We start from the raw sequence: 67,443 nt of genomic DNA, 5'->3' as shown, positions 1-67,443 counted from the left end.
CAGTTTGCCCTTTAGAATTAACATCTACCTTATCTCTGTTGTTCTATACTGTGTACTATGCCTATAGTTTTGTACTTATAATATTTTATTTACTAGTAGTTGTTTTTGTATCTCCATAATGCTCACTACAATATTAACTCCTTGAAAGAAGCATTCGCCGAAACCGGTTTGGCTCAGTGGATAGAGCGTCAGCCTGTGGACTGAAGGGTCCCAGGTTCGATTCTGGTCAAGGACATGTACCTGGGCTGCAGGCACATCCCCGGTGGGAGATGTGCAGGAGGCGGCGGATTGATGTTTCTCTCTCATCAATGTTTCTAACTCTATCTCTCTCCTTTCCTCTCTGTAAAAAATCAATAAAATATATTAAAAAAAAAAGAAAAAGAAAGAAGCATTCAAATTTTAGTTTTTTCCTGGCTGGGGGATTCAGTTGGTTGAAGTGTCGTCCTGTACCCAAAAGATTGAGGGTTCAATTCCCAGTGAGGGCACATACCTAGGTTGTGGGTTTGATCACTGGCCGGGCACATACAGGAGGCAACTGATGTTTCTCATCAATGTTTCTCTCTCTAAAATAAAAAAAATATCCTCAGGTGAGGATGAAAAAAATTAATCAACAAACAACAAATGCTGGAGAGGATGTGGAAAAAAGGGAACACTAGTTCACTCCTGGTGGGAATGCAGACTCATGCAGCCACTATGGAAAACAGTCTGGAGTTTCCTCAAAAAATTAAAAATGGAACTTCAGTTTGACCCAGCAATCACACTTCTGGGAATATATCCTAAAAAAACCCAAACACCAGTCAGAAAGAATATATGCACCCCTTTGTTCATAGCAGCATTATTTACAATAGCTAAGATTTAGAAACAGCCCAAGTGCTGTGGTACATTTACACAATGGAATACTATGCAACTGTAAAAAGGGTGGATCTCTTACCCTTGGGACAGCATGGATAGACCTGGCAAGTATTATGCTAAATGAAATAAACCAATCTTTGAAAGACAAATATAACATGAGCTCACTTATTTGTGGAATCTAATACATGGAATGAGTTGACCAACAAAATAAGACCTGAAGCATGGAGGCATGGAACAGACTGACATACCTCAATTTGGGGTTGAGGGGATGAGAAGAGGTAAACCAAGGAACTTATATACTTATAGGCATGGCCCATGGACACGGGCAATAGGGTAGTGAAGACATGGCGGGGGGGGCGGGGGGTAGGAGGTAAAGGGCTGGAAGGAGGTAAAGGGGCCGGAGGGGGGTGAAATGGGAGAGACCTATAATACATCAACAATAAAAAGTATATTTAAAATAATAATAATTTAAAAATTGGTCTTGTTTTTATCCTAGCTCCCTGCAGAATTTGTCCTATGATAGGTACTTAATAAATGTTGGTTGAATGAAAGAATGAACAAGTCCCACCCATGTTTCTGAATCCTCCCCCTCAACCCCTTTTTCTTCCTTCCTTAATTTTAGGCAGACTGTGCAGGGGCTCCTGAGAGGATTTCCTTGTACTGCTGATTCCCCTTATCTGTCACACACTTTGTTCCCTGTCCCTCCTGGCAGCCTGGCCCACCAGCTGACCAATGTCCTGTTCATGGCGCACCACCAGGGGGCAGCGTGTGACCAACCTTATTCTGGTCTGCATTTTCTTCTTCCCAGGGAGCTGTGGACAGGAGTTGGGGCAGGGATATCGATGGCTCACAGACACCCTGTAGTGGATGCTGTGGTGTGCTGCCTAGATCCCCCTTCAGGATCATGGTGCTCATTGTCCCAGCCACTGAGTGTTGGCTCCTGATGGCTCACAGCTGGATGTTTCCCTGAGAACTACCTGTGACTGAAAGAAACTGTCTTGTCAAATGCAGTGCCCCTTTCCTGGGATTACATGTCATCAATGACTGGTGAATGTACGGGTTCAAAGGCCTGGTCCTCTGGCCTCAAATTGAAACAACTCTGAAAGTTCATCCCAGCTCCAGAAATCCCATAGAATCAGCTGACGTCTCTTCTGTTGCAACTGTAATGCATTTCAACTTTTCCCCTGCCCAGTCCTGCTTCTCATTCCCTTTGAAAGTCTTCCCTAATAAGCCACCTGTACACAAGTTTTCATCTCAGAGTTTGTTTTCAGCTTAAGATTTTCCCCAAACTCAACTTGGATACTCCGTTAACTTCCTTATCTGACTCTGATTCCATTTTTGCCCTCCTCCACACTAGATCCAAAGTGATTTTTTAAAATATATTTTATTGATTTTTCAGAGAGAGGAAGGGAGAGGGATAGAGAGTTAGAAACATCGTTGAGAGAGAAACATCCATCAGCTGCCTCCTGCACACCTTCTACTGGGGATGTGCCCACAACGAAGGTACATGCCCTTGGCTGGAATCGAACCCGGGACCCTTCAGTCCACAGGCCAGCGCTCTATCCACTGAGCCAAACTGGTCAGGGCCAAAGTGATCTTTTTAAACAATCTGATTATGTCAGGTCTCCACTGAAAGCCCTTCAAAAGCTTCTCACTGCTCGTATTTATTTATTTATTTGTTTATTTTTAGATAATTTCTATAAGAGTTTATTTGAGCCATACTGATGACATATGCTGGTGAGCAAGATCTCAAATGCGCCCAGCTTCTCACTGCTCTTAGAATAAAGCCCACATTCTAAACTTGGCCTACAACACTCTGCATGATCTGGCACCTGTGGACTTCTCCACCCTCATCTACCACCATCCTTCCTACCTTTCCTTGGTTCTGCTCTCTGGCCCCATTGGTCTTTCTCAGTTTAGTGAACATGTCCACCTCTTTCCTACCCTGCCCTTCTCTTTCATAGCACTCACCTCAGTTACAATGGTTTGTTTTTAGGTAGGCCCATCCCTAACGTGGATTCAAATTTAGATTTTATTTGGAATCCTCAGGATTCCCCAGTAGAATGTGGTGGTGTGAGGAGAGTCAGCTACTGGTCCTCAGGTCCACCTCTTTTCCCACCCCTGGCACCGTCTTGTACTGCCAGGGGCCTCATGTGCATGTATGTGGACCTCTCTGTCTACACATCCTAATTCTGTCCATAGCCTCCTGCAAACAGCCACCCCTTGGCCACTTAGGTCTAGGAATGCGTGAACGGGTAGTTTGGTCTACCCTTGGGTGGGCAACCCAGGGAAGAGGTCCATGTGGGCCCTAGAAGTGGACTTGGGGTCCTTTGGGCAGGGAATTCTAGAGTGTGGTCCAGAAGGGGACTGGGTGTGTGCGCAGAGGAGGCCTGGGCTCCTCACTCCATGGCACATAGCTGGAAGAGCACCAGAGTGGAGCCTTCCAAAGCACAGCGCCCAGGACAGGGGTCACCAATACAATGATGTTTCTGTTTCATCTGTAAGCTCCACAGAGGCAGGGGGCTGGGGTCAGTCTGATTTGCTGAGGTATATCTAGTGTTTAGCACAGTGCCTGGGGTGGAGTAGGTGTTTAACAAATATTTGTCAAGTGAATGTAAGAGGTAGACCAGAAAGAGGTTTAAGAATTTCTATCTATTACTGAAGATCTAGAGACCAAAAATCAGAACTAGGAATGAGAACAAATCTTACAGGGCTCCAAAGAATGGATATAGTGACAGCATCCTGGATTACTGACTCTTGTCTCTTCACCTCTCCTTTCTCTTTGTTTTCTACTCCACTTCTCTAGGCCCTTTGCCTGCTTGGCCCTCTTTCTACATGGTCCAGCATCCCTCAGTCCATATCTTTCTACTTTTTCGTCCTTTGGCAACTACTCTTTCTTTGTGACCTGACCATCTCTCTGTCTGCTTCTCTGTATTTGTTTTAGTTCTTGGTCCTCTATTTTACTTTCCTTTGTTTCTTTCTTCTACCACTTTTGCTCTTCTAGTCCTTTGCTCTTGTCTTTCTTGTTACTCTTACTCCCTTCTTGATCTCCTCCCAGAAGCTTTCCATGGCCCTTTGCCCAACTTTTCCATGTGCCTATGTCCCTCTCCCTGCTTGAGTCTAGATCCCTGGGGAGCCCTTGACTTGTTCTGCCCCCTGTCCCAGGTCTATACCCACTGCCTCCTTAGCTAAGTCTTCCTGCCTCTCTTCCTCTGTTCTGTCATTCCTAGAGTCCACCTGGCTTCATCTTTTTCATACCCATTTTTCCCCCCACAGATGTCCTTGAGCCAGTCAGTGTCAGCATTCATCCCCTCCCCTCCTGACAGAGGACACATTAACTACTTCCTGGGCCACAGCCTCTCCTTTCCATGTCCTTGGCCTTTCCTCTGGCCCAGCCCTCAGTCCTCAGACTCCTTTTCCTGCTCAGTGTCGCCTGGTCTGAGCCCCTAGCAGCTCAACCTGCCTGAGCTTGTTTAGTCTGACTCCTTTAGCCCGTTAGCAGCTTAGCCCTCCCACCTCTCCTTTGAGCCCTCCAGTAAACAAGAGGATCAGTGCAGACCTGACAGCTGCTGAGGGGAGAGGGGCCAAGTGTCTGGCCAGGCCAGACCAGGCATAAAAAAAGGGGGCTGCATTCAACATTTCCATTTCCTTCTTCAACCAGGAACATTCTGGAGTCTCTTTCCCGGCTATCTGCTTTAGAGCCACATACTATGGGCATGTGTGAGGGATTCCCTGTCTCTATGGTCCCCATTCTCATTTTGTGGCTTTGTTTCCAGGACTTGAGCTTTTTGGTTCTTCAACAAAACACCACTAGATTCAGGCAATCACACTGAGAAGCCTTTCTCCTTGAATAACGGTCATGGTCTCTGCTCCACAAAATAGAGGCTAGGTGTGGGAAGAGAGAGATGTCATCTGATCTAGGTGTTCTTATATGTGTGTGGAGAACATGGCAGGAGAGACCACACATAAACACACACAAAGGGAAGCTGAGTTCACTGTAGGCATTCTGTAGACCAGTAGTTCTCAAACTTTAGTGTTCGTCAAAATTGCCCAGAGGGCTTATTAAAACATAGATATTTTTGGCTCCATCCCCAGAGTTTCTGATTCAGTAGATTTGAAGTAAGGTCAGATAATTTGCATTTTAACAAGTTCCCAGGTGATGCTGCTGATCTGGGGACCACACTTTGAGAACCACTGTCTTAAATCATATGAATCTCCCACCTTTTCACCCAACACCTAAGGCTGGGTCTAGATTAATTTTTATAAATTATGGTCATTGGGGCTGATGGACACCCACGTCTCTCCTTGGGTTGGGAAATAGGATCTGTTAACCCCATGGGAGAGTTAGGTGTCCTCAGAAAGAAGGGAATAGCCTTTAACTCATGGAGTCCTGTTCCAGTACAGACCGTATTTAAACAGCTTCAGACAGGTTTAAACATCTTGCCTAATTCCCAGTATCCCTGTTCCAACTTCTACTCGGGGATGATAGCTCTAAGAGGTGTTAGGGGATTAGGCTGAAAATGTAGGTCACCCACCAACCATCTGGGAACCAGGATGAGTGAGAGAGGAAACGAGAGGGACAGAATATACACAGAGAAAAGATGAGGGGAAGCAGAGGGCATATGAGGGCAGTCACAAAAGTCTCAGATGGATTGGTCGTGATTAGATTTCAGTGTCCCACATTGGCCTGGAAGGAAGGAGCAGAATTTCCCATTTTTCCTTCTGTTCCTTCTCTGAAGCTGGACTGCCTGTCCTGGGGCTGGGTCAGCAAGAGTGAGAAAGACTGAGGATTGGATGGTCAAGTCCTGGAGATTCATCATGAAGAAGATGGCTTCTCTTTCTGATTTGATATCTATGAGGGTCATGAGGCTAGATACAGTGGGGATGAGGCAGGGGAAGAAATGTGAGGATTCCTGGAAATAGGAGACACCCAAAAGTCCAGGTGAGAGTGGGTTCCAGAGAGCTTGAACTCCCCCAAAACAATGACAAGGGGCTGCAGAGCCTTAGAGGGTGAGGGCACTGGGAGCCGTCTTTTCTAATCCCATACTTTCAGTCACCAAGGGCTGAGGGTTGTGTTCACATGAGGGTGGTGGTCTGCACCAGGGAGCTGAGCACATGTAAGTCAGACCATCAGTGAGGAGCTTTATTGGGGAAGATGCCCTCTTTCCTTCCTTGAAAACAGGCATACTTGTTCTCTCCTCTTGTTCCCCCCACTCCCAAGGCCAATGAGATAGTCAAATGATCCCCTTACCTCATTGGCTGCAGGCCTAAGGACCACAAATGACCTCAGAGAGCTATCCCTTTAAGAGTGCCCTCTGGGCTCTGTGCCCACAGCCCCTTGTTCTGAGCATAGAGGCACTGGGCCTTGCTCAATGGTGCCTCCAGTCTCTGGGGAAGCTGTGTTTGCCTGGCTCTGACACTGACCACATCACCTCTGCCATCCCTTAAGTGAGTATTCCCTGGGCCTTCCTGGGTGCTGGGCCTCTAACCTAGAGCCTACAGCCCCCTCCTCTGATACCTGCTGTCTGCTCTCTGTTGTCTATTTTCAGGAATCCTCACATTTCTGTCCCCTGCCCCACTCCTACCCTAACTGGCTCTATATCCCTCATTGCTATCACACCAGAAACATAAACAAGTCTTCTCACTTATTCTTTCATCTAATTCTCTCTGGACACTTCTCTCAGTGTCTCACCACCTTCTCCCTGCCAAGAACCAGTTCCTTCAATCTGTGTTTTTATTCCTGTCTTCTCTGTCCTCTCAAGGGTGAGGAGCTCAATAGGGAGGGCAACAGCCCTTCCCTGGAATAGGAAGAGAGACCTTGTCCTTCCTCCCACCTCTTTGGGCAGAGCCTAGGGCAGGGGTGGGCAAACTTTTTGACTCGAGGGCCACAATGGGTTCTTAAACTGGACCGGAGGGCCGGAACAAAAGCATGGATGGAGTGTTTGTGTGAACTAATATAAATTCAAAGTAAACATCATTACATAAAAGGGTACAGTCTTTTTTTTTTTTTAGTTTTATTCATTTCAAACGGGCCAGATCTGGCCCGAGGGCCGTAGTTTGCCCACGGCTGGCCTAGGGTCTGAGATGTGGTTGAGAGATACCTAGGTTTGGGGCATCAAAATTAAGCCAAACTCGAAGCCTTGCGGATGAGCACTCCTTGCTTTACCCCTTCTGGAACTATGGGTGTGGCTACTGAAATTGGGACCTGAGCTAGGGGAAACTGGGGTCAGAATGGGGAAGATGATCTGCTCAAGTTCACACAACATAGGGGGTTCTGAATGGAAGGAGGAAAACCAATCTAGCTTGGTTCCCCTGGGAGAGATTGGCCTTGGGGAAAGATAGTTGCCACTTGGTCCTGATCTTTCTAAAACTCATTCTAGAATCTTTTTTTCCCCCTTGGAAAGTCTCTCACTCCTATAAAAGGGGTGGATTAATTCTTAGAATAGATGTGCAGTAAGGGTCTTCTATATGCAAGGCATTGGCTTGGGTGCTCTGAGAGATAGAGAGGTATAATCATAGCATTATATCCTTATTTCTACATTAAAATTCACAGCATACATGTTTCCCTTTGTCTTAAAATATATACGTACTCTCACAGTTAATTAAGCAAAATTTTTAATTGCTTGGAAATGGAATGGTGCCTCTTGAGATGACAGAGCATCTCAGCATGTTCCAGCAGTAGAGTTGGAGCACTGCCATATTCCTCTTGTTTTCGTAAATCTCAGAGGCACCAGTGGGGCCAGAGACTGTGCTGTCCTCTTCCTCATGTAAGCTGCTTGTCCCCGGTCAGGAACCCCTGCCATCTGAAAAATTGGCCCCCAGCCCGGAGGTGACTATGCAGGGAACAGGGCAGCACCGTCATCCCGGCTTCCCAGAATTGAGGCTCCAGGGTACTTGGGCTTTGGGGGAGCAGGTTTTGGTGAAGGAGACTGGCAGGCAGTCTCCAACTGCTCCAAATGTCTCCTCTGTTTTGCAGGTGTGCCCCCCCCCCCCCCCCCCCCCGCCATCCAGCCCCAGAATGGCACTGCCTCCCAGCCCCCTGGCCATGGAATATGTCAATGACTTCGACTTGATGAAGTTTGAAGTAAAACGGGAACCTTCTGAGGGGCGATCTGGCACCCTCACAGCCTCACTGGGCTCAACACCTTACAGCTCAGTGCCTCCTTCACCCACTTTCAGTGAGCCAGGCATGCTGGGGGCCACTGAGGGCTCCCGGTCAGGCCTGGAAGAGCTGTACTGGCTGGCCACTTTGCAGCAGCAGCAGCAGGGGGCTGGGGAGGTCCTGGGGCTGAGTTCTGAGGAGGCCGTGGAGCTGCTGCAGGGTCAGAACCCAGTCCCCGTTGAGGGGCCCCATGGCTACTACCCAGGGAGCTCAGAGGAAACAGGAGCCCAGCATGCCCAGGTGAGTGATCAGTGAGCTGTTTTGAGGGGAGGCCGGGTAAGAGAAGGAGTTCCTGGACTGGGAAAGAGACAGAGGGCAGAAGAAGGGCCCTTGGAAGAAATCAGATAGAGAAAACAACGTTCTGCCCCCTCCCTTTTTTCCAAATGGAGAGAAATGAATAGGCTAACCCAGGAGGAAAAGGGAGAAGATAAGGTTAGAAGAGGACAGAAAAGGCAGAGTTGAGAATTAAAGGGCATCGAGGAGCAGGCGATTACGGGCAGGTAAAAAGGGGAGGTAAAAACCATGCGTGGAAAACAGGGAATGGTGTGGAGTCAAGACTGTGGGAACGCGAATGAAGTTGGCCTTTTCAAGATTTCGTTCCACCTCAGCCCCCAACCTTCTCAGAAAGGATTGGGACTCATCCTATTAATTATAGACACAGATGGGGGTGTTGAGGGCATTAAGATTTAATCCAAATCCGTTGAGGGTCACAGGGTTGCGGCCTCCAGGAGAGGAGAGCCGGGTGCGTTGGAAAGGTGGGGTCTATCTGGGCATGGGTCCACTGGAGGCACGTGGGCTCAGGTGCAGGATGGGCTCGCTTGACAGTGGGAGGCGGGCAGGGCCAGCAGCGCTGGGCGGTCGAGTCCCTGGGCAAGGACCTATGGGAGCCCGGAAGTGTTGGGACCTGGGGCGGGGTCTGGATTGAGAGATTGAATCAGTGGAAGGGCGAGCATTCAGGTCAAGTGCAGAGCCAGGCGGGGCCAGCCTGGCGTTGGGAACTGAGTGTCCAGGTCGGACCAGGTCTCTACCTACTCCCTCTGCAGCTGGCCGAGCGCTTTTCTGACGCGGCGCTGGTGTCGATGTCTGTGCGGGAGTTAAACCGACAGCTGCGGGGCTGCGGGCGCGATGAGGCGCTGCGGCTGAAGCAGAGACGCCGCACGCTGAAGAACCGAGGGTACGCGCAGGCCTGTCGCTCCAAGAGGCTGCAGCAGCGGCGAGGGCTGGAGGCGGAGCGCGCCCGCCTGGCCGCCCAGCTGGAGGCGCTGCGGACCGAGGTGGCCCGCCTGGCCAGGGAGCGCGACCTCTACAAGGCTCGTTGTGACCGGCTGTCCTCCAGCGGCCCCGGGCCCGGGGACCACTCTCACTTCTTCCTCTGAGCCTCTTGGGGCCACGGAGTGGTGGTGGAATAGGTTGGGGTGGGCTCACCATCCAGAAGGCAGCTGTCCCATTCACTAGGTGGTTATTGAGCGCCTTCTGGTGCCAGGCACTCCTTTGTATGACCACAGCAATATCCCCAATTTTCCTGGACCCTTAAGGCATGTACCGAGGTTAGACGATGGTCATTTTCAAGCGGGCCATGTACAGAAACCCTCTATCTTTTGCCCAAATCCACACGACCAGGATACTGAGATCAGCAGGAACCAGTACCAGGCACTGTGTGTGAGTGTGGGTGGGAGGTGATGTGGGTGGGGGGAGGGCAAGGGCGTGGATGATGGCTGAGTGACAGTGCATGGGAGGTGAGGGAGTGGTGTATATTTTAATTAAAGGTTTTCAACCTATAGTGCATTAGGCAGTAATTAGCAAGAAGGCTGTATTTTCATTCTGGGGCTTGTAACCTCCCCATTTAGGACTATTGCATTTTCAAGATTTTAATTTCCAATAGCAAGACAGACGAGGAATTTTATCCAAGAGGCTTTCCTCCTACCCAAGCCGGTGGCTTCCAGGGCCCAGAGCAGCAAAGGCCTGAGGAGCTCTGGGGGTGGTTAGTGTGGGCTGGGAGAGAACCCTGGGCAGGAGTCTGGAGACCTGGGTGCTCCGGCTCTGCCAAGGATACCACTGTAATCTTGAGCAAATCATTTGTTCCCTGAGTCTTGGTTACCTCATCTAATCCTCATTCAGGTTGGATGACTTCTGTTACCTTTCCAGTTCCGGCACCCTTAGTGTGGGAGTCCAGTGGTCTCCCCAAGACAACCTCACCAAAGGGACTTCCTGTCCTGCTCCAGCTTCCTGGCTGCAGCCTACACACTGGATGAGCCCATGCACGGGTCCTCTGCTGCTCCCTGCAGGCTGCCTTGACCTCCAGACCTACATAAGGTGACCGTGCTACCTCCTGCCTTTCTGAGGGCTGAGGTGAGACTTGCCCCAGCATGACAAGGAGCTGAGAGTGCAGCTTTTGTGAATTAAACTTGAATTCCAGACAGAACTTTATGCTATTGGCTAATGTTCTTGTAATTTAGAAGTGTTCATTTTTTATCCTTGCTTCAGACCTGTGTGTGTGTGTGTGTGTGTGAAAGAGAGAGAGAGAGAGAGAGAGAGAGAGACACTGGGAAGCCCCACCTGGGCTGGAGGCCCAATAAAAATGGGGTGGAGGTGTGGGGACTGGGCCAGATGGAGCCTGCCCCTCCCACCACTACTGCACAGAAGCTCAGGAGCATCAGTGACTATTCTGAGGTCTCACAGTTGCTATGGTAATCCAGCCCTCTGATTCAGCAGCCTATGGTGAGAGTGGGTAGCGGATATGGGCCAGTCAGAGGCATTGAACTGGGAGCAGCAACCTCACCAGCTACTGTCATAGGTCCTCTAAGTGACATAATAAATGGGGAGAAGCAGTCAGGCATGGGGGAAGAAACTGTCATGTCTCTCTACCTTTCTGCTCCCTCTAACCACTGCTTCCCCAGCTGTCTCTTCCCATCCCAGTTCTTGTTACTGCCTCCCCCTCCTCTAGCCCAGCTTGTCCCTCCTCCACTCAGGAGCCTGCCTTGGAGGCCTCTCTTTCATCTCCCCCAGGATTTCTTACTTTTCTCCTCTTCTTTTCCCACTACTGGCTATTGGCTACTGGCAATGGCTGGCTCATGGCACCTTTAGCCTCTCCTCCTTCATCCCCTTCCACGCACATCACTGAAGGGAGAGGCTGGGGCAGGGAGGATCCCTCAGGAGCCCAGCTCTTCTTCCTTCATTCTGGATCTCACACATGTCTTACCTGCTCTCTGAAGCTGCAATCCAGACCTACTACTGTTCTTGCACACTTTACTCGATTGGCTGAGGCACACACATGGACAGAGACGCCCATCCACAAGTGTCTCTGGGTCACAAGATGAGGGTCACTCAGATATATTCCACACAGAAATTGCACACTAGTGATTGATAGTGTGTGCACTTTAGTCAGATGGGCCTGGGCTCCAGTTTCAGGACTCCTGGTTCTTCTTTGGCTAAACAATAATGTGCCCTGCTATTGTGAATGTTATTAAGAGTACACAGCTGGACTACCTGAACCAAGGCCACACTCATAGGAAACCAGGGATGTGGAGTCATGAGCACACACATACATTCGAACAACTAGGAAAACCAGGCAGCACAGACCTTAGATGCCCTTTCTGTATTCTTAGTTCACTAGCAGACCTCCTGCCCTCCTTCATTCCCCACACACCCCTTCTGGGCCTCACCCCACAGCTGTGTGGGGGCTAGAGTTCCACCCCTTGGGCTCAGCTGGGATTCTCTGGAGACAGCTGTAAAAAGGCATTAGCCTGCCCCCTTGACAGCCCCTTATTACCTTCCCCATCTCCAATAATTAACCCCCATGGTGCCTGGGCCCCCTGGGATCGGGAGGTGAAGATAAGGGCTCCTCAGATCTCCTTGGTACATAGTTGGGGTGAGAGTGTAGAGACATGTGACTGCCTGGTGAACTCTGGCCCAGTTTTTGAAAGATGCTGGTTCTTAATTGTATTTGTGGGTGCTACAGACTGCCCAGTGGGCATCTGAGACATGATGGGTAGAGGCTGAGGTGCTAAGACTGGTTCCCTTTATTAACGGCCAGAAAGTCAGGATCACTGAAGAGCGTCAGTGAGGGGCCACAGGACTATGGGGCCTGGAGAGATGGGGCAGGGCTCTCCACTCACTTCCAGGATCCAGGGGGCACAGCTGATCCAAGAGGGAGAGGCACTGGTCACTCGAGTCACAAGGGTCAGGACAGGCACCTGAGAGAGAGTGGGATAGTCATAAGCACCCTTCTCTGTACCATACCTGGCCGTGATGGGCTCCACCAAGCCCCACTTTGCACCCCCTAGTTAGTGACCACGCCTTTGGTCCCCCAGGACTCACTGAGAGGCTGAGGGCGTGTCCATCCGGTGGGAGGCAGTCATGGGCTAGGGCTGGGAGTCGTGGCAGGCGTGCAGGGCCTGGGTGCCCCCGGGCTGATGCCCTGGCTGGCGTAGTACTCCACCACCTGCCGAGGCACCTCAGCCAGGACACACTTAGCCAGCGCAGAAGGTGCGGCCTGCGGGTAGGGGTCATGGCAGTGTTGTTAGGAACCCAAGCATAAGGGGCAGGGGCGGGTATGGGCAGGGCTTCGGAGTGGCCAGCTGGGCTCTAGCATCCTTCTCAGGACATCCACCTGGTGGGAGAACCAGGTCAGATTTGGGTGTGTGAGGCGCTGCGGAGTCCTGCTGGGAGGGAGCATCGGACACTCACATCCTTGAAGTCCCGGAAGGGAACGAACTGGACGATGTCGCGGGCGGCGGGCACCCCTCGAGGGCAGCGCAAGGGACCCTCGTCGCCATCCAGCAGCCGCATATCAGAGAAGTCAGCATTGCCCACGCCCACGATGATGATGGACATGGGCAGGCGGGAAGCGCGCACGATGGCGGTGCGGGTCTCAGCCATGTCGCTTACCACACCGTCTGTGAGCACCAGCAGCACTGAGTACTTCTGCGGTGGAGGGGAGGAAGGTAGCCTCTGTATGCAAGGGTACTGGCACATGCCCCAAGCCCAGTCCCTGCCCCCGCCCCCCCCCCTCGCCAAGAGCACCCGGGCAGAGTCTGGTTGCCTGCTTCCTCTCCTCACCGTGGCTTGGCCGGTGCTCTGCTCCCGCTGGGCTGGCTCAGCCACGCGGTTGATGATGGGGGCCACGTTGGTGGGGCCATAGAGCTGGATCTGGGGCAGGCAACGGCGGTAGGAGGTTATGACCCCCGAGATCTCTGTGGGCAGAGGTGAGGCTTTCAGAGATTAGCGGGGAGCCCTTCCTGATACCCCTTAAAGCAAGGAAGTGTCCTGTCCCTGCCCATCCCCCCAGTTTCTCAGTAAGAAGGAGAGTTGGATGGTCCAGGCACTGGGGCAATTAGGTGGGTAGATGCTGGGCCAGAGTCTGGAAGTCTTACCAAATGGACCCAGGCACTGAATGGATAAAGGGTCAGGGAGCTGGGCCCATGGGAATGCAGTCTGTGCTTTGTCGTGGGGTGTACAGGAGTGTGCAGCAAGCTGTATTGGGGGGCTGTTGGGAGCATCCCCTCTTACCTTCACATTCAGGATTTTCCGGGTCAAAGTTGATAGCAAAGTCATGGGACACCTATGAGAACAGGAATGGGGTCATTCCTTCTTGTCTCACTCTCCCATCAGCTCCTCCCTTCTCTTGGCACCCAGCCTACCTCGAAGTTGGGAGGGATTCGAGCCCCAAAGCCAAATGCTGGGAACCGCTTATCACTGGGGAGAAGAAAAGGCTGTGAGGGCCCACTGGGCAAAGCCTCCCTGACTGTCTCCAGCCCTGCCCGCCACCTCTTTCTACCTGTCATAGTCTTGACAGATGCCTCCCACTGCACGCAGGGCCTGCAAGTAGTGATTGGGCTGGCGAGGGCTGAGGCAGTGTAGGGACTGGCTGCTCCGCGGGTCCCCATTGGAGGCTGTGAAGTCAATGGCCACCTGGTGGAGGTGGGGAAACGGACTTGCTACATCCTTGAGAACTGACAGAGAGGCTAGGCCAGTGCTAGTGTCTGTAGGGAGGACTAAGGTGAATCTGGCTGAGCCCACAGGTAGCATCATCATGGAGCGGGGTGAGGAGTACAAATGACAATGCCAGGCTCATGAGGGGTCTAAGCAGGGCAGAGGGCATTCTGGGTTCTTTCTGTTCACTACAGGCTTAGCCCTTCCCTCTGGTCTGTGGCCCCAACCCCTGGGCATTTACCGTGAAGCTGATCTGGCAGCCGCCCATGATGTAATCCAGAAATGTGTGTACCTTTTCCACCTGGTGGAAGCAGGGGAGATAAGGTGGAGGGATAGTCCTTCGGGGAGGGAGCTAGGTGGGGCTTCTGTGAGGGAAGTGGAGGAACCAGAGCTTTTGAGATTGAAGTTGGGAGTAGTATAGGGCAAGGGTTTTCAGTTCCCAGAGGCAAAGGAAGAGTTGAATGTGAGGTTGCAGTGGGGCTCAGGGCTGGGGCAGGACTGGAAGCTGGCACTGGGATTTACCGTGCACTGGGCCAGAACTACGGTCCCCGAGCTCTTGTAGTTCTTCTTCTTGTCCCGATACTTGGGGTTGATGCAGTCCCACTGCATCTAGACCCCACATTCCCCAAAAGCCCAGGTCACAATTCCATCAGGTGACTCCTTATCCCCCTTCCAGCAAAGCCTCCCAGAGCAGGGCCTCCACGGCTCAGGCCTTAGGGTGATGCTGATGATGCATGGAGGCCTCTTCAGCATCGCCCTCAGAATTTTCCCAGAGGTCTTAGGGGGGATCTTAGGGGAGGGGTCTTTGTGACACCTCTTGTCCAGGATTTGCTGTTCCTTCCTGCATCTCCTGGAAGGTGCTGGTGAACTCTCCAATGAAGTCATGTTTCCCACTTGAGTCATAGTCATACACCAGGAACTGAGAAGGCAGGGGGGTCAGGGTCAGGGATGCTTTGCGGTGGTTCCTGGGGTCAGGGGGAGGGACTCAGGGAGGTAGTGGGTCTAACAGTCTCTAGGTCCAAAAAGACAAACTCAACCTGCCCAGAGAGGCCATTTGCCGAGAACGTCATTCTTTGGCTCAGTCTGGCAGGGACTTTGGCTTCTGATAAAAGGCACACATGTAGGCACACATGTAGGAACACTGAGCTGTGACAAGCTCTTTACCGCACAGTGGGGGAGAGGAAGGGAGCTTGCTACACCCAGGGGGAAGGTCTCAGGCAGAGGCTGGATGCTTCAGTAGCTGCCCTTGCTTGAAGGGGGCTTCACCTTGAGAGGCCGGTGGATGTCACAGCTGCATAGGGAGTGCAGGGACAGGCGGAATGGCTCCCAGGTGGGGTTCAGGTTGTTCTTCACCACCTTGGAGAGGCACCAGAGAGCCGGTCACCTCCTATCTAGGTTTCCCGACTCTGCTCTTCCTCCCTCCTTCCCCATAGCCCCAGGCACCAACCTCGGTCCTCCAGACCAGCTGCTCACTCTGGTCCTCGTTGGTCTTATAGATCTCTATGAAAGGGTCAGATTTGCTGAACAGATCCTGGGGACATAGGGGAACAGGCCCATGAGCCTGGTGAGGTGTGCAGGGGGAGCAGCTAACACAGAGAAGGGAACAGTGCTGGGACTTTGGGATTTGTCTTGACTTGGGGGCCTGGACTCTGGGATTTTAACCTTGTTGTCCAGCTTGTGGGCTCTGAAGGTGAGCTGCACATAGTCGTTGGTGCCAGACACCTCCTCAGCGACAATCTGCAAGGGGAACACAAGTGGCAGGACTCCCCCCGACCCCCCTTCCACAAGGTCCACCCTAGGCCCTTTCCTTTAAGTGGGGGCCAGTCCTGGGCATGATGTCACCATGGCTGTTGGTGCAGGGGCATTGACTGCCCTATGCAAGGGTGAGTATAGGTGACCTTGCCTACCGTGATGGTGGACTTGCCCGCAGTCTTCCCGTTCTTCAGCAGCAATGGCTTAGTGACCTTGGTTTGTGACACAATCTGGAGATGGAGATGGAGGGAGACCCGGCTGTGAGGCCCCACCTGCCTTGGCCAGGGTATAAGGGACAGGGGTAATACGTTGGGCTAGGGTTGGACTGTGACCCCCATTGTTTAGATGAGGAAACTAAGACTCAGAGAAGTTAAGGATCTTGCCCAAGGCTGCACAGCCAGCAAATGGCGGAGATGGAGGTCCAAGCCTGGAATGAACTAGCCCTAGAGCTCATGCTCTCTGTTAATTTGGATTTCAGAGAGGAAGCCGAAGCTGATGGGGTTGGGGTGGGAATGCAGACCTGGCCCAAGGTGCACTCTGTAGAGCCAAGGAAGGTGTCACTGCTGGGGCTGGTGGCTCCGTCCTCGGCATCAAACACATGGAACTGCAGGGGCTGCTTTTCTTCAAAAAAGTACTCAAGGGCCAGCACCCGGGAGAAGACGGGGCTGGAGCAGGAGCGCAGCACCTCTGTGCGCTCCACCTGCGGCAGGAGGGTGAGGGCCCTCTGGGAACCCAGGTACTTTTCCCCTGGACCACCCACCATGCCAGCTTTCCTTGGGCTGGCACACCCCCAGCGACTAGCTCTTCCTTCCCTAGGTTGACCCCCCACACCCCTCCCCCCCCTCCCCTGCCCCAGCTCAGGATGCTGCCAGCTCACTAGACCTTCACCCCTCTGGGGCTCTCATAAGGCCTTTGGGAGCAGTGCCACTGCCCGTGGGGCCATCTCAGGCCCCTCTGTAACTCTGGGCTTTAGAAACTATAAATGATTTGTGTTTGTAACGATGGCACACCCTTCACCAAGGTTACCCACACAGCCTGGAGGAGGCCCCTCAGGGTCTTCGCTTTCCCACCTGAAGCCTTTGTTGCCTCCACCCAGCCTCCCTCCTTCCAGGCCTGAGTTGCTCTCACCTCCACCCACTGCTCATCAGAGTAGAGCTTGAGCAGCACGCAGGGGTGGGGCTTGGTGAGTGTGTCTCGGTCCAAGAGGCCATGGCAGGATACTCGAAGCTCCACCCGCGAGGCCCCCAGTGTCATGGCTGGGGGCTCAGGCACCCATGCCATCTCAGGGTCCGACATGTCACTGTGGGGACAGAGCAGATGGCCTGGATACTGGAAAGGGAACACCTGCCATGGGAGGGGGTCTATCTTCTGGAAGCCTGGGCCCCACCCTCCCTTGCCCTGTTTTTTTCCTGAGGCCCGGGACCCCCTGCACCCCCTGCACCTCCTGGACCTCCTGTTTCCCCTGCCCTCTCTGGGCTTGGCTTCCCTTGGAGCTCTGAGCAGAGGAGGGCCGAGTACCTGAGCCTCCCACACCTGCACAGTCTGTGCTTCTGTCAGCCCTTCTGGCCTAGTAGGTATGGAAGGGGCTGGACAGGGCTAGAGGGTTGGGGTGTTCCTGGCAGTCTTGGCTCCTAGGCCATCGATTGATTCACACTTTTTGCTGCCTCAGCACCTTCTGCTGTTTCCTAACCTATGTTTGAGCCAGCGCAGCACTCAGTCTTGGCCCCAGGGAGATAAACTGGGGCAAGGGGGGTGGGGAAAGGGGTGGATGGGCCCCTGGAAGTCTGAAGAGGACGGGCCTCAGGAATGGAGCTGCAGTGGGCAGGAGGGGGCAGGGTGAAAGGTGCCCTGGGCTGTCCCTTTTTATCTCCCCCCACTCACTTTGTAGTTGGCTGACGGGAAGGGAGGGTGGTGGGCTTGGGGAGCTGGAGGCAGAGCCCTGTGCCTGCTGAGAGCTCCTCCAGGCTCCTGGCAGGGGCTCCCACTATGACAACTCTCGCTTTCCTCCCCACCTCCCCTGTTCTCACACTTCTTGGCAGCGCTGGCAGTGTCTCTAAGCGACGAGATTTTTGGGGAGCTGCGGCCCCCTCCATGCTGCCCGTGGGATGCACGCACGCCACCTTCCCCCAGCAGTGGTACCAAGCCTCGGGCAGCAGCAGGCAGGGGTATGCTGGCCCAAGTTCATGGCCGGTCAGTTCATCTATCTGTATCTGTCCACGTCTCAGGGTGAGGCTGTCTGATCTCATGTTGTGGTTCTGCCAGCGTGTGTGCATTGGTGTGTCTGAATGCTCCCACCTTGTGTGTCTGTCCCCTAGTCCTGTGTCTGTCTCCAGGAGGGTGTGACAGTTCCTGTAGGCACCTCCCTCAGAACGGGGACCCTTCTCTGGCTGGGTACCCCCTCCCCACAGCCTGTGCTTTCTGGATCTGTGAGGGGGGGTCTGGATTGCAGGGGTCTCTGCCTTCTAGCCACCAGTCTCCCGGTTCTTGTAGGTCCCCTGAGAAGGGCAAGGGCATGTGATAGTGAGGGGATCCGGCAGAACCGGAGACTTCTCTGGGGGCTGGGGGAGATGCTATTACAGGGACTGGGTCAGGATGGGCTGGGCAGGGCTGGGCTAGGCTAGGGAGCAAGGGGAGGCTCACCTGGGCTCTAGTTGGGGGGTTCCTCTCTCCGGCTCTGGCCCGAGCCTTGACTCCTTTTCTTCTCCAGCCGCTGGCGCCAGCTCCGGCTCTGGCTCTGCTGCTATTTATGGGGCAGGGATGGGGAGGGGAGGTGGCAGCACCAGCTCCCCCCTCACCCTCCCTCCAGTTGGGAGGGAGAAGAGAGGAGGGGCAGGGACACTGCCTGGGAGGGAGCCACAGATCTCGGGGAGGAGGGTGGGCTGGAGGTGGCTCAGAGGCAGGACCTCCGTGGACACAATGACACACATCTTCTCCTTCACACCACACCCACACCCAGCATCACAGAGATGCACACACATTCACACCGGGAAGCGATGGAGACACGCACCCACAACCCACAGGCTCACACATATCTTGACACGCACAGATGCCAGCACGTAAACTCTCTGTGACACCACGACAGTTATAGCCCTACAGATACACATAGGGAAACACACCCAGTCTCACGACACTCTCCACATCATGCTTGTTAAGGATATTTGCGCATATAAAAGAACGCTGGCTACACTTGTCACTCACACACACTCACTCATGCCAGCTCAAATACAGCAGCATGGAGATCTTCACATGCTCCTTAAAAACCACTCGGAACCTCATAGCTCTGAGAATGAGATTCAGTGTCCCAGCCACCAGTCTCCCTTTAACGAGGAGACACAAGGTCATGGACACAATTGCTTAAGGGCATGCAGTCTCACATTCTGGTCACACAACCAACCCCCAGTGGGATGTGCTGAAGGACTGATTCCAGAGGCATCTTCCCAGTGCCCACAATTCACTGTCCCCCAACCCGAGATTCCTTGTGGGAGGGGCCAAACCATGCACAGATCTTGAAGAAAGATTAGTCATTCCCTAGTGAGACCGGGGGAAGTGAGCAATTGCCTGAGGGCTGCCTGCCCCACGTGAAGATATCTGGGTCCATGTGATGGTGATCTGGGATGAGTAGGCAATAAGGTTCCCCAGAACACCTTCACCTTCAGCTCCTAAGCGGACAGTCACTTACTGACAGCTCCTGGGTACGGGGCACTGTGCCAGAGGCTGGGGCTATACAGGTGATTAGGACACAGCTCCTGGCCCTGGGGGAGTGTGTGTATATAGAACAGACAACCTCACAGACAGAGATGATAAGCCAATACACAAGCGCAATTAAGTGTGTCAGGTGCAAAGGTGTGGATCTGGTCAGGATGCAGTGGGCCGCAAAGAGGGAGGGTTCCCTGGGATAGGTCGGGGGAGGGCATCAGGAAGGGCTTCACAGAGGAAGAGGCTCTTGAGCTGGAGTCTGGAATGCTATGCTAGTATTTGGCAGCACACCAATGGGAAAAATTAATGTAATCATCAATCTTCTCACACCATAGACGCTTCTGTTCACCTTCAGGCCGCTTTACTGCGGAGATTACTGACTATTGATGGTGCCTGTAGGATGGCACACCACCTAATTCCACCATTAGTGAGCCTGCCTATGTGTAAACACACACACGCACACGCACACGCACACGCACGCACAGCACCCTGCTCCCAAGTCTCCTCCTGGTACACTGGGATCTTCCAATCCCACCACACGCCCCAAAGCTGGACACACACTGGTGCTGGTTTCTATCATTTTGGTCTCTTCTCCAGCCAGCTCAGCCCAGATCCTACACATGACACTTACTGGGGTCTTCTCTGACCCGCCCATCACTTCTCTAGTCTCTCCTCTCTGCTCAGAGCCCCAGCCCCAACCCTGTGAGGTATTCCTCCCTCTTCCCCACTGAGAACAAGCACTGAAGGGGAACAGATGGTGGGGTGTGGGGCAGTGAGTGGGGAAGGCAGCAAAGACGCAAGGCAGGCAGTGATTTTTCTTTTTATTCTATACAAGTGGGGAGAGAGCCCCTGGGGGTAGAGGGATAGATCTGCCCTCCAGGGAGGGCGATGCCCCCACCCTGACTCTCTGCTGAGGGAGCAGGCATTCAGAGCCTCCCTCTTTCCAGGTTGCTCCCTCCCTCCCTGTCCCCCTCCTGCCCCCCACACCTCATCTTGCCATCCAGCCCCTGTGGGATGGGCTGGCAGAGGGACCTGGAGGTGCAGGCGGGTAGGGGGTCAGTCCTTGTGAGGCACATGTCGAGAGGAGGGCTGGGGAGGGTGCAGCAGCGGCTGTCAGTCTGTTCCCGGCTCACTGGTTCCTGCTGGGGACAAATCCAGGGGGGCCTGTTTCCTGGGCAGGGAGAGCCAGCCGCCCATGTCGGGTGCGCCATGTTGGACAGGAGGGTGGGAAGGGGAACTGCCCTCTGGCCCACCCACCGGCACCTGTGGAGTCAGGGGGCCGTCTTCTATCAGGCTCCAGCTTGTCACAGGACTGTGCCCGCCGTGTCCTCTTGGGCTTCAGGGGGGCAGTCCGGCGGCCTGGATCTAAGAGCCCTGAAATGATAGCCAAGGCAGGTCCGGCATGGGAGTGGGGCTTACAGCTGGGTGCTTGGGACGGGGATCGGTGTGGGCAGCAGGGTCCCAGAGGCATCCCGAGGCCCCCTCCAGCCAGGCGGCAGACCTTGGACCTCGGACTCCTCTTGGTCCTGCTGTGAGCCCAGCCTCAGTCGGGGTTTGTTCATTCCTGGGGCTGCACCCCCAGCCTCAGCCTCTTCCCTGCCCCCTGGCTCCTGGGGGGGACGGCGGCCCCTGGGCACAGCCACTGGCTTGGGGGGCCGTGGAGCTAACGGAGGGTCCTGCAGCTGACAGAAGAAGGAAGATGCTGGATCATTAGTTAGTCCTTTGCCTTATCAAACTGCCTTCCCCACTCGCCTTGCCAGCCCTCACCTTGGCATTCCTAGCGGGAACGGTCCTCTCCGGGAACAGGGCCCCCTCCCTCTCCTCCTCCCCATCCTGGGAGGAGGGGCTGGGGCTCTGGCAGCTGTGGTTGGGGGCACTCTCCTCAGCTAGGGGATGAGGAGAGAAAAGAAACTGCAGGAACAGGCATTCTTGCATAGCCCTCCATTCCCTGCCCCTATGTTGCCCCGGAGGCCTGGACTTCCCCATTTGCTCCTATGCCTCTGCTAATGTTCCCTTCTGCTCTCACATTTCCTTAGACCTTGGCCCCCAGGATGGTCCTGAGCCCGTCACCTCTGGAGTGGGCTCAGGCTGCCCCTCGTGAAGAGCAGGGCCTAGCTCTTTCCTGCTGGGATAGAGCCAGAGCCTGGGGCCATCTGGCCCACAGGCGGGGCTGCTCAGCCAGGGCTGCAGTGCCCGGGGCCCTGCCAAGGCTGCAGCCTGGCTCTCCCAGGACTTTGTCTCCTGTCTGACTTAGTTGGCGAGAGCTTCAAGGAGGGGCGCCCTGGCACCCCCACCTCCTGCCTCTGTGGCTTTATGCAAATTGAGCCTGAGGGTAACCCACCTGGAAGGTGCTGTCTGTGTGCGTGTCTGTGGGTGTGGGTAAGAGAAGCCTGAGGGTGCTGGGGCGGGCGTGCGCGCAGTGGAGCATCCAACTCCCGTGGTCTAAACGAAGGATGGAGCCCCACTTTGCCTATTTAACCACTTTGGGGGGGATGGGGAACCAGCAAAGATGCCCCCAGTACTGGCTGGGCCTTGGAGGATGGGCAGGAGCACAGGCATTCCCAAGTCAGGGGCCAGCCTGGCTCTGCACGTGCCTGGTGCCCTGGCGTCTGGTGGAGGGGAGGAGGGTGGTGGAGCGTCTATATCTATGGTGAGATGTGTCCCTGTCAGTGCTGTTGAAGGGTCAGATGCCAGGCCTGTGGGAACTTAGGTTGACGCTGAGCTGACGAGCTTTCCTTCAGAGGTTCTGTGGGTGCAAGGTGCTCTGAACCCAGCAGAAGTGAATGTCATAGCATGAACCCTCCTTTTTATTCCTTCAGAGTTTCAAAGCCAGAAGGTCAATAACTTGTATAAGGTTATTGCTGGTGGTGGCTGGGCTGGGCCTAACAACCAGGGTTTCTGACCTCCAGGGCAGGACGGGCTCTGGCCCCTTCCCTGTGGCACCTGGTGCCTGAGCTGAGGGCGGCTTGGCAGCTGTTTTTGGAGGAGACTGGAATGTTTGAGGTGGGCCTGACATGACGAGTACTTGCCCACTCTTCCCAGCTGAGGGTCAGAGAGAGGACTTGTCTGTAGAGGGCGCCACTCTGCTGACAGGGACCACAGGCGGCCCTGCCTAGAGAACTATCTGGAACTTCCCACAGTGTGTGCTCTTGTCTGCCAGTCCTGGCAAAGCCACTTCTGTTCTGTCGGGCCTTTCTTCAGGCTGGGCTGTCTCTTGGCTATCGCTCTGTAAATATCCTTAAACATTTCCCGTGTTGACTCTTCACGGCCCCACCTTGGACTCCCCGGTTCAGGGCCGTGGCTTCTGTGTGTGTGGGCACAGCCTGGGCCTCGGCGCTGCTGCCTGAGAGAGGTGTCCGTACCTATGTGCCAGGTGGCCTCTGCACGGCGCATGGCGCTGAAGCTCGGCTTGGTGCTTTGAGGTGGTGGTGGCGGCTTCCAGGCTCCAGGCCCTGGAGTGGAGGCAGGGGAGGGGGGTGGAAAAGGGGACCAGGAAAGGCAAATTAGGAGGGGCCCTTGAGAGAAGGGTCAAAAGAAGGAAGGGAGGGTGACCTGCTCACCCGCATCATCCGAAGAGCGCCGTTTCTGCCAAGCCTGGATGCTGCCCTCCAGGTCTGGGCTTGTGCCCTGTAAGGGGAGTCGAGTCGGGGGGATCAGAAACACCCTCTCCAGGCGGGGGCTGCAGTTAGCAAGGGGCTTCTGCTCTGGCGCTTGCACCGTTTTCCCCAAACAGTAGCACCCAGACCACCCTAGGGCAGTGGTCGGCAAACTGCAGCCCCTTGAGTGTGACTCTTCCACAAAATACCACGTGCAGAAGCGCACGTACAGTGCGATTGAAACTTCGTGGCCACACTCAAGGTGCCAAAGAGCCGCATGTGGCTCTCGAGCCGCGGTTTGCCGACCACTGCCCTAGGGGCATCAGAAATGGCTCGCATGAATGAAAGTACTGCTATTTTAACAGTTATGTGTTTCTTTTATGTGTAGTAAAATAAAACAGGACTTTGGTTTTAAAGATAATAATGCACAGGTCTAGACTAAGTTAAAAAAGGCGAGTTGATTTAAATGAAAACAATATGTAAATAATAACACAGGTGGAATGTGGAGAAGATAAAAATCAGTCCTAAAGTGGGAATCAAGTCACCAAAGTTTGGTTGGAAAACAGCTCTGGAGGGAAGTGTTTTTATGACCGCCCATTTCACAAGGAAGCAGAGGCTCCAGAGGTCAGGTGACCTGCCCGGGATCCCATGGCAAGTGTCTGGTATGGGCAGAGCTGCAGCGAACACCTCTACCCCCAGTGCATGGTTTTTTCCACGGACCCACCAGGGATGGGAGTGCAGGAAGGAGGGGGTGGTAGACAGGGACCCATAGGACCCTCACTTCACCGCTTGGGCTCCCCTCACCTCTTGTTTCCCATCGAAGCTCCAACCTTTGGTTCTTCCCAACCCAGGAAGGGCAACACCCTGGACTCTTGGCTGTTGTGCTGTCCCAGGGGCCTGGGCCCCCTCCCCTGGCTCTGACCCCTCAGAACCCTGAAACAAGTTCTCAGGTTTACAAGCAGTTCCTGAGGGAGGAGGGGATCCACAGGCAGCAAGGAAGTGGGGAGGGCCCCTGCCCCTCGGAGTCCCCAGCTCGGGGAGCCCTGCCCACACCCTTGGAAGAGTCTTCCCAAAATGCATGCAGCACTCCCAGCATGCTATGCAGGTCCAGCCCACTCGCAAGGAGCAGGGAGCAGGGATGACCAAAGTTCCCCAGAGTCCCTAGCATCCTCCCCTTAATTGCCTGGGTGGGATGGGCAGGTGGGCTCTGTGTGGGACAGCAAATGGGGAGGACACAGTACCTCCTGCCTCACTTACCATCTTCCTGCGGAAGGAAGGCCCCCGGTTCCCCCCCAGTCCAGGGAGCAGGCCGCTCTCCTCCTCTGGGCTCCAGCAGGGGGAAGAGTTGTTGCCGAGGCTGGGCGGGTCTGGGCTGGGGGGGCTCTCCTGAGTTGGGGGTGGGGGTGGGGGTGGAGGGAGGAGGAGTCCGGTGGTGGGGGACCCTGGTCCCCTGTCCCCCTTGAAGCTCCGGGGCCGACGAAAGTGAAACAGGCCTCGGCGCCTCTTCTTCTGCAGTGGAGGCAGCGGAGGCTCCGGGAGGCCTGGCCGCAGGGGCCGCAGGGTCCGAGGGCAGCTGAGCAGGTCAGGGTGCGTTAATGGCAGGGCTCAAGGAGATGTAAATGCCAGATGCAGAGGTAGCTCAGGGGGTGCTGGTCGTCTACCTCAGGTCTCACAAACCTCCCAGTTTCCTCTCATCTAGTTCTCCTGCGGCTCTGCGGCCCTCCCCACTTATCTCAAGGGAGACGGTGTCCTCACCTTCCCCGTCATAATCCTCCAGCAGATCAACTCTTCCTCCCAGGCAAGCTCCTGCCCTCCCCACTGTCTCTCCAAGTGACCCAGTTCCTCAGGGCGGACAGTGACTGAGAACATGCCCTCAGGCCTCTTACCCTAATGGTCATACCACCCAGGGCCTGCAGCCAGCCCCAACCTGCCCCAGCCCGTCCCCACCACCCCACTGGCCCCATCCTTTCTGGTTAGCTGTCCTGAGACTAAGAAAACATGGAAGACAAGGCTAGGTGTGGAAGGACGAGAATGTGAGGGAATGTCCCGGAGACTGGCTTTGTCCCGGGGCTCTGTCTCCATGGGAGCTGGGCAGACATGAGTCCTTCCAGGCCTCGGGGCCTGGTGCATGGGAGTGTGTCTCGGTGCCACACCTGGAACTCTCATCCATGACCCTTCGGCTGAAGAAGTCCTCCAGCCCCTCATCCAAGCGGGTGGCCATCCCGTTCTCCTGACGCGTCCCAGGCCCGGGCACCTGCTGGGAGGAAAGTCCTGTAGGGAATCTCATCCGGGCCGAGAAGACCCTCCCCTCCACCAGGCCTTCTGCCCCTTTGGACATGGACTGGCCTCTCTTGGCCCCATGGACATTTAGACTCCAATCCACCTGGAAATTTACTAAGCTTGGCAGCTCTCTCCACATGACTGCTACTGTCTGGCAGATGGATTTCCTATCTGTGACAAGGTCTAGCTCCCATCCAAACTGGACAGTCCCTCTTTTGGTGGCCTGCCAGGGCCCCCGCCACATCCCCCAAGGCTGGTGCTCCGCGCCTGGCCTTGTGAAGTCGATCCTCTCGAGAGGCCTTAGGGACTCACACTGGGCCGACCAGGTCCTGGAGGGGTGGTCCTGGGGGGCCGGGGCCTGCCTTGTGTTTGATGCCTTAGTTTATAGCCGTGAGTGGGAAGCTCGGATAGACCTTCCCAGGAGCCACTGGCAGTGGGCTGGCTGTTTCCGAGTCCTGAGAACCAACCAGGAGGGATCCCCAGACTCCCCAGCTGGCTTTCCATGTCCTGAGGGCTCCCACCTGTGGGGACAGCAGCGTTAGAGGGACCAGCAAGAGGGACAGGGAGAAAGCAGGCTGGCGAGACAGAGGAAAAGGAAAGGGAAACAGGGCCATTAGAATCGAAGCTGGGGACTCACTAATGAAGGCGGACACTGGCCGGATCTTGCGGCAGCGTTTTTGCTTTTTGATGGCCATGGTGTCCTGTAGAAATGGAGGTGAATAGTGGGGCACATGGCAGGATCTCATCTGGAGCCTCCATTTCTCACGAAACCTTCTTTTTAGAGTCCCTCCTGCCTCCCTCTCCTCAGGGGTCTGGGCATTGGGATTAGGGAAGAGGCTGGGCTGGTTGGGGCTGGTGGATGAGACCAGTTCCGTAAGGGGCGGGTGGAATCCGGAGAAGTGGAAGGGGACAGTATTTTGCAGGTTCAGGGGCAGGACCTAGGTGAGGGAGCGGGATGGGGGTGGGGTGCTCACGATGTTAGTCCCAAGTTCATCATCTGTGGTCTCCTCGTGGTCATGGTTACGGCCCCGGCCCCGGCCCCGGGAGGACAGATCCTGCCCTTGGCCTGGTCCCCCTGATGGATCTGATAGGGTCCTTAGCTGGGCCAGGTGCCGGGCCTGGGGAAGGACAGGATCCTAAGCAAGTGGTCTACCTCCCAGAGCCCTGAGGGGAGGGCGCTGGGGGAGGTGGTATGATGCCCACATGCAGGGCCTGTCTGAACCTGGCCAGGGTTCAGAAACCTTACCAGGCTCTTGTGTGAGTGGTATAGCTCCTGCAGGATCTCATCCACTATGGAGTTGGTTAAGTAGGTGACGACTGAGAGCTTCACTTCACTGTGGGCACAGGTGGGGCTGCTCAGACACTCCTTCCCCCGCCCTGAGCCTCAGCCCTGCCTTCCCCAGGTGCCTGAGGGGGAGGGCCGGCTGGCCCGCCCCGGCCATCCAAGGAGGCCCTACCATGCTGTAGGAGGCTCCTGAGGGCCACACTCAAATCTCCATAAAGGCATACTCAGTCCCACCCCCCGACCTCCCGCCTAGGTGTGTGTGGGTTAGGAGGTGGGCAAAGAGGACTGAGGGCCCCTGGAGCCCCAGTGGAGCAGAGCTGGGTGAGTTGGGGTGCCGAGAGAGCTCTTCTGGCCTCTGCTGTAAGAGCAGAAACCAGTTCTCATAATAATTTTTCTTTTTCTTTGCTTTGGAGAGTGGTGGCACCCAGACCCAGAGTGAAAGAGGCCCAGGGGTGAAAACTGGGCGGGAGAGCGTGTAGTCCACACACTCCAATCACATCCATTCTCTTTGGCCATGCCTCCCCAGAGGCTGTGTTTGTTTTCAGGAGATGACTCCGGTGTGCGTGTGGCTATGTGTGTGCACTGCCTGGCTCCTAAACCCCAGCTCAGCACTTAGATTTCCAGGGCAAAGACCAGTCCGACCCTGAATAGCAAGGTTGCAGTTGGTTAAAGATTTATCCCTGGTAATGGAGATTGTGCCATTCATTATTCATGGTTGAGAGCTGGGCCCCAAGATCCTAAGTGTTCTGGGTCCAATCCAGCCCTGCCCCAACCCGTCTGCCTCTCACTCCAGCTTGTTCTGAATGTCCTGGCCGGCCTGCTCCAGCAGCGCCCCGCGGATGAAGTTTCGGGGCACAGTGACGCGCTCGGCCACATTGCTCAGCATCTTGTTGTGCCCCTCGGCTACCCGCATGGCCACGGGACATAACTCCTGCGTGAGGCTGACCATGGACTCCAGGATCACCTAGTATGGGGGAAGGGAGGCCAGAGCCCAAAGCGGGGCAGGGTCAGGGTCAGGGGTGGCTTCCCAGCCGAGAGACAACAGCCTGTCTCTTCCAGTCCCTCAGGCGTCCACCCCACCATATGGACAGGGAAGTCGGTCCAGGGGAGAGGGGAGAGGCCAGGGGCCAAGACTGAAGCTAGCAGAGACAATTCAAGCCCAGTGTCTAGTAATGTCTGCACAGTGGGAATGTGGGTGGTCTCAGCTCTGCATTTCCTTCTTGCCCCAGTAATCTCCCCGAGCAGGCCTAGCCCTCGGCTTAGAGCCCTGGGTCAACACTAGACTCTTTCCCCAGGACTTGCCTGCAGCTCCTTGTCCACAGCCTTGGACACCTCACTGGCTACGGACTCCAGCCTCTGCCGCACAGGCCCGTCGTTGGCCAGCACGTGCCCCAGCTCATAGAGGCTGGGAAACAGCTGTGTAAGGAAGGGGTTATGTTCAGGCCAGACACAGGCCTTTGTGCCTGGAGGGCAGATGCACAGGCAGGGCCCAGACCCTCTGGGCTAGCATGGCTGGCCTTCCTGGGTTCTGGATTGCCAGGGAGAGTGTGTGGGGTTCTGTGCAGGGCTCACCGCCCGGGAGTTCTTGGCGTCTTTGATGAGGTCCCGAGCGTAGAGCAGCTCATCCTGCACGGGTTCCAGGGGGCACAACCTCAGGGCCCGGACCTCCTCCTGCACACGTCCACACAGCCGCTGCAGCATCTGCAGCACAGCCGGCAGGAGTGTTAGGGGGACCCCGCACAACACCCTCCCAGGTTTCTCTGTCTCCTTGGGCAGTGCTATTGGTGCTAGCACTACCTGGGTGGTGGTGATCTCTCTGGATGGCCTGCTCTCACTTCTGGGGAAACCCTTCGTGAATGCCCAGTGGAGCTCCCTTTTCTGGGGCCCCCACTGTTTGCCAACATGTTCTCTCGTTTTTGGGGCCCCTCTTCTTCCCCATACTTGAGCCCAGTTATGGGCATCATGTGATGCCTCTTTCATGCTCCCCTGCCCCCTGTCACATCACACCTGTGCCTTGCATGCCCCATGCACGCCCCACACATGCCCCACGTGTCCCAGAGGGAAACGTTTACTTGCTCGGCGCTGCTGGTCACCAGGCCCTGCTGCAGCCTGAAGGCCTGCTCCTGGGGACACGTCTGGGAGTGGTTGTTCCTCACCAAGCACCACTGGATCTGGAGATGACCGGGTGAGCGGGTCAGGGCCTGGGGGTGTGGGCTGGCCCCAGCCCTCTCTGTTCCACCCTACTTAGGCCGCCACCTTCTGCCAGACGTCCTCAGTGCGCTCGGGGGCGCTGCGGTAGGCTTGGGAGATGTCGCTCACGGGGAAGGACATGAAGCGCAGCGTGTGGTTGCTGTGGGCATAAGAGCACAGCTACGTGGAGGAGGAGATGAGGAGAGGCCCCTGCTCCCCCAGACCCACCTCTTGCTGACCACTTCCCTCGTCCACGGCCCTTTCTAACATTTCTGTGCAAATAGGTCAAGAGGGCTGGTGTGAGGCTGAGTTAGTTCAGGCTTGGTCCAGGCCCAGGAAGCTGGGGGCCTGGGTCAGGGAAGGGCCTGGTCCACTCACCTCTCCAGGGCCCTCGCAATGTCCAGAAAGCCCAGGGCAGATGTATTGTTCCGATCCCACAGGATAGTTCTGGGGAGAGGTTGAGCACAGCTTGTTACCCTCCCTCTGAGTCCCTGTTAAGGGGCAGGACACAGCCCCCTCCTCTCCTGGGTAATGAGGCAGACTCAGAGATGGTTTGGGACTGAGGGTTTCCTGGAAGCTGGGGCAGAGCAAGGCAAGCAGGAAGGTGTGTGTGTGTGTGTGTGTGTGTGTGTGTGTGTGTGTGCGCACGTGCCCGTAGGGGGTCAGAGGGTTCAAGTGGGGACCCACCTGAGGGAGGAGTTTATCTGCAGGGCCTTAGACAGCATCTTGGCCCCAATGTCCTCCATGCCATTGCCGCTCAGGTCCACCTTGGCCAGGCAGGTGTTGCTGCCCAGGGCATTGATGAGGATGCTGGTGCGCAGCTTCAGCCGGGAGTCTGCCACGGACAGTGACTGCAGGGACTGTGTGGGCAAGTAGGGGTTGGGCCCAGATCCCAAGGCCCCCGCCACAGCAGCCCCCCCCCCCCCAAGTCACTCACACAGTCCTCTTCCTGGATCATCTGCACCAGCTTGTGGAGGATCTCCTCCAGGGTCCTGAGGGGAGAGGGCTGGGGTCATGATATTGGGGGAGAAGGGAGGGGGTCAGAGGCAATGCAGGGAGCCAAAAGGAGAGGGGGCGGACAGAGTGAGGGTCTGTGGTATGGGGAGGGGCCTTACTTGGCCTTGACATTGAAGTTCTTGCCCAGGAACAGGTGCTTGAGGGACTTGTTCTTGCCAAGTGCGGGCACCAGTGTCAGGAGGTCGGAGTCAAACCCTGGCCAGTAGATGGGAGAGGCCTGGCCTTGAGGCTCAGGCTCACAGGAGTCTCCTTAATGCGTCTCCCCCACGCTCCAGGCCCTGTCCCCACCTGGCTCCCAGGAAGAAAACACCTCCACTCACCATTGTCTGATAGATCCAGGCTGCCCACACAGGTGACAGCCCCCAATTGCTCTTGCAAAGCCTGGGCTCCTGCTGAGCGGAGCTGCAGGAACAGGGTAGGGGTGGGGCAGGGAGGCAGGGTAAGGGCGGGGGGAGGGCACCTTTAATGTTCAGAGACCAAAGTGGTTACGCCAGGACTCAAGGTCATATCAGGTCTGGGGTGTAAAATCAGAAGGCCCCTTCTCCACACCAGATTCTTCCCCAGGGCTCTCTCCCTTTCAGTCAGAAAAGTCTCCAGGCCGCTGCACCGGAGATAGCTCGCTCCTGCCCTCTGGTGGGAAAGCCTGGTATCTCTGTCCGCAAAGCTTTAAGGGGGGAGATACTGGAGACTGAAAATGACCTCTGGAAAGAGGGACGCAGACCACAGACTGAGGCGGGAAAGTGGAGGTGTGATCAGGTTGGGGGTCACAGAGGAGGGGTGCAGAGGCAAGATACTGCCAGGGTTTGACTAGGTCAGAGAAATGAACAGTGGGTGGGGGACAAGCAGTGGGATTGGGGGACCGAGGGCTCACCTCACAGCCGCTGAGGTCCAGGTGCAGATCACTGAGGTGGCTGTTGAGGGAGAGGCCCTGGAGCAGTGCCCTGTGGGAGGAAGGCCAGCAGGCCCACTTGCACCTCTTGCCCCTTCTCTTATGGCTTCCCCTTGGACGCTCCCCCAACCCTGCACCCACCCGACCTGAGGGCCTCCAGGGGCAGCTTTGTGGCAGACAGGTTGACGTGGCTCAGTGTGTAGGCGCTGCTGAAGAACTGCTTGAAGGCTGGCGGGGCCTCCCGGCCCTTCCTGCGGAGACCCCTGGGGTCAGCAAGGGAGAGGGACCCCCACCACTTGCCCCATCCCTTCCTGCACCCCTCACACTCCCACCTGTGAGAGCAGCTGTTACGCGCCAGGTTGAGGTAGGTTAGGTGGGAGCAGCAGCCATGGAGCAGGGCACCCAGAAGCTGTGGGGAGAGACACGGTGGGTCTCGCAGGGGCTGGGAGGGTTGCTGGGAGGTGTCCTCCCTCCCCATCAAGGTCCTGCTCTTACCCCCCATGGTCAGTCTATGCGAGCCCAGCTATGGATGCCCACTTCCCCTAGAATTGCCTCGGTTTCCCCCTGTGGAAAGTGGGTCTACTTCCTGCCTGGTCCCCAGGGGTGGTAGAGAGGCTCACAGACAATGGATGCGTAAAGCCAGGGTCACCACAGGCTCACAAGGTGCCTTGTTCACATAGCCTCCTGGTGGCTGCAGCCTTGGGCCAGGGGGATGGAGCGAGGGCTGGCTTTCATGGAGCCAGCACAGCCTTGGGCAGGGACCGAGATAAAGTGCGGCACCGGTGTCAGCTGTGGGCATTGCTTTACAAGTCAGCTGAACCTGAAGCCATCCTGCCAGCTCTGCCCATCTTCATACCCCAGGAAGGTGGTGGGGCACAGACCTACCCTGGCCTCCCCAGTCACCGCAGGCTGGTCCACCATTACCAACCCACCCCTCACCGAGTCAATGGCGCAGTCAGTCCCTGCCAGGTCCAGGTGCACCAGAGCGTTGGGCTGGGCCAGGAAACTGTACAGGGCCTGGGAAGGGAGGGCAGAGGGGTTGCAGGGGAAGGGGCGATAGAGACCCAGGCCCTGCAGCCTGAGCGTGCTTCGGCAGGGGCTGGAGGCTATGCTCCGTGGACTCACATTGGACTCGTCTGTGGCAAGCAGCCCAGGGTTCTTGCTCAGGTCCAGGTATCGAAGGGAGCTGGCAAAGGCCGGGTTGGCCCCGAAGGTCTGGCCCAGTGCCTGGAGCCCTGTGCACAGCGGGCACTGGGCTGGGTTGGCCCCCATCCCCACCTCTTCTCCGGGTGTACAACGCTTCCCCACTCCCCAAATGCGGCTCCTTTCCTTCCCTTGATCCCTGGGAGGCTGTGTGAGTGTGTGGATATGCCTCTGGATGGGGCCCAACATCCTAGGCAGCACTGGGGAGGTTAATGGTCACACGCCAGGGTCCCCAGTGCAAATACCTCGAGGGGAAATGGCAGTCTTGGCCAGGCACAGTTTGGTGAGGCCAGTGGGGAAGCAGAGGAGCTGCTGGCTCAGACTGAGGAAACCTGGGGAGTGGGGAGAGAAATGCACCCAGTGGGAGCAGGTGGCACAGTCAGAGTAGGGGTGTGAGTGGGGTACAGGCCTGGGGTCAAGGATGGAGGTGTTGGGGCAGGGGCTGATATCAGGTTGGAGATCCACTGTTCAGACCAGGATTGGGCTCTGGGCTAGGTCAGGGGTCTGCATTGCGGTGGGGGTAGGGTTCCGGGCTGGGGCTCACCCTTGTCCTCGATGGGATTGTGGGACAGAGTGAGGGCATGTAGCACACAGCTTCCGTTCTCCCCAAACACGCAGGCCAGCTTCTGGACAAAGTCCCTTCAGGCAGGGGGAGGAAGGGTTTGTTTGTCCCAGGCCATGGGCTTCCCCTTCTCCTCCACCTGCCCGCCTGGCTGGGACTGCAAAGGATAGAGCCCCCAAGGTGGGGAGCAGCTCAGGGTCTGCCCCGGAACTTGTCACTACTCTGGAGCACAAGAGAAGTTGTGCTGAGACAAAGCCCAGCTTCGGGCCCTCGAGTCAGAGAAGCCCACCCTGCCTGGTGGTGGACGGAGCATGCTGGGGAAGGCCCTGCTGGGGAAGGCCCTGCTGGGGAAGGCCCTGGAGCTGGGGGTCAGGGGGCTTAGGTCTGAGTCCAGCGTGACCATTCACTTGTTTTCTGCCCTCTTTGGGCCCCAGCGTCTTCTGTAAAGTGAGGAGCAGGATGAGATAGCTCAGAGGCCCCTATCGTGCTCCGAGGCTCTGTTGCCCTAAGATTACATCACGGGGGCACCGCCGCCCAAGGAGGAGGCTGGCTCACGTCTTCAGTCCAGCGTTGTCCAGCACCAGCTCTTCGAGGCTCCCCGACTTGCTCAGGGTATGTAGCACCTGTTCTAGCACTTCAGAGCCCTGAGGACAGAGGGGTGCTGTGACCAGGGACCAGAGAGGACGCTTCTCCTCCCACTTCCACCACCCCTCCTCGTCCCTACCAGCCGCAGGTCCTTGCAGTAGAGTTTGGTGAACCACTGGTTGTAGGCCAGGGCTGCCACCATCAGGGCCAAGTCTCTGTGGGGAGATTGAAGTGGGTAGGAAAGGGTGAGCAGGTGGGCAGGAAAGAAGAGACTAGGGATAGAGTGGCTGGGCTGGGGAAAGCCTGGATGGGTAGAAGGCAGTGCAGGGGGGTTGGGGAGAGAGAGCTGGGACTGTGGGTGGGATCAGAAGGGCTTCTGTGGTGGGGGTAGGGAGTCTATCCCATCAGCTCACCGGCTCTCCAAGTGGCTGAAATCTAAAAGGTTGAACTCGCGGTTATCCTCGGCATGATAGATGGTGTCCACATCCTTGGAGAGGTAGAACTGGCTCACACCTGCTCCCCTCCGCCTCCTCCTCTGCCCCCTCCCTCCAGGTCACAGCTGCCCAAATAGTGGGTCCCTGCCCAACGCACCCATTGCACCTCCTCCCGGCAGTGCAGCCCATTGTAGTCACACAGGGCAGCGTAGGTCTCGGAGAAGCCACCTGTGGGCAGAATATGGGTTGGCTCCACGAGGGGCAAGGGAGTGAGGAACAGGTTTGGGGGTCAAGGAAAGGTCAAGGTCATTTTATGTCCTGGGTTCCTGCTACACCATGAACCTCTGAGGTCTGGGAGCTGTGGGGTCCCCGGGGCAGATGAAACCCCATATATAAAGGACTCTGGACAAGGGGCAGGGGGGTTCAGGTCCCACTTTCGTCAGGTCTGCCCCTGCTCACCACACACACTGTGAGTGGTAGATGTGGAAGTCTCAGAGTTGGGGGATGTGTCTCGGGGCCCTTCTGGAGTGTCTGCATTTCCACGCCGGATTAGACACCTGGAAGATGAACAAATCCATCCCAGAGAGAGGCGAACAGAGGCTCTCAATGTCTTATGGCTTCTGGATCCCCAGGAAAAAACAGGAGCAGGAACATGCTTGCTCTTCTCCTTGCTGTCCTCGGAGCTCGGGTCCAGGGGAAGGAGGGAAGGAGGGGAGGAGGGAGAGGTTTCCTTGTTGTCCACCCCCTGGAGAGATTCCTCCTTTGCCACTCACCCAGGGCCAGGGCAGACCTTGGAGAGGGCCGAGCTCACATGTCGCGTCACTTGGTCCACACTCTCAGCTGATGGCAGCCGCATGCTCACCATGCCTCGTTCCGTCTCCACTAGGATCTGGGGGTGAGGGAGCAGCAGGGCCTCACATATTGACCCCTTCCTCCTGCTGGCCCGATAGTGGGCCCAGGCCCTGGTGCTCACCTGGTTCTGACTGAGTGTGTTGAAGGCCCGGATCTCCAGGACATTGAAGGAGCTCTCCACCTGGGGGTATGGGATGCTCAGCTCGTGGTAAGGGTCTGGCTGCCACGCTCAGGAAGGAGCATGCCAGGTGCTCTCCGCTCCTCAGCCCAACTTACCTTAGCTGGGACTTTCAGGGGGAAGAGGTGGAGGCGCCAGGAGGTCAGGGCCTTCAGAGAAAGGAAAAGGAAATCAGCAGCAAATGGCCATTCCCTGGGCCATCGATTCCTGCCCTCCTTTAGCCCCCTCAGCCTGTGTGCAACCTGGCCAGCAGCGGCCCTCTGTGCTGGGGGTCCTCCCTCTCTCTCATGCCCCATTCTAATCTCCTGGATGCTGACCCAGCCCAGACTAACTCTCTCCTAGACTATGGCTCCTCAGCTCTTCCCCACCTCTGTGTTCCCTGCCTCCCAGGCTCTCTGCCCTCAGCAGCCCCGCTGCCCTTGGTGCCTCCCTCTGCTCCCAAGCCCAGTGCCCTCACCAGCACTCGGTCCTCAAACTTCTTCGGCTTCGTCTCCAGCTTCACGCGATGTTGCTGGAGCACAGCCCCTTGGCTCAGGCACCTCCGGATGCTGTCTGCAGGCGGATAGGGGCCTGCTCAGAGCTCCCCTTACCCTGGCCACCCACCTCCTCGGGGCTCTCCGGGGGCAGAGTCAGGTGGGAGGAGAGAGAAAAGGAGAGACAAAGAAGGACAGGGACACACACCTTTCCTTCTTGGGTGACTTTTCTCTTCCTATTAGAGAGGGAGGGGGTGTGGAGAAAACTCTGGTTCCTGACGTTTCTGAATCAAAAGACAGCCGCGGGGTGACCCTGTCTGTGGGAGGGCGTGTCTTACACTTCTGAGGGTGTGAAGGGTTTTTCCAGCCTGTTCACTCCAGCGACTGTCAACCCATACACAGTGAGTCAGTGTGTGCGGGTGTGGGCGGGTCCCTTTAACTACATTCTAGGTGGTCTTGGGTGTGAGTGTGTCTGCCTTTTACAACGGTGTGTGCGCGTGCCTTCTGAAGATGCCGTTGGTGGGGATAGGGACGTGTGAATGAGTATGCTGTGCTTGCAGTTGTGAAAGGGGCACGGAGCCAGAAGGTTCCGGTGTGTGTGGCAGGTGGAGTTAGTGTTTAAATGAAACCCTATCCATCTGCTGGCAGACGAGAGAGAGAGAGAGAGAGAGAGAGAGAGAGAGAGAGAGAGAGAGAGAGAAAGAAAGAGAGAGAGAGAGAGAGAGAGAGAGAGAGGGAGATGGGGGTCCAGGCGCTATAGAGATGTTTGTACACACACCTCAGGATTGTGCTTGTGTGTGTGTAGGTGTGGGAAAATCCCAAGGCCCGAATGCCTCTGAGTATCCTTGAGCTCCTGATCTCTGCCTGGGCTGCTGCCTCTGGGGGTCAGGGCTGTGGCAGTGCTGGGGGGCCCGGGCCTTGGTTTGGGCCGAGTCTGAGGGCCATGCAAACAGGAGAGGCCTTGAGGTGTGGGTGTAAGGTAGTGAGAAGGGGGCCGGCTGGGACGGGGCACTGTGGGAGGTGAGCTGCAGAGATCTTGCTCTAGCTTTTAGCTCCAATGCAGGCCCTCTTCCCTGGTTCCCTTCTTTGCCCCACTGGTCTGGGCGCTGCTAGGCTGCTAGGGGGCTCTCCGGGGCCAGTTCCGGGGCGGGGCCGGGAGAGGGAGGGTGTAGACTAGAGCCAAGAGGCGGTCAGGACCAGGGGCAGCTCCCTTCGTGCAGCCCGGGGTGGGCCTGGCTCCGCCCGGCGGGGAAACAAGGACCCTCCGGAGAGGAGACGAGCCGCCTCGCTTAGGGGTGGGCCTGAGAGTCAGCCCTAGGGACCGCGAGGGGACTGTACCTGTCACCAAAGATCAGCACGGGCGGCTCTGGGACAGGAAGGTCCTGACAGGGTGAGGCGAGGGGGGGCAGCGGAGGATGCTCCGGGGTCAGATGCCCGCAGCTGGGATGCAGGGGCAGGGGAGGGGGTTGCCTTGCAAGCCGGACGCATGGGGCGGGGGCGGGGCGGGAGGCACCGGGGCCGGGATGGACCGCGGGGAGGAGCGCACTGGGTCTCGAACGCTCCCAGACCTGGCGTCCCGGAGACCACCGCAGCCTCGTACCTTGCAGCTCGCGGGTGAGCTCCGTGCTGGACTTGGCCATGGCGGCTGCTGTTGCCGCCGCTGCTGCAGAGGAGCTACCGCCACCGCCGGGGAGCCGCGGCACATGCTAGACCCGGCTCCGGCAGGGCCCCGGCGCTGAGCGATGCTGCAGCCGCCGAGCCCGCTCCAGTCGGGGCGGCTGCGTGAGCGCTCCTGCCCCCGCCTCCCGGCGCCGGGTCCCCCGCCCGCCCGGGGAAGTGCGGGACTGAGCATGCGTGCCGCGCCTCCCGGCTGCGTGAGACCCCGCGCGCTCGCGCCCACCCCTCCTGCCTGCTCCCGCGTGCGACGCCGGGTGCGTGTTGCCAGGAGCCCGGGCCATGTCCTGGGCGGGGGACAGCGTCCCCGCCTTGCGTGCCACACACTCCTCGAGCATCACGAGCAAAACCCATGTCTTTTGTTTGTGGGTCTGGGTACCCCGTTCATCCTTGCAAGACCCCTTCCTTTTCCCGTTTGTTCGGGCGGTCCAGCTCGCCCTCGCGGACCTGCGAGGGAACTCGGGGCCCAGGGCCATGCCAGGAGAGGACTTGGCCAGATCTGGGGGAGTTCGTCCTTCCTCTCCTGCTGCCCAGCCTTGGGGATCCCTGTGGCGCTCTGGGAGTTCCCATGCCGCCTCCTTCCAGCTGGCAGCTCTGCAGACACGCTCAGGTCCTGGAGACGGGGAGGAAGGTTAGGGGACCCAGAGATCCAGTTCACTCAGACTTATGCTCTCTGCTCAGCTACCACACCTGTGCACCCCACACTAAAAAATGAACACACTGAGTTAAAGCAACACGATCATCTGCATTTTATTTGCACCTCATTTGCAAGTTAACTTCCAACCTTCCCAGCCCCTCCTTCAACTCCAGGTCCCCTCTCCCGTCTCCCTCAAATTGCCCCCTGCCAGGAAATAAAAAAAAATTTTTGCTAACGTGGACTCAGCCTACTCGGCAGGCCTATCCTGTGTCCTCAGGGGAAGTCTTTATCCAAGGCTACAGCAACAAGAGGAATCCCATAAGACTAAACCTTGATGGCAGGGAAGGCTGGATCTTGTCACAGGGTGTAACTGATTTTTGGGGAAGGTGAGCAGTGTGATAGAGGTGGTAAAGGCTGGTAGATTAGTGCTGGAACCGGATGGGGGCTGAAGCCCAGTCTCTGCCCTGGTAGACTCTCTCCAGGTACTCAGAGGCGGGAGGGGGCCCCTCCAGCCACGGTCACTGTTTCCCCAGTGATGTAGCTGGCATCTTCAGAGCACAGGAAAGACACAATGCCTGCACAGTCTTCTGGCGTGCCTAACCTGGGGTGCAGGGAAAACAAAGAAGGGGGTAAAAATCAAACAGGCCAGCCCCCCCCCCAGAGAATGGAAGTTGCTTAATCAATAAGTATCAGATGATTTTTCAGGACCAGTGTACAGGTCCATCAAATTGGGTTATCATGATGATAAGCTGTTATAATTTAGTATAAGCATAAGTACTGTACTCTGAGAAAACCACTATAAGTTATATTCAAATAATAGAGATACTTGGTTCTTTAGAGAACTCAGGACACCAAAATCCAAGATTTTATAGATAAACTTGTGAGCAGCTATTTTATACTTCAAATAATTTGTTTCACATGTGTGCATACTAGTCAAGTGTCAGGGAGTCTGTGAGATAGTAAATGGTTTGTTTAAAATGACTCCATTTGCACAGCTTTAATTCACAGATAACATTTTCAGGAGTCTATTTTTGTCCCTTAGAGTCAGGTTCATTTTGTGAGAATGTGCTAATTCTCAGTGTTTGTATCAGTGATTGCTTAGTTGGGAACATTTTAACATAACTGCCCGAGTTCTCTAGAGGTGGGGCAGAGTGCGTATCTCAAACCTAGATTAGTGGTTCTTCATCCTAGTTGTATATTATAGTAATCAGGAAGGCTTAACACCCCACCCCTGCCCAAAAGATGCTCAGGACTTGCCTTGGACCAATAAAAAAGAATCTTTGGGCCCTGGCTGGGTAGCTCAGTTGGTTAGAGCATTGACCCAATAGCCAAGGCTGTGGGTTCGATCCCCAGTCAGGGCACAAACAAGAAACAACCAGTGAATGCATAAATAAATGGAATAACAAATCGAAGTTTCTCTCTCTCTCTCAGCAATAATAAAAAATAAATCTTTGGGAGTGGGGCCTGACCATCTATAGTTTCATAAGCTCCCTAGCTGAGTCGAATAGGCACCCAAGATTGAGAAGGATGGGGCTAGTGAGTCACTGGGGTTCTAGGAAGACAATACCCCAACTTATTAGTGAGCTGTGGACTAGGCCTGCAGCTCATGCTGACATCAGATGCTTTGGGAGCACCGGAGGGAATCTTCTCCCTTAAGTCGGCCTGTTTGCACAAGTAGTCCCTGAGGGACAAGATGGAGAAGCTGAAGACAAGAGTTCCCAGAAGCCCGAAGTTGGAGAGAGGCAGGGAGCTTGGAGGAAAGGGAGCCAGACGAAGGTGCTGGAACAGTTCGTCCAGCCCCTTGGGGAGGAGGCTAGTTTTCTTAGGCAAGGGGAGTTTGGGGACGTAGTAAAAGCTCTTCAGTCCTTTTATTTGGGTTGTAGGAACATCAACCTGAGCTTTGAAAACATGACTTTCAAAAACACACATGACTTTTTATTCAAAGGGAACTAAAAAAGCATGTTTTGGTTTTGGTCCCTAGTAGCTAGGGATGCCTAGAGGTGGTGGCAAGCAGCCAGCTGGAGAGAGGAGTCGGGGCCTCTCCCAGAGCTCTTCTCTGCTGAAACCTGGACACATCTGTGTTTGCTTTTGCAATGGAAGCAGACTCCCTGTAGCCCCGCCCCTCACTGTGGTGGTGCAGCGTTCATGAGCTTGTGAAGTGTGTGTGTTTGAGGCAGAGGAGAGCATGCCCCTGCTGTCTGTGGGACCAAGAGACACGCCATGTGGGCGGTGTGAGGGGCCGTATCTTCCCATCTTCATCCCTCTTAACTCTCTCTGTGACACCTTACCTTCTTATCCGCATGGCTTCTTTTAAGCTCTCCTCTCTTGCCTTGTCCATCCACAACTGCAGGAAAAGGGGAATCTCTTCATGGGAAAGACGAAAAAAGGGGGGCCAGGCAGGGGGGAAACTGCCCGCCCCCACATTGCGGGAGAGGAAGGGTAGAGAGAGGCCCTCTTCCACTTCCTAGTTCCTCCTAGCCCCCAGCGTCTCCCCACTGCCCTCTTCTGTTTCACTCTTTTCAGATTCTAGGGAGGCATTTCACTGGGTCTCCCCGTCCCCACCCACTTAAGGAGATATGAAACGGTGTGAATAGAGTCTGAATTTCTCAGTCTCCACCGAACACCCGGAGAAAGAACGGGGCTGGTCCGGACAGGTGGCTGGCACGGAGGGGGCGACAGAAAGGCTGGGGAGGGGAGCAGGGGTGACTGGGAGCTCAGGACCCCGGCGCCAGCTCTCCCAGCAGGATGCAGGACAGCCCCGCCTCACCACTTGGCTGAAGTTAGTCTTGATGATTCCGGGCGCCAGGCAGTTCACCCGAATGTTACTTTGGGCCAGTTCTATGGCCAGGTTCTTGCCGAGGCCCAGCAAGGCTGTTTTACTGACATTGTAAGGGCCCAGGCCCTGGGGAAAGGAAAAATGGGTTAGTCTCTTTGTTTTTGGTTCATTCTTGGTTCTTATTGGAAGACATAAAGGGCAGTAGATCACAGGGCATCTCCTGTAACGGAGGGTCGCAGTTAGAAAACGGTCTTGAGGCTGACCCTCCCCATTGCTGGGGTTCGTGGAGGCCGGGCATCTGTTTTATGGGAAGGGACTTGGTGGGGTGATTGCAAAAGGGGACACAAACTCCTTCGGGGGACTGGAGGGTAGAAAGGTGCAGGATGGAGGTAGCAGAGGAAGGGGCTCTTACAGGAAACGGGACGTAGGCTGCTATGGAGGCCACAATCACCACTGAGCCGCCTCTGGAAAGAGAAGAGAATGACCCTCTTCCCAGCAGCGACCCCGCCCTCAGACCACGTGGGGCCCGTCACACCCAGGCTCCCTCTCCTTCTCCGTACCCTCGTTTCTCCATCTCTGGCACCACTGCCTTTGTCATCAGGGCTGTGGCCTTCACATTAATGTCCAGAATCTGAAACCGAGAGAAGAAGGGGAGCAGCATGAGGGGAGAGCTGGAGAGGGCAGGGTGATGCGCACTCAGAATAGGTTCTCTCGGATCTGCCTGTTGGGGCTGGTGGAGATCTTGGAGATGATTTCCGGGACCTTACAAGTGAAGAAACCAAGGCCCAGGGAGAAAGAAGTGTCTCTCACCAGCGTATTCAGTGAGAGAATGAAAATTAGGCCGGGGTGAGAAAGAATGGAGCCTGGTGCATCTTGTTTCCTAACTAGGCAAGTGTGATCTGGCCTAGAATGGACCTAAACTCTCAGGGCTATGTTGGATTTTAGCCGGATTTTTTCTGTTTCTTCTCATCAAGGAGAGCCTGGAATGAGGTGGGCCTCCTGGGATCTGCCATGGAGTGGGCCGTGCTTCTCAGGGAAAATGTGGCCTGACCTGGGGCCCCTGGGGCGTTCCAGCACTGACTGCTCTGGCTCCTGAGCTCAGGGGCTGCGATGCTCCTGGCCCTCCAGGGTGGACTGTCCGGCCGAACATTTGTTGGAAAGTGGGTTATGAGGAGAAGTGGGATCATTTTGGGGAAGCTGGGGCACAGGCTGGAATCAAAACCTCACACCCATAATTTTTTTTTTTTTTTTAAATATATTTTATTGATTTTTTGCAGAGAGGAAGGGAGAGAGATAGAGAGTTAGAAACATCGATGAGAGAGAAACATCGATCAGTTGCTTCCTGCACACCTCCCACTAGGGATGTGCCCACAACCAAGGTACATGCCCTTGACCGGAATTGAACCTGAGACCCTTCAGTCCGCAGGCCGACGCTCTATCCACTGAGCCAAACCGGTTAGGGCGCATAATTTGAAACAAACGCATCACCACTGCTGCTGAGGTAGTCCCCTCCCACGCCCCCTGGCAAACTCTTATTTTGAAAAATTTCAATCATACAGAAAAGTTGAAAAAGAAGTATAATGGATATCTTTTAGCTAATTCATCAATGGTTCACATTTTGTCCCTTTTGCCCTGACTGTGTTTTTTCCCTGAACCACTGAAGGTTAAGGTGCAGATGTCATAATGCTCTAACACTAATACTTACGGATATTCTCTAAGAGATTATAATCCATGATCACACCCAAGAAATTTAACACTGATAATAATGATTTTACCTAATGTGCTGTCCATAATAAAATTTCCCCAATTGTCTCCCAAAAGTCCTTTTTTTTTTTTAAAAAAAGTTTTTATTGATTTCAGAGAGGAAGGGAGAGAGAAATAGAAACATCAATGATGAGAGAGAATCATCAATCGGCTGCCTCCTGCACGCCCCCTACTGGGGATAGAGCCCCCAACCTGGGCATGTGCCCTGACCACGGAATCGAACCGTGACCTCCTGGTTCACAGGTTGATGCTGAACCACTGAGCAACATTGGCGGCATCCCATTTGTTCTTATTTGAAAAATCCAAGGTTTGATCAAGAATCAACCCTGGCATTTAGATTTGATGTACTGTGATATTTTTAAAAAAATGCAAACTAAAAAGAAAAATTTCTTGGTTTAAAATTATTTTCCTGTGGTCTCCATTCAGACTACTCATGAAAGATGTTTTTCTACTTTAAAGAATATCAATCAGGAACCGACTCACTGAAGAACAGTCGGCACTTTGGTCACTCTGTCTGTGAAACACTGATAAACTACGATATTTTAGTATTCTTAAACTTCAGTGTTGAGATATTGATGACATCAGAAGAAAAGCAAAACCAGGGGCAACTACAAAAAACCCGGCATTTCCAAATCATGTGGGAATATTAACCTTAATAAACAAAGACAGATATTTTAATTAAGGCTTTATAATTAAAAAATGTAGGTGAGCAAAATATATTATAAATGTAGTGTGATTATATACATTCACATAAAACCCAAAATTCCACACTTGAATTTGGACAGCGGGATCTCCAATTCACTTGTTGCCGTTAAGAAGAAAAGAGCGCAGGTCTTTTTCAGAGGCTGTATGTTATAAAGCAGCAACTTGGGTCATTTCACCAGACTTGGTATCTCACTGAAATAGCAGCTGTTAAAGTTTTCCAACTCATGAGAAATACTCTTTTTTGGCAGCTGAACAAGGGGACAGGTGGTGCACAAATTTCAATGTGTCAGTTATTGGCAGATTAGCTGCCATGTCTGCTGAAGATAAACCAGGAAGAGGCACCTGGATAAGGGCACAGTGAAGGCCGAGGTGCAGGGAAGAAGGTCGCTAGGAAGGAGCAAATGGAAGAAGACAAGACTGGGAGAAGCAGCAATGAAAGAGATGGGCAGGGAGAGAGGAAGCCACGCCCACCAGCCCTTTCCCAGGTGCACTCCAGGTGCAAATCCCCAGGATTCCTCCCATTTACTAGCACATTGCACCTGACAAATGCATGGTAAAGGCAGACTGAGTTTGCGCTGCTCTCTGAGGCCCGCCCCTGTGCTTTATTCCCTCTTACCTTGTCCCACACCTCCTCGGTGACGTCCATGAGGTTTCCAAAGAAAGGGTTGACGGCAGCGTTGGAGACCAGGATGTCGATGCCCCCGTGAAGCTTCACGGCCTGGAGAGAGTCAGGGCTTCTGGTCAGTCGGGGACGCGCATTGATTAATGGTGATAGAGAATTCCTTGTTAGGAACAAAATGATGTCAAAATGACATCTCTGTTTCTGGGAACATTTTTCTCTAAAAGCACCCTAACCTCTGCTAAACACTGAAGGTCGTTTCATGTCTTTGACATCTGTTCTTCCTGCCCCCACTTCTTCTAAGGCTGTCGCTGACCCTTTGCTCATTGCACCTTCTCTTTTGGGCGCTCCTTTATTCTCATGGCCTCGCTGTCACCTCAAAATCTATTTCTAGACCCTCTTCTTTTCACACGGAATCCCAGCCCCATTTCTCCAAGTGCTCACTGTCCAGTTCTCCTTGATATGAGTTACCATTATCTCAGACGCAACCTTCCCACGCCTCCCTGAATGGAGAAACTGGTTTAGATGGACTCAGAGAAAGTGACCCCTGGGAGGGGCCGTGAGGTCAGTTAGCCGCATGTCCTTATGGTGAAGGTGGTAACTCTGAGGTTCAGGTAAGTTACTTTCTCCAGACCCTATGAGTCAGGAATGACATATTAGGGTCAGCTAAGCACAGGAGGCCTGTTCATTTTGGTCTGTGGGAGAGGCAGAGAGATTTGCTGAGGGCGCAAAGCTAGTTAGTGGTGGCAGAACTGAGATCGGTCTGATGGGGGGGACACCCGAATGGGATTAAGCGGTTCTGCACTTGGTGATCATGTCATCCCTCCACGCCCCCTTTAATGGCCTGGAGGCATGGAAGATTCTAGGCAGAGCTGAGATTGAAACTGGGAAAACCATGGGTAACATCTCACCTCCTTACTAAATAGTAAGTATGTGGTAGCAGGAATGTGCTGGAGTAACGATTGGCCAAACAGAATCTGCCAACAACATACCACCCTGAAATCAGACTTTGCATTTGCCCAGAACTGGCAATTTTTTGTTATCCTCATCTGAGGATATGCTTTTATTGTTGTTGTTTTTTAAATCCTCACACGAGGATATTTTTTTTAATTGATTTTTTTTACAGAGAGGAAGGGAGAGGGATAGAGAGCTAAAAACATCGATGAGAGAGAAACATCGATCAGCTGCCTCCTGCACACCCCCTACTGGGTATGTGCCTGCAACATGCCCTTGACCGGAATCGAACCTGGGACCCTTGAGTCCACAGGCCGACGCTCTATCCACTGAGCCACACCGGTCAGGGCACGAGGATATTGTTTCCATTAATTTTCAGAGAGTGAAAGGGAGGGAGGAGGAGGGGAGAGAGAGAGAGAGAGAGCGAGAGCGAGAAACATCAATGTGAGAGAGACATATTGACCAGTTGCCTCCTGCATGCACCCTGACTGGGGCTGGGGAGTGAACCAGGAACCAAGGCACATGGCCTTGACTGGGAATCAAACCCTCGACCCCTTGGTCCAAGGGCCGATGCTCTTACCACTGAGAAAAACTGGCTAGGGCTGTTTTTGATTTTTAGAGGGAGAGAGAGAGAGGGAGGGAGGGAGGGAGGGAGGGAGAGAGAGAGAGAATGAGAATCATCGATGTGAGAGAGAATCATTGATGTGTTGCCTCCCATACATACCCCGATTGGGATTGAACCGCAACTCAGGTATGTGCCCTGATCCGGAATTGAGCCTGTAACCTTTAGATGTACAGGATGATAGTCCAACCAACTGAGCCACACTAGCCAGGGCCAGAACTGGCAATTTTTTTGCCTGGGGCAAGCAGCATTAAATGGGCCCTCAGTTGACTTTGTGCTTCACGATTTGGCACAGGGGGGGGTGTTATTAACAATGTGTACCATCTGCTAGCTCCCGTTTTAACTAATTATTCTTGCTAACTAGGTGCTAAGCTCAGATGTTTTTAACGCCTGAGCTGTCAACATGTAAATTTCACAAAAATTTAAAGTCACATAATCTTTAAAAACCAGTATCAATACGTTCTTGCGCTCTCTAAATTTTAGCGTCCTGGCACAAAGCCCCGGTCATTTGCCTTGGCTCTGTGTAAGCCTGGCCTAGGGACTTGTGACCCACAAAGAGCAGAATGCGTTAGAAAGTGTGTGCTGTGGCCTGTGCATGTGTCTTTGGGGGTGGGGAGAAGGTGGTGGATTGCACCAGAATCACCTGGAACTTTTTGATTTCTGCTGTGCATCCCTCTCCTTCTAGGCCTATCAGCATGGACAGGGGAGGAGGCTGGGTTTTGATTGAACAGAGATAGAGGAGCATAGAAGATTAATGAGAAAGGTATTCTGGCTATCCAGCTGGTGTCTTCTAAGTCTTTCTCTAAATTGTGTGATCACTACACAAAAGTAGTTAAGCATTGTTTGCTCTGTGTCCTGAGGATATTTTTTCCATTGCTTTTTCAAGAGAGTGGAAGGGAGGGAGGGAGGGAGGGAGAGAGAAACATTGTTGGAAGAGAGACACATTGATTGGTTGCCTCTCGCATGAGCCCTCATCAGGGGCAGGGAGGGAGCCCATAATTCAGGTATGTGCCCGAGACCCTTTGGTGCGAAGGCTGACGCTCTAACCACTGAGCCATGCCGGCCAGGGTGTGATAGGTATCTATACTAATAAAAGGGTAATATGCTAATTAGACTGGGAGACCTTCCAGGAGACCCTCCAGATGTCCTTCCGGACAAAGCCATGGTGGCGGGGCCGAGGCAGAGGCGGTTAGGGGCGATCAGGCCAGGAGGGGAGGGCAGTTGGGGGTGATCAGGCTGGCGAGGGGGGAGGGGGGCGGGGACAGTTGGGGGTGAGCAGGCCGTCAGGCAGATTGGTTAGGGGTGATCAGGCAGGCAGGCAGGTGAGCAGTTAGAGCCAGCGGTCCCGGATTGTGAGAGGGATGGATGTCTGACTGGCAGTTGCACTTCCCCCGAGGGGTCCCAGATTGGAGAGGGTGCAGGCCGGGCCGAGGGACAGCGCCCACCCCCTGCATGAATTTTGTGCACCGGGCCACTAGTATTTTTTTAGAAAAATATAATCAAGTGGAGCAGCGGCTGATCTGGTTTCCACTCACCACACCTTTGAGAAGCTTCAAGGTGCAGGTTGGGAGGTTACTGGGTAGTAACTATCCTCAGAGCACAGCTTTCCTCATTACAGGGTGACAGCTGGCAACTGGTAGCACACTTCTCAAATTGCTAACAAGTATCCCATTACTCCCCACCCTGACTTGCCCTGGGTGTTGTTCTGCTCCTCTCCTCTGCTTCCCATTTCTTGATGCTGGGTTAGAAAAAAGTCTTGGTTGGTTCCACTAGACGTCTCTTGGGCATATACCCATTTGGTCCCACCACCACTGCTCTAGACCTGAGTGGCAGCAACAGCTTCTTCACTGATCTCCTTGGCTCAGAGTTTCCTCTGGTCCAATACATCCTTCCTACCAGCGCCAGATTCTTTCTTTAATAACATTTTCATCTTGCTCAACACCTCACATGGCCTCTTACTTCCTACAAGGATGTCGGAACTCCTTTGGGAGGCTGTGGAGGCTCCAGTGTCCCTCCTTCCCACCAGCCCATGACGCCAGCTCTCCTGACCCTGCGCTCTCTGCTGTGGGGCTGGCGGTGCTCTCCTCTTCCCTGCAGTCCCTCCTGGGCTGCCTGCGCACTTTGCAGGGTCATCTGGAATCCTGTCCTACGCCATCTGTCCATCCACCTCCTCCTCAAGGTTTAGCTCAAGCTTCGGCACTGGGCCAGGGCTGCAGGATTTTGACATTAAGTTTTACATAGTTTCATACGGCTAGTCACTAACTGGCCCAGCATCCCAGATGGCTCCCTTCAGCCTCAGGATCAAGGTCCCAATCTCGGGCTTTGTCCAGCAGCCTATGCCAGACGAGGTCACTTTCTTGAACCTACATTTGGCTTTCTCCAATCACATTTTCTTAAAAAAAAAAAAAAAAAGGTATATCTATTTAAATATGTTTTTATTGTTTTTTTAGAGAGAGAGGAAGGGAGAGGGAGAGATAGAAACATTCATGGAACAGTGATGAAACACTGATTGGCTGCCTCCTGCATGCCCCCTACTGGGGGTCAAGCCCATAACCGTGGCATGTGCCCTGACTGGGAATTGAAAGGTGCATGGGACCATGCTCAACCAACTGAGCCACCCCAGCCTGGCTCCAATGCTCACTTGAGCATTCCCAAACAGTTCTTTCAAAATGGAATAACCTTATGCTCTCGACCATTGTTTAACATCCCCCTCTTCTAATATTACCCAAATAATTTGGTTAGTACAATCCCGCACTTTCCATTCTAGGGTAGATTCTCTCTTCCACTCCAGGAAATGAAGTGTAGGCCCTGAGCCTGAGAGAAGGGGAGCCTCTTTGCCAGATGTTCGTATTTTCCTGTGTAGCTGGAAGGCTGGTGCCAAGTACCAACTGTGACACTGGCTTAGACCTGCCTTTGAGAGTAAAGTCCAAGTGGGCACACAAGGCCTGACCCGACGATAATGGGGAAACGCCTGGCAGTCTGTAGGTAGCTTGTCAGGTCTGGATGACACAGCTCCTTTCTTACTGGCTGTTGGACTTTGGGATATGGCCCCACCTTTCTGAGCAGAGTGTAAACAAGAATAGTCTTTGCCTTGTTTGGGTTGTTGTCAGGCTTAGAGATGACCTGTGTAACACTCTGAACAAAGTGAATGGCACACAGTAGGTGGTGAAACATGGTGGGCTTCCTCCTGCAGGTTTCCAGGGACTGCCTCTACGCTGAAGAACTGGGGATTGGTTGCTGATTTGCTCATAGGTGGGAACATCTATTTTGTGATTGGATCTACCCTTCTCATCTACCCAATTAAATTGGAAACTACTGGAGAATTGGGACCAGCTGTGTGTGTTTTTTTTGGTGCCCCCAAGGGCTGAAGCATTAGAGTGGTTTTTGATTCTCTGACTGGGATGATGGGATGATTCTTAGAGACATAACAGAAAGGCACACAATAAAAGTGTGCTGGTGGACTGGTGTGGGTATGCAGAACACACTGTTATGTTTTAGTTAATAGTGCTGGCTTGGATCACACCCATGTGGTCCAGGAAAGCTGGGAAGGAGGCTGAGGCTGGTTCCCTTCTGCCACCTCCTGGCTCTGAGCCCATATCCTTGCTGCTCACCGTGGTCACCAGCCGCTCCCGGTCCTCAGCCTTCCCCACATGGCACACGGTGCCCGTCACGCTCAGCCCCTCCCCCTGCAGCGCTGCCACTGTCCGGTCCACATTCTGCTGCTTCCGGCTGCTGACCACCACGTGGGCCCCATCCTGGGCCAGCCGCCGGGCGATCGCCAAGCCGATCCTGTGGGCAGAGAGAGATATGGATGTTCAAGGCCAGCACGGGGAAGAGGTCGAAAGCACAGGCTCCAGAGTCAGACTGCCCTGGTTTGAATTCTAGCTCTCCTTTTGGACACTCATTTACTTAGTTTTCTTATGGTTTTGGCCTCAGACTAGGTTCCCAGAAAGTGACATCACCTTCCACAGGCCCCACCACCATGGGGTACAGGCCCCATACCCTGTAGGGAATGAGGGGAAAGAAATGAGCTAGGGGTGCAGCAGCAGCCCTTCCATGATTGGAAGAGCCCTGCCCCCAAATATCGACCTTATTAGTCTGCAGCATCTCAAAATTCTATCGTTAGTTATGTTTTGGGGTGCATATGAAAGGGTGGGTCTCTGGTCAAAAATGTAAATTTTTTATCTTACTCTCCTGGGAGTGAGGGCTATACATTTTGCAATTGTTAGCTATTAGCGTTTCCAGTCCATTTGTATTTTAGATTCGTGCCGAGTTGGTGTCTAGCAAAGTCCTGTGATGAGAAGCAGTATAGACAAGAGCGGTGGGTGCAGAGATAGGCTGTGCAATGGAGGCCAAAATGTACTCAGCCAAACAAAAATTTGAATAGGTGAGTCTTGTCTAGGTAAGGGGCGCGGTTCTGGGAGACTTGTCGAGGTGCCCAAATGGGGTGTCTGGAACATTTCCAGAGTCCATGGAGGCAGTGGGGCAGCATATATATCTTTATAGTATTTTTAAAATCTGGGCTGTCTTGAACTTCTGGCATCTGGTCTTCCTAGACTCAGGGCCAGTGGACTGGGGCAGCGCAGAGCACTGAGGCCCTGGGTTGAAGGGGGCAGCACTGAGCTGCCGCAATGGCGCGGAGGCAGCAGCGGAGGAGACTGGGACGCTGCTGGCCGACCACGTGGTCCCTGACTTCCTGGGCCGCGTGTGAGGCTGAGGACGCGACCCGGGAGGCAAAGGACGGGAGTTGCCGCCTGTCCAGACAACGGGGGGCCTCACGGCCGGGCACTCACCCGTCGGTGGAGGCCGTTACTAGGGCCACCTTATTCGCGAGCGGGTCCCGGCGCGCCACCCCAGAGCTAGCCATCCGCACCGACTTCCACGACCGGACACAGGCGCCCAGCAGCAGCCCCGCCTTATGCATGGCGCCGACCGGTTGTGCAAGGTCCGCGCCCAGTGGTGGGGCGGTGCGAGGGGCGGGCCGTCTCCCCCCCCCCTCCCCCCCCCCTCCCCCCCCTCGCCCCGCGTGCCCGCCCTTGGACTGGACCGTTCCTCCCGCTCAGCGCCGGCCCTTTGCGCGGGGAACAGGCTGTGGTTGCGGGCGCCCCCTGCCGGCGCATGGCCGCCGCGCCCCGCAGCTCCCTGCTCTGCTCTGGCGGGTGTGGGACAGGGCTGTGCGTCCAGATTTCCTGAAGGGCCCACCCCACTGCTGGAACCCCTCGCACGCCTCCTTCCACATCTGCTTGCCCACGTCATTTTTCGGGGGGGAGGGCAAGGGGTGCAGCTTTGAGTTGGTTGCTTTTGCTTCCCAGAACTTCAGGATGGACCTTCTCTGAAAAAGTCTGGGTCTAAATATATGACAGCCCATAACGGGGCAATTATTTTGACATTGCCCATAGAGATGAGGCCTGTGTGCACTACACGAGGGTCTCAGGTGAGGGTGGAGGCGCCTGGGCGGGAGACATAATGGGGACAGCTGGGCCAGGCCTGACACTGCCCTTCATTCTAGCTCAAGGTCACCTCCATCTTGACAGGCCTGGGCGGCAGGCTCTGATCAGTGTGGTAACCAGAGTGCAGGGATAAAGATCCTGGCTGGACAGGACTCTTATACCCTTTACCCCAAGAGGACTTCCCCGTTATACAGGGCCTAAGTGGTAGCAAGGAGGCTAGAGGGCCCCCCAACCAGTGGGAATACAGAGAACTCGGGAGCACTCTCTTCTCCACAATCACCAAGTCCCCAGGTCCTGGCCTCCAATACATATTTGTTGAATGTAAAAGCACTTTATAAACCGTAAACTACTAAGCATAGTAATTATTGCCACCATAAAGTAATTATTATTGCTGCCAGAGGCCAGACTCTTCATCTGTAAACGAAGAATGCTGGAGTAGATGATGAATAAAGTCCTCTCCACTACAAATTGTGTCCAAGACTTCAGCCTCCACTTCTGCCAAGTGGGCTGAAATGATCTCCTTGCAGGGTTTCTGGGAGAATTCATAAATCTGGATGGCTTATAGTACACTGTAGAGAGGCCCTGGCAGACCCAAGTGCTAGTGTCTGCATTGGTTTAATCCAGTGGCCTCTAAAAGCCAGACTGAGAAGTGGTACGGATCCACGGCAAAGTTTTCACTAGTTCAAGGCAAAATGAGAAAATAAAGAAAATGTAGTGAGTATCATAAAGCTAAGCTTATTTAACTCTACAGATGCTCCTTTATTCTGGGACAGGCTTTTGCTTTTGTGTGTGTATTAGTCTTTTTGTTAAGAAAAGATGATGAAAGTAGATGGGCAGGTTGAGAAAAGTGTTGTTAGTTGGTGAAATCACCAGTTTGGGAACCCTATGTCAGTCCCTACAATTGGAGGAGAGAGAATGCTGGTCTGTGAAATTCGGTTTGGAGGATTGCTGTTTAATAGAATTTATACTTGCTAAAGATTCATTTAGTGTATGTACGGGTTAGCTGATCAGCCAAAAAGGGGATTTTAGCCGTCAAAAGGGTGTGTGTGGGTAGCAAGCAAGTATTATAACAACACACAATGGATTTATAGTATATTCCTCAACCAATAAGTTACAGCTGTGGTACTCAGTTTTGGTACTCAGCACATCCCGATGAGATAAGAGAGCTTAAGTCTAATTTCCCTCATATCCGGGGAAAACTGACTCTCTGACTGGTGCCCCTCAGTCTGAAACTCATGAATTATTGACAGGCTGGATAGTGTGACACTGCTCTTCCTCCTCCCCTGTTCAGAGCTAATGCACTGTGGGAACCCTTCCCAGCGCTCTCCACCTGTGTGTGGGGCTGTGGAGAGCGTGTGTAGGAGGACTGGGGTAGGGGTTCTCAGGGCTTTTGGTTCAAAGGGACAAACTTGAAGGGCAAATTTGATCTCTCATCACCTCCTGCCCAGAGGTGAGTAGCCAGATCCAGGAGCTGAGGTTATGAGGGAGATGGAGGGATACCATACTCCAAAGAGCAAAGGGTTCTGGGAAGAGAATTCTGGCCTGGGAGCTCCGTGAACATTGGCTTCTCCTCATCTGGGCATGGACCAAATAATGAACGATATTTGGTCTCCAGCACCATTTGGGAGCATACAGGGGACACTAGGGAGGGGATCTGAAAAGAAAAGTGCAGAAGTGTGGGATCTCTAGTTCCTACTCCTCATCAAGGTGGTTTGTTAGATAATGTGGGTAGGACATTTTGGGGAAAATACATGGGTGTGTTGGAGTCTCTTTGAAATGGGAACTTAAATAGACAATGGGATTGTTCTTGTATGGAGATGGTACCATCTGCAGATTTGAGGAAATGCTCTGTGATTGAGGACTATACTTCCATCTTCTTCAAGGGCTGACTGTGGTCCAGAAGGAAATTCACCTGGAATGGAATTTAAATCTTGGGTTTTGCAATAACCATCCCAGATTGGGTTTTGGTTCATGTGCTATCATTAGACACAAGTCAGGAATGGGCAGTGTGGGAGGGCTGGGGATAGCAACTTTAAAAAAATATATATATATTATTGATTTTTTACAGAGAGGAAGGTAGAGGGACAGAGAGTTAGAAACATCGATGAGAGAGAAACATCGATCAGCTGCCTCCTGCACACCCCCTACTGGGGATGTGCCCGCAACCAAGGTACATGCCCTTGACCGCAATCGAACCTGGGACCCTTGAGTCCACAAGCCGACGCTCTATCCACTGAGCGAAACCGGTTAGGGTGATAGCAACTTTTTAAGAGTCGGCAAAGGTTGGTGCTTTCTAGAAATTTTATTGAATATTTCCAATCTAATGAGGTAGGTGTTTTTATTTTCATATGTGAAATCATAGTGACTCATGGCACCTGACCCTCTGTCAATGTCAAATAGCTACACTTGTTTTTTCTGACATTGTTGGAGAATGACAGTTTTCCTAAAAATTAATTTTCTCTGAATTGGAATTTTACTTCATCACCAATTTGTTGTTATTTTAATCATTAAAATATATTTTTTAAAAATCATATAAGTAACACATGTTAACGATTTTAAAAAGAGAAGTGAAAAAGTAACTCTTCCCTATGCTTCTTTTTACCTACTACCCATGTAGCACTTGGTCTTGTGTATCCTTCCAGAAACTTCCTATGCATTTACATGCATTGTCCCCTTAAATATGTTTCCACGAATGGTCTCACACTATACATCATTGGTCCCTTCAAATCACTGGTTTCTTTTCTTTCTTTCTATCCCCCTTCGTTCCTTTGTTTCTTAAAGTAGAGACTGTTCTGAGTGGTACACAATAGATCTACTCTATTCTCTCTCTTTAAAAATAGCTGTGCAGTATTCCATTGTGTGGGTATTCCATAATTTATTTAGTCAGTCTCCTACTGATGAACATTTAAGTAGCTTTCAGTGTTTTGCTATTTCAAACAATGCTATAATGAACAACCTTGGATGTATATATATTGTGTGTTTGTTGCAAATCTGTTTGTAGCTTGGGCCAAATGTTTTAAATGAATGACTATGGTAAAATTACCTTAAAAAGAAGTTCTGGGGGATTTGTTTTTCTACAGTAAATTTACCTGCTGCCCTACCCTCATATATTGACGTAGAAGGTTTTCAACTTTGGTTGATGGCGTAAACTCAGCGATAAGTATTGACATACCCTGGCCTCAGTGGCTGGAGGCCATGAGGACGGGGGTCCCACTGACCTGCAAGCTCACAGAACGAGGCATACTCATTCCCACGATTGTCATTGAGAATGCCAGCCCAGCATTGCTAGATCTTGGGATTTTTAAACAGAAGGTAGAAATCTGGATTTTAATATGAGATATTTGATGTTTAACTGTTGACAAATAATTTATTTAAAACACACACACACACACACACACACACACACACACCAGTGAATGGATCTGTAGGTGCCAGGGACTGACATAGTCTCTGACTATTTAAATGTAACGGATTATTAATTTTGTGAAATATTGCTCTATCCAGAATCTCATAATTCTGTTGCATAGCTTATTCAATTTCAGGTTTTTCAGCCCCCCTCCCCCAGATTGCCCTGTATTTAGGCAGTTATTTATGAACACTGTTCAGAAATCACCCACCCAGTGTTTGTGTAAGTCTTTTACAGGAGCTCTGTATAGCAGCAGGCAAAAGGTTCTTAGAGACAGGCTACTCTTTCCCTCAGAACCAGGATTGCTTTCAACTGTTGTGTTTGGGAAGAGGTGGTGGGGGTGGGGGTGTCCCTCAGTCTGTTTTAAAGTAGCAGTTGGCTCCATCTTGTGTCTCATCGCTCTCTGCTGCCGGTCACTTCTAGGAACTCCAGGATTATAATCCTGGTGTGGTCTCCAAATAGAGGCTGAGATGCAGGGACAAGATGGGAAAGGCCATACTTTCCCAGCTGCCTTATCCTTTTTAAAAAAAATTTAATATATTTTTATTGATTTCAGAGAGGGAGAGAGAGAGAGAAACATCAATGATGAGAGAGAATCCTTGATCACCTGCCTCCTGCATGTCCCCTATTGGGGATCAAGTCCGAAACCCAGGCATGGACCCTAACTAGGAATGGAACCTCGACCTCCTGGTTCATAGGTCGATGCTCAACCATTGAGGCACGCCGGCTGTGCTCTTTTAAAGTCCTCATAATGTCATTGCATCAAGAAATTCACTGAAGATTTTGGGGTGGAGTGAAATACCACATAGAGGGACAAATCCCCCAGACAGGCTGCCTAATAAGGCTTCCCATTGGGCACAACCAAATTCTTAGCCCTGTTTTCAAAACTGTGGTTTCCCCCCTTTCCTCCCTCGGTGACAGTCCCTGTGACAGCTCAGATCCTCTTTCTAGAAAGGACTTGCTGGCTGCTGGGACTCTGATGAGCTATCAGCCTCCAGCTGACAGCTAACTCCTTCTTCTCGTGGTGGCCCCAGCCAGTGACTGAGCAGGATGGTGGTACAAGGACCTCGTCCTTTTTGCCTAACTTGGGGCTCCTCTAATGGCCACCTTTGCTTTGGAGCTTCCTGTGGTTTGTCAGATTTGCATAGTGTGGTGTAACAGTTCCTCTTTCTCAGTCCTGCTTCCTCTTTTTTCCTTTCACAGGTGTTACTCTAACCTTTGGGAAACCTTTGAACTCCTAACTCCAACCAGGCATCTGCCTTGTTGAGGACTCACTGACAGTCTCTTTTTCTTAAGAATCTTTCCAATGCAAGACCCTCCTCCTAGCACACAGGGGTGTTCTCCCAGAGGATTGAGGATCAGTCTTCCTCCTCATTCAGAGCTTCAGGGTGTTCGGAAGCAAGAATCCTGTCGCTACAGTTTGGGTTATTGGAGGGGAGGCTTCCGTAGAAAATTGCAGGGTGGGCATTGGCAGTCTAAGGCCCACACACAGTGCAAGGCCAGCGCTGGAGCTCCAAGTATTTTCCTTCAAGAGTTCTCTGCTCCCATGAGGTGAAGAAATGCCCCCTCACCCCTCCTGAGGCACTAGTATTCCATTTTCCTGTGAGGAATTTCCAGATCAACTGTGCGCATGCACCCAAGAACCAACATCAATTTTTAGGGACAATGCAATTTAAATCCATGTTAAGAAAGAAAGCCATTTCCCTAGAGGTGCCAGCCTGCCCTCTCAGGAGATAACGTTTGACATTGTTATGCAAAGCAGTTTCAGGTCTCTGGTCCCGCTCTGAGATCAGTGTAAGAGGCAGATGGTATGAAATGAATTAGACCCATCACAAGCCTTGCCAAAGGACAGAGCCGTACGTCTGAGGGCTCTCTCCTAGTTAGCCTAGATCAGTGGTCGGCAAACTCATTAGTCAACAGAGCCAAATATCAACAGTACAACGCTTGAAATTTCTTTTGAGAGCCAAATTTTTTAAACTTAAACTATATAGGTAGGTACATTCAACTTTAAATTCAACTTTAAATTCACGGTTTTCGTCTTCAGTTTTTCTTTGCTTCTTCTTTGTAGCCATCTCAAACAGGGCACCTAAAAAATGTTTCATTTTATAATAATAAAGCCACAAACACAAAAGAATTACAATTCTTAAATTGATGACAAAAATACCTGTAGGATTTGCAGCTGGTTGGAAAAACACAGGTAACTTTATGCTTCGAGTAGGTACTTTTGTCACCTGCGTGAAATTTTCGGACGCGACTAGCACTCACCACTGCACAACGAGACTGCTGACTGACTGGCATGAATTGTGCATGCCTCCCCCGCGCTGCGTATCCCAGTATCCCATGGCCCACCTGCACCGAGTCTCCCGTCGCCCGACCCCACTTCCGAACCACTTCTTCAAAATAGACTCGCCCAGGCCGAAACCCGACTTCTGCGCATGGGCCACGAAGTTTCAATAGCACTGTACGTGCATGCCCGCACGTGGTATTTTGTGGGAGAGCCACACTGAAGGGGCCACAGAGCCGCATGTGACTCGCGAGCCGCGGTTTGCCGACCACTGACCTAGATCAAATTCTTGATCAGAACTGCACTTGTTTTAATTTCTGCAAAGGAAGTGGGGGTGGTTTATGAATTTATTATCCTTCTGCCTCTAGCAAGCCCTCAGGAGTGAAGGGAATGGGTGGGTTGGTCCTGGTTGTAAGTTCTCTGCTCGCTGGTTTTGAATTTATTGACACAGGGATTGTTCTTACCTATTGATAGTTCATAAATAAACAAGGAACCATACCATATACACTTTCTAAACTTAAAGAGCACACCTTTTTTTTTTTTTAAGTAATTATAGACTCAAAGGTAGTACATAGAGACCCCATGTTCCCTTCCTCTAACTTCCCCCAGTGATGACATATGTAGTACAATATCAAGACCAGGACATTGGCGTTGGTACAGTACTATTAAACTAGACTAAAGCCCTTATTCAGTATTCATCATTTTTTTATGTGCATTCATTTGTGTGTGTCAGCGTGTATGTGTGTGTGTGTGTGTGTGTGTTTGTGTGTGTGTGGGCACACCTGCAGGCTCCTTCACTTGTTGGTATAGCTTGGAGATCTTTGACTAGGAGGCCATACAGAGCAGAGCCACTTCTTTCCCATTCCTTCTTTCATTGTCTGGATGGATGATCACTTATCAGTCCCCCTTTGAAGTCAACTTTAGTTGTTTACGTCTTTTCTCTACTACATATGATGTTGCAATAAATTTTTGTACACATAGCTGGGAGAACTTGTACTAAGCCCAGGTAAACAGTTGAAGTGCTGGGGCAAAGGGTATGTGCCTTTGACATTTTGATAGAAATTTCCAGTTGCCCTTCAGAAAAGCGGTGCCCTTTTCCAGTCTTAGGGCACTTTCCTGAAGGGCAGTTCAGTGTGAGAGTGTCCATTTCATCACACCCTCATAGCACTCAGTTTCAGCAAACATTTTAATTTTTGCCATCTGGGTGAAAAAATTTTTTTAAATTTACATTTCTTTATTAAGATGATTGTGTATTTTTTCAAATGTTTACAGGTATTTGTATTTCTTATTTTACAAACTGCTTTTTTTCATGTCCATTGTCCACTTTTGTTGGGTTGTTTACATTTTTCTTATTCTTATACATTCTTTATGAAAGGAAATTAACCATTTGACTTATGTGTTGCGAATATTTTTTCTCAGTTTGACTTTTGAATGCATATCTTTTTAATATCATGTAAATGCTTTAAAATTTTTATGGAATCAAATTTATCTTTTTTTAAAAGGCTTCCGAATTTCATGTCATGCTTAGAAAGGTCTTCCTACTCTAAGAGTATAAAAAATTCATGTTTTCATGTAGTTATTCAATGCTGTGTTTATGTGTGTGTGTATTTAAATCTTTGGGCCATTTGATATTTGTTCTTATATGGGAAATGAAAGAGTTCCAAGTTAATTTTTCCTGCAAATGGTTAATGAGTTATCTCAGCACTGTTTGAGTTACCCCCATGCCTTGATTTCTTTATTATTCCCACTTTTATTTGAACCTGTATCTGGATTCCATTTCATTCCAGTGATTTGTCTGTCTGTTCCCAAGTCAGGATTTTAGTAGACACTGCAAAGAGGAAAAAGGAAAGTGGAAAAGTACCATGAAATATTTTCAAATAGAATGGCATGGCAATTCAGAGTTTGGAGAGAGATTTTTAGTTGGGGTAGTTAGGAAAAACTTGATGGAAAGAGGGGCATTTAAGACAAAGCTTGAATGATGGCAACATTAGCCAAAGGGAATAAAGAGCAAAGGCATAGAGTCATGTCTTGAATATAGTCAAGAGCAAACAGAAATTATTGTATTACTCTTTTGAGGCATTTTGAGCATGCATTTATTAATCAGAATAGCTACAAGTTGAGCACCTCCTATTTGCTCTGTCAATTCTGATTTCCATGACAATGAACAAAGTTGATATTATTCCCATTTTAGGAATGCAGAAAAGTCTCAAGCAGGTTAAGTAACAGCTTGTAAGTGACTACACTGAGATTCAAATCCAAGACAGCAAGCAAACAAACACCAGAATAGAAAACATCATAGTCCAAGGTGATGTCCCTGCTCTGCTCTTGTCCAGTGGAGTCCCTTGATCTTCTCTGTGCACACCAGTCTGTGTTCTTTTCTCAAAACCAGCATGTTGTAGGAAAGTGCAGGAGAGCCAGAGGGGCCTGGGGATCTGTGTCCCTTCCCTCCCGCCGTAGCCCATAATCAACAACTAATAGGGACAGGGATAGACATACCCCAGCTTTTTTGCCCTTTCATTGGGATGGTTTTGAGGTGTGACCTACAAGGCCCCCAAGCCCTCTGTGGGAATGAGTCAAAATTACTCTCTATGTGACTTAGCTTGATATTACAGCCTTCCTGGGCCCCTTCCTGGTCCAGCTTCCTCACTCCTCTAATTCTTTTCCCTGGAAATATTTCCCAATAAACCACTTTCACATGCATCTTTCTATAAGCCAATATTGTTCCAAGAAATGTGTTTCAGTTATGTAGGTATGTGTGTGTGCGCATGTGTGTTTGTATATTGTGTTGCCATTTAACATGCATTTCTTACTGTGGAGCCAAAAAGTTTGAAAGCTGCTGTCTCATATACCACATAACCTGTGTGTGGTTTGGTGAGCTGGCCTGTTTCCTGGATGCCCCAGAATCAGAACTGCAGATCAGATTCCAAGTGTTATTGCCTTTTTTAGTACAGTGACTTAAAATATATTGAATAAAAATGTGTATTCATAGGTCTAGAGAACCCCATCAGCTTTGACACAACTGGCTAGACTGTTCTTTGAAATTCTTTGGGCAGTCAAGCCTGCCAAATAGCTAGCTGGCTTTCTTTCTCTCTCCTCCCCTCACCCCCCTCTCACCCCCACAACTCAGAGGGGCACCAAGAAGTTATTATTTAAAAAAAAAGATTTAAAAATTTTTTCAACTACAGTTGACATTCAGTATTTTTATTAGTTCAGGTGTACAGCATAGTGGTTAGATATTTATATAACTTGCAAGCCTGCCAAATAGCTTTCAGAGTTCAGATTTCCTTTTGCCAAGATTGATAAATGTGGTATAAAGGTCACGGTGGTTGAGTGTTAATTTTTTGCAGACTAACATAACAGGAAGATCAAGTTTGCCTTGCAGAAAAGCCAGACTGGTATGACTGCCCACAGGCAGGGTCATCATCCCAGAGCTTGGCCTTAGGCCTGGCTTAGAGGGAGGGAGGTGAGGTCTTCCGAATTGCTCTTCATTTAATCCCAAAGACAGTGCAGTTAAAGCAAGAGAATACGCTGCATACTGCATACTCACTAACGACCAGTGAGACCTAGCAAAGGCCAGGCAGGTCTCTGTCAGTCAAAGCTGTGGGGATCCCAGGGCACGCCTGGCTACCAGAATCCACTGGAGGCCATGCATGGAGGGCAGAGAGCACCAGTTCCCAAAGTACAGTGGTGATGAAATCTGGAAGGCAGTGCCAGGGAGAGGGCAAGATGCCCATCTTCCTAGGGAGGCCTTGGGGGCCCTGCCATCAAGGTGTAAGTTGAAGATCCTTATTGGTCAGGACATGATGTAAGATTGGCTCCATATTTAGAAAAGAAAAATAAAAGTTGAAAATCTGGTGGAATGATTAAGAGAAAAGGAAGGAGGTTCAGGCCAGCAAATTTAGGATGAAGATGGCTGAGTTAAGAATTTATAAGGTTGCTACTATTGTCCCAGGGAAGAGCTATGTTTTCTGCCAGCCATGGACATCCTGGTCACCTGAAGGGGTGCTACAGTGTGGGGAGTGGGTGCTTATCAGCACCAATAAGGTCTGGTTGAAGGATTCTTCAGAAACAGACAACTCCCTGTTTCCTGATTCCAGACTTACTCCTCTGCCTCCTGACTGTTCTCCAGGAAGGAGGTGTGGGTCATGGACATCTTTTCTCATGACTGGAAGGGCATGTTCCACAATGAAACTTAATCCATATGCCTATGAGACTACATCAATTTCATGTGAGTTTGGGTTGTGAGAGTCAGTACCATGCTCCCTCTGAAATGTTGACTCCCCATGTTTCTGGCTGAGCAGTCTGAGGGCCACACCAGGGGTCAGGACCCTGTGAGGCCCAGCCTGAAATGAGCAGTCAGATCTCATTCCTATGGACCACAGAGGAGTGCCAGGATCGCATCAGGGAAGATCCTGAGGCTGAGCTGGAACCCTGAGAGTAGGCAGCACAAGTGGATTCCTGACAGAGTAGCAAGCTTTAACTGTTGGTGAGATTATAGAGTTCAGCAATAGAGGGGGTGTCCACATGGGGGTGGGGTAAGAGAAACCTTTGATTCTAGGGAGCAGAGCAGGAGTGGAAGGGAGATAAGGGGTCAGTTTTGTCCCCAGTTTCTGTCTTGTTGTTGCTGGAAAGTTAGGTGTCTCCAGGGGAAGCTTGCTCTATCCTAGCAATGATGAGAGGCTCCCTCACTCTGGATTCTCTCTCTCTGACAGGGCGGGGTGGCGTGGCCCCGGAGAAGCAGGGTGGGTTAGGCTGTGGGGAGATCCTTGGCTCATAATGTATAAGCATGAACTATTTTACACTTTATTATATTCTTATAGTACTTTCACATACACTTTATTCTCTAATTGTTGTAAGGATATACCATTTCCCCCCTAAAGCAGATTCTAATTAGTCAACAGTATGCTGATTAAGCATCTGAGGAGAAGCACTGTGCTAAATACTCGGAGATTAAAGATTTACAACATAAACCTAGTCTTTGCGCTGAAAGAATTTACAATTGAGCTGAGGAGATAAGACATGTCAAGAAACACCTAGAAGTTAGGGGGTGAGGGTAGAGGTGGGCTGGGAGAGGTCAATGGTGGAAAAAGGGACATATGTAATACTTTCAACAACAAAGATTAAAAAAAAAAAAAAAGGAACACCTAGAAGACAACTGCTAAAAACTGCTAAATTATCTATTACCCACCTCCTTCCCACCCTTCCATTACATCTCCCCACAGTGAGGCTCAATCCTGCCCCAGTTGGCAGGACTCTGGAGGCACTGGGTAGATAAATGAATCTTCCCTCCTTTGTCCCACCCAGTCCTCATTCCATGGGACTTAGTCACAGTTCTTCATACCCCTCTGTCCGCAGCCTTACCTTAGGGCTCAGTGGGGGTGAATGGGAGTAGGGTTTTATGTGAAGATATGTCTAGAAAATGGATGGTGCTTCGATAAAAATAGGCTTAATTTCTCTGATCATCTTATATTAAAATTGCATGGGGTCGGTGAGTTGAATGGGTCTGAGGTACCTTGTTAAATCGATAAGCATCTGCTAGTTTCAAACATGCAGAAGGAAGAGAAAAGACCATCAGGAGACCTGGTGTAGATTCTTGGGACTCCTCTGGTTGCTTTTCCATGTTCTTCACTCTGCCTTTATACCCATATTCTTGAAATAAACATTTCCCCCCACCTTGTGCTAATGCTTGTGTAAGTATAATAGTTTGTGTGTGGTTCTTTGAACTAAACAGGTTCAAGAGAGTGACAAAAGTATTACTGGAACTACTTCTGCTATGGGCCAGTTTTTCTTTCTTTCTTTTTCTTTGTATTTTTATTGATTTCAGAGAGGAAGGAAGAGGGAGAGAGAGACAGAAACATCCACGATGAGAGAGAATCATGGATTGGCTGCCTCCTGCAAGTCACCCACTGGGGATCGAGCCCACAACACGGGCATGTGCCCTTGACTGGAATCAAACCTGGGACCTTTCAGTTCGCAGACCGATGCTCTATCCACTGAGCAAAACTGGCTAGGGCGGGCCAGTTTTTCTTAACAGGAGTTCCTGGAGAGAATTAAGGTCTACAGAATATTATTTGAATGACTATTTTCTCAGTTTCCCCAAGGCTGGCATATACCTAGAGATTGAGAAGGACTGCTCCGGACCCTGGTCCACGGCTCTCAAGCAATACCTGTGCACCTCCTTTTCACAGCCTGCCACAACCGGCCCATAACGACTTCTTGCGTCATGAGCTTTGACAGTGTTTACTCGGAGAGTTCAAAGGAGAGACTAGCGCCCTATGGGTGGCAGTATGGTGAGTTATAAAGTTATTAGACATACAAAGGCCTAATATTAACCTAGATCTTATAAACAGGGATTTAAATGGCAAAGGTGAAGAAAGTATGCCTGCCCCATCTGATACATAAATTTAGAGATTTTATGATTTGGTAAGAGGAGTCAAGGTGTTGAGTAAGTCTGAAATTTGTCATTTTTGAGAAGTAGATAGAGAAGATAAGGGTGCAGTGCCTTGAGCTTATCAAGATAAGAACGGAAACCTGTTGGGACAAAGCAGCACAGTAGCCTAGGGACTCTCGCTTCCTTACTCCCCATATGGTGCTGGGCTGGGAAGAGACCTGGGAAATACTGTAATGTTGGAGCTTAAATGTTTAGGAAAGCATTTTCTCTGAGTCAGGCTTGGCCTAGGCATTGCCTGACACCTGTGTTTTAGAGGTTGCCAGGGAGATAATACATTCCTTCAAGATTCTGGTTTCTCCCCTGACTGGACCAGCAGGCTGCCGAAATAACTCCACCCTTTCTTCTCTGCCACTACCGCGCACTGAATCCTGCTTGAAACCCTTAACTTCCCCTTCTCTAGCGTCCCTTCCGTTCTCCCCTGCTGGACTCAGGGAGGATGAGCAGTAGCATGAAAACTTGATGAACTGCAACCCTAGTTTGTGGGGCTGTGTCTCTGTGTAAAGACCCACTTCCTTAGAATTTCTAGTGTTACCCATGGAAAAACAATTTATTCTTATTCTAGGATAGATCTCTCTGCTCTATGTTCTTATGTACTTTCCTTTGAAATACTTACCATACTAAAGATTGGTTATTTAATATTTGTTTTTCCCAATAGACTGTGAGCTTTGTAGGATTGGGAACTGACCTTGTCTTGTCCACTGCCATATTCTTATCAACATGTACAACGAAACCCTCCTGGGCATTTCAAAGAGGGAATTTAAACCAGGGAATTGATTACATAGGAAATGGTAAGAGGTGAAAAGCTGAATGGGATGATGGAATAACCAGATATGAGTGACAGCAGGAAGCTCCTGCCACCACAAGGGCCCAAAGACACAGGAAAGGGATGGTGTCACCAGAGTCAGAGGTTGAGGCTATACCATGGCTGGGCCTGCCAAGGACGCTGGTGGAGGGGCTGTCTAATGGGGAGCTGGAACCACACAGAAAAATGATGCTCAAAACAGAGAGAGGGACGGAGAAAATAACCTGGCTTCTCCTTACTTCCCAAACCAATATCTTGCTAATGCCTCCCCTTGGCCATTGTAGTTGGAAGATAGTAGCAAGGATAAACAGGAAACTGAGTTCTCAGGAGAAGGTTGGGGAAGAGACCTAAGAGCAAACAGGTAATGACTGGTACAGTATGAACTAACGGATATTTGTTGCTTGCATAAATGAATAGATGTAGAGATATGCATCAAATATTGGCTGATCAATAATTTAAAGTAGCCACAACCCTCCCATTCACAGCCTATCAAAACAATTCCATCCCTCACTCCTCTGCCACTAGTTGCCACAGATGTCTTCTTTAGACATAGGTGTGGACAGTGTAAACCAAGTGTTACTGAAGCTCAAAGGAGAGACAAAAGCTCTAGAGCTGGCAACTTCATTCTGAATAGCTTTATTCTGAAACACTTGAATTAAATTTTTTTTTCTCCTGCTGGGAGTACCCAAAATACTAGTAAAGATGTAGGCCATTTAACATTGCCCAGTTAGAATCAAGCCTAGTTTTCTTGAGCCTCAAATCTAACAGCGGCAGGACTAATATGCCTCAAAATGACACAAGGTACCACTTCTGAGGCAAAGACCTAGGCTGTCCCTTATAGGCAGGCCCTTGGTTAGGGTTTTTTTTTTAATATTTTATTTTTTAATTAAATCTTTATTGTTCAGATTATTACAGTTGTTCCTCTTCCCCCCCCCCCCCCCCCATAACTCCCCTCCACCCGGTTCCCAACCCAGCCTCTGCCCTTACCCCGCCCCCCACTGTCCTCATCCATAGGTGTACGATTTTTGTCCAGTCTCTTCCCCCATCCCCCACACCCCTTTCCCCCTGAGAATTGTCAGTCCACTCCCTTTCTATGCCCCTGATTCTATTATATTCACCAGTTTATTCTGTTCATCAGATTTTTTATTCACTTGATTTTTTTTTATTAAATCTTTATTGTTCAGATTATTACATTTGTTCCTCCTTTTCCCCCCCATAACTCCCCTCCTTCCAGCTCCCACCCCACCCTCCGCCCTCACTCCTCACCCACTGTCCTCATCCATAGGTGCACGATTCTTGTCCAGTCTCTTCCCGCATCTCCCACACCCCTTTTCCCCCCAAGAATAGTCAGTCCATTCCCTTTCTATGTCCCTGATTCTATTATAATCACCAGTTCATTCTGTACATCAGGTTATTTATTCACTTGATTCTTAGATTCATTTCTTGATAGATGCATATTTGTTGTTCATAATTTGTGTCTTTACCTTTTTCTTCTTCTTCCTCTTCTTAAAGGATACCTTTCAGCATTTCATATAATACTGGTTTGGTAGTGATGAACTCCTTTAGCTTTTCCTTATCTGTGAAGCTCTTTATCTGACCTTCAATTCTGAATGATAGCTTTGCTGGATAAAGTAATCTTGGTTGTAGGTTCTTGGTATTCAGTACTTTGAATATTTCTTGCCATTCCCTTCTGGCCTGCAAAGTTTCTGTTGAGAAATCAGCTGACAGTCGTATGGGTATTCCCTTGTAGGTAACTGAGTTTCTTTCTCTTGCTGCTTTTAAGATTCTCTCTTTGTCTTTTGCTCTTGGCATTTTAATTATGATGTGTCTTAGTGTGGCCCTCTTTGGATTCCTTTTGTTTGGGGTTCTCTGCGCTTCCTGGACCTGTAAGTCTATTTCTTTCACCAGGTGGGGGAAGTTTTCTGTCATTATTTCTTCAAATAGGTTTTCAATATCTTGCTCTCTCTCATCTTCTGGTACCCCTATAATTCTGATGTTGGTACGTTTGAAGCTGTCCCAGAGGCTCCTTACACTATCTTTGTATTTTTGGGTTCTTTTTTCATTTTGCTTTTCCGGTTGGGTGTTTCTCGCTTCTTCGCATTTCAAATCTTTGACTTGATTCTTGCGCTCCTCTGGTCTGCTGTTGGGAGTCTGTATAATATTCTTTATTTCAGTTAGTGTATGCTTACTTTCTAGATGGTCCTTTATCACTCCATCGAGGGTCTCATTAGATTTCCTGTACATCTCATCAAGTTTATCGACAGACTCTAGAAGCCTCTTGAGAGACCTCAAAAGTGTGGTTCTGAACTCAATATCCTCCCTTGATAGTTTTGACCTGTTTCTTTGTCTCCGCATTTTTTTACGCTTTCTTGGTACACCCCCTAGTGGTCTTTGTGCGCAGTCTTGTTGTAGTTAAGCCTTGATTGTTATAGTTAATACTAGAGGGATTTGACCTCCAGGCCGACTGCTGTGATAATCAGCTGTGTCTGCAGTGGAAGAACTTGTGTCCTCTAGGGAGGTGCTAATCTAGCCTTTGCCTGAGGCTATCCGGCAAATGCCTCTGTGCAGGGCTTGGGCGGGTCCCACGGGATCAACAGGGCGGAGGAGGGAGCAGTTATGCCTGCTCTCAGTCCGTCCCCAGGGGCTCTGCCTCTCTGTCCCAGCAACAGCTGCAAACCTCGGAGGGACTGTAGCCAGACAGTCCTGCTTCTCCCGTTTGAGTCTGGGTCCCTAGAGACTCGCCCGGATCTGGAGCTCTGAGTCTGAAGCTCCCTCCGGATTGAAACAGACAACCACGCCCTCAGCCACCAGCCCGCGCCGCGCGCACTCCGCACCTTAGTATTTTACTTCAGCACTGCGCCTCCTCTGATTCTCGGTTCCTCCTAGTTGTAGAACTTCCATTCAGCCAGCCTTCCTGTGGTTCTGGATGATGTCCGTTCCGTCTTTTAGTTGTATTTTTGAAGTGGTTGTTCGAGGCAGCAAACTCCGGTGTTAACCTATGCCGCCATCTTGGTTTTTTCTCAAAGTTCTTCTCACTTCATTTTTAGATTCACTTGTTGATAGATATGTATTTGTTGTTCATAATTTTTATCTTTACCTTTTTCTTCTTCTTCCTCTTCTTAACGGATACCTTTCAGCATTTCATATAATACTGGTTTGGTGGTGATGAACTCCTTTAGCTTTTTCTTATCTGTGAAGCTCTTTATCTGACCTTCAATTCTGAATGATAGCTTTGCTGGGTAAAGTAATCTTGGTTGTAGGTTCTTGCTATTCATCACTTTGAATATTTATTGCCACTCCCTTCTGGCCTGCATAGTTTCTGTTGAGAAATCAGCTGACAATTGTATGGGTACTCCTTTGTAGGTAACAAACTGTTTTTCTCTTGTTGCTTTTAAGATTCTCTCTTTATCTTTTGCTCTTGGCATTTTAATGATGATGTGTCTTGGTGTGGTCCTCTTTGGATTCCTTTTGTTTGGGGTTCTCTGTGCTTCCTGGACTTGGAAGTCTATTTCTTTCACCAGTTAGGGGAAGTTTTCTTCATTATTTCTTCAAATAGATTTTCAATATCTTGCTCTCTCTCTTCTTCTGGCATCCTCATAATTTGTATGTTGGTACGCTTGAAGTTGTCCCAGAGGCTCCTTACACTATCTTCATATTTTAAAAAAATATATATTTCATTGATTTTTTTACAGAGAGGAAGGGAGAGGGATAGAGAGTCAAAAACATCGATGAGAGAGAAACATCGATCAGCCACCTCCTGCACACCCCCCACTGGGGATGTGCCCGCAACCAAGGTACATGCTCTTGACTGGAATCGAACCTGGGACCCTTGAGTCTGAAGGCCGACACTCTATCCATTGAGCCAAACCAGTTAGGGCTATCTTCGTATTTTTGGATTCTTTTTTCTTTTTGTTTTTCCAGTTGGGTGATTTTTGCTTCTTCGTATTTCAAATCTTTGACTTGATTCTTATGATCCTCTAGTCTGCTGTTGGATCTCTGTATATTATTCTTTATTTCAGTCAGTGTATGCTTAATTTCTAGTTGGCCCTTTTTCATATCCTCGAGGGTCTCACTAGATTTATTGGCGGTTTCTAGAAAATTCTTGAAAAACCTTATAACTGTGGTTTTGAACTCTATATCCAGTAGTTTGCTTTCCTCCATTTCTGTCATTTGTGACCTGTTTCTTTGTCTCCACATTTTGGCTGCTTTCTTGTGTTGATAGAGTGGCTTTCTGTGCTAGGTGTCCTATAGGGCCCAGTGGCTCAGCCTCCCCAGTTACCTGAGGTGGACACTCTTGGTGCACCCCTTTGTGGGCTGTGTGCACAATCTTGTTGTAGGTAAGCCTTGATTGTTGTAGGTATC

At 51.9% G+C, this 67,443-nt stretch overlaps 4 protein-coding genes across 10 annotated transcripts; 1 reads left to right on the top strand and 3 right to left on the bottom strand.

Annotated features, from left to right (window-relative positions):
• Positions 1-7,870: 7,870 nt before the first annotated feature.
• NRL (neural retina leucine zipper) lies at positions 7,871-9,458 on the top strand. Of its 2 annotated transcripts, none has more exons than XM_070406742.1 (2): positions 7,871-7,936; positions 9,058-9,458. In XM_070406742.1, exons 1-2 carry the CDS (start codon positions 7,871-7,873, stop codon positions 9,388-9,390), a joined length of 399 nt encoding a protein of 132 aa, XP_070262843.1. In that variant the 3' UTR covers positions 9,391-9,458. The 2 variants fall into 2 exon arrangements, with proteins under 2 accessions (XP_070262843.1, XP_070262835.1); XM_070406734.1 differs by having other exon boundaries at positions 7,871-8,254.
• A 2,557-nt stretch (positions 9,459-12,015) lies between these two features.
• CPNE6 (copine 6) lies at positions 12,016-18,447 on the bottom strand. Its single transcript, XM_070426865.1, has 17 exons — positions 18,338-18,447; positions 16,826-16,997; positions 16,218-16,397; positions 15,853-15,927; positions 15,608-15,682; positions 15,393-15,476; positions 15,212-15,301; positions 14,760-14,864; positions 14,468-14,554; positions 14,187-14,246; positions 13,791-13,924; positions 13,654-13,708; positions 13,523-13,574; positions 13,073-13,206; positions 12,701-12,937; positions 12,332-12,506; positions 12,016-12,207 (listed from the first exon to the last, which is right to left on the bottom strand). The coding sequence occupies exons 2-16, from the start codon at positions 16,991-16,993 to the stop codon at positions 12,369-12,371; spliced, it is 1,674 nt and encodes a 557-aa protein (XP_070282966.1). The 5' UTR covers positions 16,994-16,997; positions 18,338-18,447; the 3' UTR covers positions 12,016-12,207; positions 12,332-12,368.
• A 1,963-nt stretch (positions 18,448-20,410) lies between these two features.
• On the bottom strand, positions 20,411-36,577 carry CARMIL3 (capping protein regulator and myosin 1 linker 3). Of its 5 annotated transcripts, none has more exons than XM_070426831.1 (40): positions 36,538-36,577; positions 34,922-35,016; positions 34,563-34,613; positions 34,408-34,467; positions 34,208-34,323; positions 33,894-33,991; positions 33,592-33,662; positions 33,414-33,487; positions 33,140-33,215; positions 32,971-33,059; positions 32,398-32,492; positions 32,099-32,185; positions 31,776-31,885; positions 31,590-31,667; positions 30,983-31,059; positions 30,797-30,901; positions 30,633-30,702; positions 30,082-30,163; positions 29,860-29,956; positions 29,682-29,736; positions 29,432-29,604; positions 29,123-29,191; positions 28,811-28,904; positions 28,627-28,725; positions 28,127-28,255; positions 27,857-27,970; positions 27,343-27,518; positions 26,516-26,603; positions 26,244-26,387; positions 25,907-25,970; positions 25,582-25,790; positions 25,143-25,243; positions 24,247-24,562; positions 23,794-23,922; positions 22,954-23,020; positions 22,756-22,845; positions 21,161-21,279; positions 20,895-21,075; positions 20,651-20,767; positions 20,411-20,535 (listed from the first exon to the last, which is right to left on the bottom strand). In XM_070426831.1, the coding sequence occupies exons 1-40, from the start codon at positions 36,575-36,577 to the stop codon at positions 20,507-20,509; spliced, it is 4,134 nt and encodes a 1,377-aa protein (XP_070282932.1). In that variant the 3' UTR covers positions 20,411-20,506. The 5 variants fall into 5 exon arrangements, with proteins under 5 accessions (XP_070282932.1, XP_070282939.1, XP_070282944.1 ...); XM_070426838.1 differs by having other exon boundaries at positions 20,411-20,532; XM_070426843.1 differs by having other exon boundaries at positions 20,657-20,767.
• A 759-nt stretch (positions 36,578-37,336) lies between these two features.
• LOC139018163 (dehydrogenase/reductase SDR family member 4) lies at positions 37,337-49,629 on the bottom strand. 2 transcript variants are annotated; one of them, XM_070426811.1, is made up of 8 exons: positions 49,482-49,629; positions 48,300-48,477; positions 43,110-43,211; positions 40,585-40,655; positions 40,437-40,488; positions 40,016-40,150; positions 39,537-39,592; positions 37,337-37,849 (listed from the first exon to the last, which is right to left on the bottom strand). In XM_070426811.1, the coding sequence occupies exons 1-8, from the start codon at positions 49,610-49,612 to the stop codon at positions 37,735-37,737; spliced, it is 840 nt and encodes a 279-aa protein (XP_070282912.1). In that variant the 5' UTR covers positions 49,613-49,629; the 3' UTR covers positions 37,337-37,734. The 2 variants fall into 2 exon arrangements, with proteins under 2 accessions (XP_070282912.1, XP_070282920.1); XM_070426819.1 differs by lacking the exons at positions 40,016-40,150; positions 40,585-40,655.
• Positions 49,630-67,443: the final 17,814 nt, after the last annotated feature.

The sequence above is a fragment of the Myotis yumanensis genome, unplaced genomic scaffold (assembly GCF_028538775.1).
Source record: "Myotis yumanensis isolate MYYU_CA2020_CCGP unplaced genomic scaffold, mMyoYum1.0.hap1 SCAF_1, whole genome shotgun sequence".
Taxonomy (NCBI): domain Eukaryota; kingdom Metazoa; phylum Chordata; class Mammalia; order Chiroptera; family Vespertilionidae; genus Myotis; species Myotis yumanensis.
The sequence above is the reverse complement of the archived record's forward strand: the minus strand, read 5'-3'. Positions and strand labels throughout refer to the sequence as shown.

Coding starts and splice junctions, on each gene's coding strand:
- NRL (XM_070406734.1), top strand. CDS start 7,871: ATGGCACTGCCTCCCAGCCCCCTGGCCATGGAATATGTCAATGACTTC. Junction 8,255..9,057: donor CAGGAGCCCAGCATGCCCAG/GTGAGTGATCAG, acceptor CTCCCTCTGCAG/CTGGCCGAGCGCTTTTCTGA.
- CPNE6 (XM_070426865.1), bottom strand. CDS start 16,993: ATGTCGGACCCTGAGATGGCATGGGTGCCTGAGCCCCCAGCCATGACA. Junction 15,928..16,217: donor CAGAGTGCACCTTGGGCCAG/GTCTGCATTCCC, acceptor CTCCATCTCCAG/ATTGTGTCACAAACCAAGGT. Junction 14,555..14,759: donor CAGCAAATCCTGGACAAGAG/GTGTCACAAAGA, acceptor TGTGGGGTCTAG/ATGCAGTGGGACTGCATCAA.
- CARMIL3 (XM_070426831.1), bottom strand. CDS start 36,577: ATGGCCAAGTCCAGCACGGAGCTCACCCGCGAGCTGCAAG. Junction 26,604..27,342: donor GACATTCAGAACAAGCTGGA/GTGAGAGGCAGA, acceptor CTGTGCCCACAG/TGAAGTGAAGCTCTCAGTCG. Junction 23,923..24,246: donor CTTCCTTCCGCAGGAAGATG/GTAAGTGAGGCA, acceptor AACTTGTTTCAG/GGTTCTGAGGGGTCAGAGCC.
- LOC139018163 (XM_070426811.1), bottom strand. CDS start 49,612: ATGCATAAGGCGGGGCTGCTGCTGGGCGCCTGTGTCCGGTCGTGGAAG. Junction 40,151..40,436: donor CAGCCTACGTCCCGTTTCCT/GTAAGAGCCCCT, acceptor TCCTTTCCCCAG/GGCCTGGGCCCTTACAATGT. Junction 37,850..39,536: donor GAAGCCATGCGGATAAGAAG/GTAAGGTGTCAC, acceptor CCTGCACCCCAG/GTTAGGCACGCCAGAAGACT.